This window comes from Heterocephalus glaber, unplaced genomic scaffold (genome assembly GCF_053883595.1).
Source record: "Heterocephalus glaber isolate CG9 unplaced genomic scaffold, H.glaber_assembly_v1.0 deba00001509, whole genome shotgun sequence".
Classification (NCBI taxonomy): domain Eukaryota; kingdom Metazoa; phylum Chordata; class Mammalia; order Rodentia; family Bathyergidae; genus Heterocephalus; species Heterocephalus glaber.
The window spans coordinates 37,877,870-37,949,958 of NW_028258325.1; the positions used below are offsets into that span (position 1 = coordinate 37,877,870).

Genomic DNA, 72,089 nt, shown 5'->3' on the forward strand with positions numbered 1-72,089 from the left:
GCAATATTTCTTTATATATTTGTATATTAACTTTTTCAGATATATGATTTTCAAAAGTTTTCTCCCACTTCGTGGATTGCTGTTTCACTCTGTTTGTTATGTACTTTGCTGCTTAGAACTTTTAATTTGGATGAAGTACAGTTTGCCTTTTTTCTCTTGTTGTCTGAACTTCTGGTGTTTTATCCATGAAATTACTGCCAAATGTCATGAAGTTTTTCTCTTAGGTCTTCTCATAAGAATTGTATAGTTTTCTATCTTATCATGTAGTTCTCTCCCTTTAACTTTTGAATTATTTTTTGAATATTGGTATAAACGTTCAAGTTTATTGTTTTGTATATGACTATCCAGTTTTACAACACTATTTACTAAAATGACATTTTTCCCATTGAATGATCTTGACATCTGCAATGAAAATCATTTAACCAGGCAAACTAAGGTTTATTTTTCTGCTACTTTTTCCATTGACCTGTAATTTTTTTTTTGCCAGTATCATAGCATTTTAATTACTGTTGTTTTGCAGTAAATTTGAAATAAAGATGTGTGATATTTGAGACCCCCAGCTCCCAGTTATTTTTTATTTTGAGATAGATTATTGCTAATTTTCTCAGGCTGAGCTCAAATTTGTGATTCCCCTGCCTCAATTTTCCATAGTGTTGAGATTAAAGGCCTGCACCACAACACCTGGTGAAGCATGCTTCTTATTATCTAAATTTCTTTAAAGTATGACTGCTTAAACAGAAACAATGTATATGGGATGAATAAAATATGTCTGATACAACTAAAATGTATGAGAAAAATAGTAAATATACTGAGATGGGTAAAAGAAATATACACCTAAAACGTCCTTATACTATTTGAATCTATCATTGATGGTCTATTATTATACTTCAAACTCTAACTAGCAAAAGAGAGTTATAACCAGTAAAACAGTAAAAGTGATATAATGAACATATAATATGAGACAAAATGGAAGGAAAACTAGAGAAAGCACAAATGAAAAAGCTGTAAGACCAATCACAATAAAAAGATTAAGTTCATCAATAATTATATAGTACAGTTTAAATACAGCAAGCAAAGGACAGAGATATTAAAAATTTATTAAAAAGTATGACTCAAATAAAACTTTTACAAGAAACACAGTTTCTTATAAGTATAAAGTATAGTTTAAGTATAAAATTTAAGTATAAAGAAAGAAATACTTAAAAGAAAGACCAAATACATTTAATACTGTCATTCACTACTCAAAAGATTATAACTATAGCTACATTAACACCTGACAAAGAAGGTTTCAAAGCCAAAGTTAAAAACAGAGATAAAGCCTTTTAATAATGCTAAAAGATTAATCTGTCAGAATATTATAATCCTAGATGTTTATATATACAACAGCAAAGCTTCAGAATACATGTAGCAAAACTGATAAAACTGTCAAGCAAAATAGACAAATTCACAACTATAGTGATTTCACTTCCCATTTCCCATTAACTAGTAAAATAATGAGCAGAAAGTTAGTGAAGATAAAAAAGACCTTGAAAAAATATCATTTAAAATAGTACCAAATATGAAATGCTGTAGGATAAATCTGAAAAAAGGCTTTCAAAGCTTATGCACTGAAAATGAGAAATTTAAGACATAATATAAATTTATAGACATGATATTTTCATAGATTGGAAGACTCAAATTGCTATGATAATTCTCCCAATTAATTTATACATTCAGCATAATCTAATGTCCTAGTAAGTGTTTTTGTTGAAATGTATAAGTTGATCCTAAAATTCATACAATAACGAATGCAGAATTGGTAAACATTTGTCAAAGGCAAAAGAAATGCAAATGTCAACTCAGGTTCAAGAATATACTGGATTCTAACAACCTGCTTGCCAATAAAAAATACCCAAAGTGATGCTTATCCCAAGGAAATAGAAAGATGACAATAAATTAGGTGTGAAAAACATGATCAATACCATTAGTAATGAGGGAAATATAATTCAAGACACAGTGAGGTATCACTACAAACCTACCCAAATGGCTAACCCTACCAAGTATTAATGAAGATGGGAAGGAATTGGAATTTTCAAATGGTTCTGCTGGAAATAAAGTAGTTCAGTCAAATTGGTAAACAGCTACTACTTTAAAAAGTTAGATATATACTTATTTTTTTTTTGTTTCTGTCATTCTGCTTCTTCATATTTACATAAAGTAAATGAAAATATATAACCATACTAAGGCTTGTATGTGAATGTTCATGACAACAAATACACTTTACTAGTTTATTGAAAAAAAAGTGTAGTCATTAGAACAAATGTAAGTTTACAGTATTAATATTGCCTGCTACTTATTTATTCCAAAAGTGATATAATAAATATATAAATAAACTAAAATAGCAGGAAAAAAAGAGATAACATTATAATATCACATTCTAGGAAAAAAATTTCTTTTGATTGTTTCTAACTTACCAAATACTTACTTCAAGAACAAGAACTCTTTTGACTCCTCCTAGTGTTTCAAACTCTATTTGTTTAGATTCCAGGAGGTTAATTGCATTTTAATTGTACTTCAATGAGCAAGGAGTACACAGAAAAGGAGGAAGGCAGGGGAAAAACTGCAACATATCATGCTCATCAGTGGCTTCAAGACAGAGAGTAATGATTTTAAAAACACTCTATAAAAGTTTTCTCAGATAGGTCATCAGGACCGTAGGGCAGTAACACTGTAGAAATTATTCAGTCTGCACTGTGGAATCAGCCATGTACTACAAGAAAGCAGCTTTGTTCTGTTGCTTCTTGGCATTGGAATGGTCTGACATTTCAGAGCACATCATTTAATTATCAAGAAAATTCTCAACTGAAAAATTTGTCTTTTAGGTTGTACTCACTGAGGTTTAATATTAAATTGAATGACTTATTTTTAAGAGTTGCTTCTTTCTGTTGAAACTGATTCTGTCTCTGCTGGAAAAGCATTTGAGTTTCACACTTTTTTTCTTCATTAAAATGTGTACTGAGTAAATGTACTTTTATTTTTTAATATGAGCAGTGGTAAAGATAATTTCTCCTGCAAAAGAAACTTAAATATAACTTTGAAGGGTACAATGTCAGTATATGAAAGATAAGGACATTGAAATTGACATTCTTTGTTTCAAAGTTTTAACCAATAGTTTTATTATCATTTCATGGAGTGAATGTTTGATAAGTTTCAATGTCATTTTGAATGTACAATTCTTTAATAGGAAAAAAATTTATGTTGTCTACATATGTATTGAAAACCATTATTTCATAATATAATTATTATTAACCACTAAATACTTGCCAAGTAGATATTACCTAACCAAAACTTTTTATGGACATATTCTCATGTAATACTTACAAGATTTTTGATTAGAAATCCATCTTAAAATGAGAATAGGAAGAGAACTGCCATATAAGAATGATTTGCCAAAGTTTTCATAGATTTCATGTGGTTAACTGTGATTTAATTGAATTTCAATGGTTCAAAAATTATATATTTGATTGTGGAACCAATAATTTTCAAGGAATCATTTCAATAATATTTTCTCAGAAGTCATTAGTGAAATAAGTAATTCAAGTAAAATTTTCAAAAAAAATATGCTAAGATATTTAGGTACACTATTTCTGGGAAAACTTTATTGCTGGTATGTAAGACAACCAGTTATTATGCTCATAGAAAACAACAAAGGGGCCGGGGATTTAGCTCAGTGGTGCTGCCCCCTGCCTCTCAAGCACAAGCTCCTGAGTTCAAGACCCGTGCCAAAAAAAAAAAAAAAAAAAAGAAGAAGAAAAGCAACAAGGACAGATTCTGCTGGAAGACATGAAATTGGTAGGATGGGGGGAATCATATGAAAACTCATTCATTCATATGTCTGAGGATGATGACGTCTGTTGGCTGAAAACTTAGATAACACTGGAACCAGACCATCCACGAGTGATTTCTTTGTGTGGAGCCTGGAACAGAGAAGAAAGGATAGGAGAGGGAGAGGGAGAGTGAAAGAAAAAGGAGGAGAAAGAGGCTGAGGGGGAGCTATGCTAAATTATATCCTTTATGACAACCTGAAATTCACATAGAATCACATCTGCTAATCTCTTCCTTTATTTCTGTGGCAGAGGCTGCTAGTTGCTCTCCAAGTTCATATTCTCCTCATTTTCCTAGCCTTCAATAATTTAAAAAATAGTAATAAAGTCGGAAATCCATTGTATTCCTATACAAAAGGAATGATGACAAGAATAATCCTTACTTTCCCTAAACTGATCTGTAGGGTAAGTGTGATTAGTATCAAAAATCCTTCATCTGATATTTTGAATATCAGAGAATTAAAAAATAAAAATATATAAAATATTTTAAGATAAAGCATCTATGATCTTACCATACAGCACAGGGAACTAAGAGCACAAAGTCTTTATTTATATAATTTATAGAAAGGGATTAATGAAAATTCTTGTATAGATATTTAAATTAGTTCCATTATTCTGCAGTAAAGTTCCTTATAACCAAAGCAACAGCAATTACATACACAAGTACACAATCTGTTACATGACAGAGAATAAAAACATGGGAAAAAGAGGTACATCAGCAGTTGTTGAAAATGAAGTTAACAGTTACTTTCTATAGAAATATTAGGAAGACTATCCACCTTATGGTCAAAGGTACAAAAGGTTTAGCATGACAAAAATGTTCAGAAATCTGTAAGTGCATCTTCACATGGAAAGTATAACAGTGATGAGGCATATCATGATTATAAAGAAAACTACAGCTGATACATCAATTAATTTAATTTAATTAGCTTTAAAACCCAATCCATCAAGTTTTGTATTAAATTATATGATGTTTCTCCAACTCTTTAATGAATAGTTCACTTGTGAGTTTGTTTTAAAAAACCTGAAATGTGCAGTAGAATTTTCACCTTTCACATAATGGTAAACTGCATCTTTGGCAGGTGATTTCTGTTTTGTTTTTGTTTTTGTTTTTTTTTGGGGGGGTACCGGTGATTGAACTCAAGACCTTGTGCTTGCAAGGCAGGCGGAAGAACCACTGAGCTAAATCCCTGGCCTCAAAATCAAAATCTTTATCAGTAGTTTCCTCAACTGTGCCATTTAGGTACCAGATAGCAAAGTAAACAACTTTGGTTTTGCTAAGATTTGATTTAAAGAAATACTTTTAATTGGGTTATTAACATATCTTACTAGGAATCAAAGAACACTTTCCTTTTATTTCTCCCCAGAATTTAGCAGGTTTTGTTCTTTCTCCATTCTACCTTGTCATGAGACTTTGATTTGCTCTTGGAAAAAAAGATTTTGATTCTGAAAGAAGTGAAAATTAGCAACAATCAATATTTTGGGGACTATTGCTTTATTATAATGAAGATTTATGGAACTATACATGGTCACATGTATACTCCAATGATTCTACAAACAGCAGCGATAAATGATGTCAAAGAAAGAGAACAAATTTTCCTTATATTTTATGTAAGGGTATAAGGAAGAATTCTTTTAAAGTTAACCAACAGATGTATAAACTACAGAAATAAACACTGCTGAACCATTCAGTAAATTATGTTGAATCATCTAATTATGCCATGACTACTCTGAACTTGTCAAAGATGAGCAATGCTATTTGTATGATAGCTGGAGAGAAATTTTTATTATGCATTATTTTCCTTCATTTGCTAGAATAGAAATACTTCCATTTACTGAGGAACATATCTGAAGTTTCATTTTGAATCATTTTCAATAAACACACTCTACTGAGCACTTGAATTCTTCTATTAACCTTTATTCCTTTTCCTTATCTATGCCATTTCTTAAAGATGTACATATAGTTGTGTTCTTTAATATGAAATAAAAGTTAATGCAATGAAAATATAATCTTAGAATAGAATTTTAAAAATCTAACTTTTAGACATAGTTTGGATGCTAGGTATCCTTGATTGGTTATCTAACTTGAATTCTCTGGCCTTCAATATCACAAATTCTTTTTAAAATGATGCTACTGTTCACCCTGTTGCATCATTACTGGTAACTGTTAAGAATGGCTTTGTTAATTGCAAGTTGGATTGTCATATCCAGTAGTAAATTCTGTCCATCTGAAATTATACCTACATCTTTCCACAGATTGTGCTCATCCATCCTATAGACCCCTAAGAGTCATGTGTGGTATACCCCACTCATGTAACGTCTTTTTTCTTTTATCTGCTTTGAGACACTTGGCTCCAAGCGGCAATCACCTAAGTCATTGTTCCTCCAAAAGACATTTATTTCCTAGCAGCAAATATCCTTGTTTAAATTCTTCTACAGAGTTTTTTGGAATGTTTCACCAAGCTTCCCTGCTGCTAGTAATTCTACTTTAGCTAAGTACACAGGAAGTGAGTGGCTATCTTGCTGACATTGAACCTGCATATTTATCCTACCTGGAAGATCTGTACTTTACCATGCCTGTGGAGTTGCAATATGGGTGAACTGAAGCACTTCTAAGAAGTCATTTAGCTGGTCCTGGTGCATTAACAATGCCAAGCTTGGGATGTGTCATTTGTTTCCTTCTGAGCTTCTTAAGGGCTGGTGATTCCTAATAAACTACTGAGCTCACTGTCAATATCCAATTAAAATTTGGGGTTATTTATAATTTACATACAGAAATATTAAATATCAGATTTCAGAGGACTTCGTTTTAAACCTAGAAATAATAAAACTCAATGAGTTTTACTGAGCACTTATGTAAGATTTTGTTAAAAACTTACAACTTGCCTATTGTTATACAGATTTTCCAAAAAGCGAATTTAGGCACACGGATTTCTAGGAATGTACCTCAAAGAGTTAGCCAGAAATATACTGTACCCTGGATTTGAACTGACAGAGCATGTCTGTGACTTAAATTTAGCTACTTCATGATTTTGACTTTTAATTATTTTAGTATGCTCTCCAACTGAGATGTACTTAAACAATGGGTTGAAGACATCAAAAAGAGGAAATTCACACCAGCTTCTCTTGATATACTGAGTAAGAGAGAGCTAACACTCATCCAAAAGCTCTTGTTTCTAGAACTGTGTGATTGTGTTTTATGTCTGTATTTGTGTATATAATGTAAGATATGAAAACCTGCAATGCTACTTATAGTTAGGGAAATTGTCTCATATTTTTAAGAAAAAACCTGATAAAGGAAACCAATAAAAATTAAAAAGCATAATAGGACTTTAATAAACAAAAGAATCATTTAAGGGACTTTACATGTTTAAATGAAATTGGGAAAGAGTTCTCCCTCAGTTCAGTAAGACCAAGAAGACTTAATGGGTCAAGACGATGTATATGAGTAACAACCTGAACTTCTATAAAATATCAGGAAGTTAGTGCATTCTGGGTTGCTGGTGATCATAGGTGCCTTGGAGTGATACTAACAACATGCAGTAATGCAGTTCTTCCAAAGGGCAAAAACACATGCATTCCTCATTCAAGGACTGAGTAACATTCTTGCAAATAGGTCCTTGTGTTGGTCACTAAGTGAGGAATTCTATATAGTCCATGCATTACAATATTCAGAAGAAAGAAATGGTCAAAGGAAAAACTCCAGCTTGATGACTTTTCTTTTATTTGCATGCAGCACTATAATGTATAACAACATAAAACTACAATACTATATTGTACAGTACAATCAGCAAAAATTACAGTGCTGAACTGTAGAAGAAGCCACCATATGGCTGCACCACCGGTTATGTTCTTTCATACTAAATTTGAGTGCGAGTCATAAGTCCAAGCAGCTAGTTGTTAAGTCCAAACAGCTAGCTTCAGTGCAAGTTGGAACAGTCCATTACATAGGTAGATCTTTAAACAAGGAATATCTGTAGTTGTGACTGAGCAATTATAGTCAAAGATCTTCCATGATGCAGCAGAGCAAATACCAGAACCATTAAAGAAGAAATATAAAAGCTATTTAGAATAATACCTATATTGGATAGAATCTACCAAAAAGAATGTTATGTGTGTGTGTATGTGTGTGTGTGTGTATGTGTGTGTTGTTCTAAGAGAGAAGATTGGCCACTCTCTCTGACCACAGTTAATTATGTATTCTTGTTTATTAAATCTCCTCAATTTGTAGTAATAAAAATAAATTTTAAGCTGTATCACCTACATAGCAACTATAATTTCTCTCTTCACATTTTTATGTAGTTCAGAGTTCATGAAAAATAAAGTTTTTTTCTACCTCTACTTTTGTTCCTCTTCCATACTTCATTTCATTAGAGTCAGGCCTAAATCTTCATACCATATCTTCGGTGCATAACAAAATGCAATAGAAATGAAGAATGACTCGAGAGAGAATTTAAGAGATTATCATTTGCCAACATTTAATAGGTCCAAACATTGATATCTAAAGAAGTAATGTGTTTTGTCAAGAGTTTATAGAAACATATAAAGATGGCCTACATGAAAAGTGTCTGGGTGCTTTACATGAAAATATAGAAATGTCTGTTTATAAGAAATGTTAAAATTCATCAGTATTTTTAAGATGAATCACATGCTCTGCAATCAGTTTAGCTCATAGGTAAAGAGCATTTTTCTTGTCTTGATTGCAGCAATTTCCTGCAAGTTTTGACTGGTACTATTTTTGACTTTTGATGCTAGGAGCTCTGCTGTGCCTGGTCTCTGCTATAGTTTCACCTTTAGTCTCTTCTGCGTGTAAAAAAAGGATGAGTCACAAGTGTCACAAGTCACGTGAGCTCCTAAGCTATCAAACTTACCCAAAGTACAGTGTAAGGTTCAGCCAATAGGCAGGAAGTCAGAATGTTGAGTGGGAATAGAGATTTAAAATCAACTGCTGGGTTCATGGTCTTTCTGGGGAATGTGATGATACAGAAACAAGTGGTCAACATAAAGTAAAAACCAGCAATTAAAATCTTCCACTATGTAGCTCACGATGTCATTCTTATGGTTTTTGTTCTAATGGACTTTGGAGCTCATTGCTTCTAATATGTTCAAGTCAAGATACAGAAAAAAATGTCTTCAAGTATGTATTAGAGATGTGTTTCTTGTGTATTGTATGCTTTTAGAAGATTTTGATGTTTAATAAGAACGCCATTATTGCCCCATGCAATGTGTTAGAAATGTTCTTCGATTATTTTATGTTGATGGAAGAGTCTTATTTTAGTGATAATACACCATGGCAGCAGGAGATAAACAACAAAAAAGAAAAATGTTGTCTGGGCCTCTTAGTCAAGAAATTGATTTTCCATAGGATCCTGTTTAAATTCCTATTCTGGAAAAAGACCAGCACTGTTTTATAAAGCATACTTTAAGAAATCAGTTTTGCCGAGAAAGGAGAAGACACAAAGAAACATTATTTGATGCAAAGTTGAGTTTTACTATTGTGTTTCAGGTCAGTGGTTTTACACAGCACACAAACAAACTCACCCCCCCTTATTTAGGGCAATAACAGAGAGACATGGTTTTAGTACATACAAGGTAAGATGACTTGGAAATTTTCTGGAATGCTAGTTTGTTCAAAGCCAGTGGGAGTCATTTCTCAAATGTTTCATTTCTACATGAGATTTGATGAGACAATTAAATTCTATAGAAAAGGTTTCCATAAATGCTTTTTGATCTCTTCCAGCTGTCATTTTTAAAGGACAGATAGTCTTATGATCTGCTTATTTCCTCCATGTCTCTGTGTAATCTCTCGATTGTACTTACTAGAAAATCCTTTATAAGAGCAGAAAGCATTATGTTGGAAAAGAGAAAGAAAATTGATTTTTTGAGATTATAGTTATTAAATACATTATTCTGAAGCCAAAGATAACTAGTTGGTAAACATCAGAGAAAAATGAATGCATATAACCAAGAGAAGGTTTATTCAGATCCAAATTGAAAAGATATTTCTCTAAGGATATCAAAGAAATTTTGTTTATGCAAGATGAGAGAAGATTATTAAATCTTCAAAAATATCTGCTTCAAAGAAATCTAATTTTCTCTGCTAATAAAGAAATAACAATTTCATTTGTTTTAAAATATTAGAAGTTATACAGGTAAAACTGCTTATAACAACTTAAGCACCATTCAAGTTTTAAATTATGATAATTATAATTATGCAATAAAATATTACTAGCCTCTGCAATTGTATAATATTTAATACTTTCTAATTATTTTCACTTTCATTATAGCAAAATTTCACTTCCAGTAATAATTATAAAAGGACATAAATACTCATTTTCAGTTAATAAAAGAATATTTTGTAACTATATTTTTTTCTGTCACAGAACAATGATTATTGCCACTGTAAGTCATGACTAAACCTTTAGTTCTCATCAGAAAGCAGCAGTTCTGCTTCAGAAAGAACTCATGTGCATTTCATTCTGACTATTGGCCAAATATCTCTGCATTCCTATTCCTATATAGAGAGGGAAAGAAAGGGAACACATTTTTTAAAAGAAAGAGCATAATAGAGTACCTAGCCTGAGTGTTTTCACTAGAGGTTTCCAAACTTCAGCAAGCATGCTAGAGTGAAGCTCTTTAACAACCCCTCCATATCCTTCCAGAGGCAGGATTGCAATATAATTCCCAATACTTTGGCCTTAGGCACTGACATTTCTTAAAAATTTACTAATAGAAATGACATGTATACAATAAAGGCTGAAGCATTAACTAAAAATTCTTGTTTGTTTACTTTTTTAGATCTTGTTATGACTTGTGTTTAGATATCCCCTCAAACCCTCATGGGGTCATAGATGGGGCTTTTCCAGAGGTGGCTGGATCTAGAGTGTGTGATGCTTGGATTAAGGATGTGTGATTACTAAATTAGTCCACTAATTGGTCTGGCATAGTTCTGGGTGTGAGTGTTACCTAAGAATGAGTAGCCTAGAAAGAATGTTAAAGAACAGAAAGGGTCAGGGATTTAACTCAGTGGCACCGTGCCTGCCTCACAAGTGCAAGGTCCTGAGTTTGATCCCTGGAACCAAAAAAAAAAAAAAAAAAAAAAAAAAAAGAACAGCAAGAAGGTGTTATTGTCCTCTGTAGCTTGCTGCTTGCTGCCTTCTGTCTGTCACGAACTATTTCTCCTCTGTGATGCCCCTCTGCCATGCCACCCTCCCTTGGAGCCAGTCAACTATGAACTGAAACCTTTACAAGCTGTGAGCTAAATATATCTTTCCTCTTTTAACTTTGGGCAATGGATATTTTATCTCAACAATTAGAAAAGTAACAAAGACAGATCTTTTCTCGTTAGTATGGTGACTGGCAATTTCAGAGTATTCTGTTCTATCAGCATATACTGATAGAATAATATGACAAGCAAACACTTTATTGCCCATATGTATGTAAAGCCTGCATTTTTTTACTATACATTAACTCTGCTGGGGAGTGTAGAGTTCTATGAGTTTAAATAGACTTGTATAAACAATAATTACATAGAAAACACATATATCATCTCCCCAAAGTCCCTATTTCTGTCATTTTGTAATTAAATAGAATGTCCTATGAAATGGAACCCAAAAGAACATACATTTTGAAACTGACTTTATTTACTCAATATATTGCCTTTCACGTTTACCATGTGTTATCCATTTCATATTCCTTCTCATTATGAAGTGGTCTTTCATTGTATTAATATACCAGATTTTTTTTAGTTATTCACCTATAGAAGGACATTTTAATAGTTGCTAACTTAGTAATGATTATTATTCATAATCATAAAGACATAAATTTTTTTACTGGCTGTTATGAATTGTTTCTTGATGTCCCCCCAAAGCTTCATGCACTCTTAAGTGGGGCTTTTCAGGGGTACCTGGATCTAAGGTGTGCAATACTGAGAATAAGGGTGTGTGATAACTAAATTGATTTGGCATAGTTTTGGGTGTGGATAATGGAAGGCTCACCCTAGGTGTGGATGGCATCACTGAAAAGGCTTGTAGTCTGGATAAGATAGAAAGAAAAGGGACGTTTGCTCCTGCCTTTTGCCTTCCCTGCCATGGACTGTTTCTCCTCTGCTATGCTGCCCTGCCTTGGAGCCAACCAACTGTGAACTGAAACTTCCTCAAACTGTGAGCTAAAATAAAACCATCCTCCTTTAAATTGTGAATGTTGAATATTTTGTCTCAGCAATGAGAAGGTAACTGAGACATAGACTTTTGTTTGAACATAATTTTTCATTTCACTCTTGTATGTAGAAGTAGATTGCTAAGTCCTGTGGTAAAAGCATGTGTAATTTTATAAGAAATCCTCAGTTTTTTCAGACCAACTGTAAAATTTGCATTCCCACAAAAAAATATATGAGAGATACAGTTGATCTGTGTCCTGAAAGGTACTTGATATTGTCAACTCTTATGAATTTGTCTATTCTAATAGATATGTAGCAATAGCTGATTATAATTTAAATTTGTATTGCTCTAATAGCCAATGATATTGAAGATCTTTTCATATATACATTTTCCATCTTTATTTTTCATGTGTTTATTTTTACTTCTATTTTGGTCAATTGTCTGTTGGAATGCTTAATTATTTTTAAATCTAGATAGACAAACTATGAATCAAAATAAACTTTTCCTCATCAGACTGTGGGTGTCAGATACTGTATCACAGCAACAAGAAAGTAAGCAGACAAATTTTGGTACCAGAAAATTGGGATGGTTGCTGTGAAGCTACTTGGTCATGCAATTCAGAAGTCTTTGGAACTGGCTTGTGGAAAGAATTTGGAGATGTTTGGAGATGCTGGCTGGAGAACCAGTTCTAGAAAGCTGTGAGTCAAGCTTGATGAGAGAGTCTGGTCAGAGCTCAGAAGACAAGAATGTTGACAGAAATGCACCTGGAAAAGATCATATTCAAAAGGTTTCAGGTGGGAAGGACTCCATTAGCAGGAGGATTCTGGCCATGTATGTGTATCTTGCTCTGGCAGAAAATTTGTCTTCAGTTTGCTCCTGACCAATGACTCTATGGAGACCGAGAGTAAGAGTATGGATTAATTAATCTTGCTGAAGAAATTTCAAGATTGCCAAACATTCAGGCTGTGGCTTGGGTACTGCTTGGGGAATTTTACCTAGCTCTACATTGAAAATCAAATGCAAACAGAACAAAAGAATAATTTAAAAAGTTCTTGAGTTTGGCCAGAAAGGAGGCTCCCATTAAGTTGGAACCTGCAACGATAGAGCAGAGGAGAACTTGGTTACTGAAAGATTAGCATTAAAAAGAGGGAGAATACTATGGAACAGGACAATAGGAAAAATGCCTTGAGGAATTATGAGGACCTGGGCAAGGCTTCACTCTTTACAGGCTCGAACTTGCAAAGGTAAAAAAAAAATTGAGAAGAAATCCCCAGGACAAAATCCTTGACAATGGTGGCAGTGTAGGGGATAGGAATTTATTCCCTAGGATTCAGTTCACCATGTTCAGCCATCCAGACACTCAGAAGCCTTTGCAAACACCAGCAAGATGCAAAAGGGTTCGGTTACTGTTCCAGCTAGTGGCAGACATTGGTGTCATCCATATGACACATGACACCAAGTTTTAGGTTTTAGGTGCATGCAGAATGTAAGAGTTATGAGGTCAGGAAGGCTTCCACTCACATTTCAGATGGCTTGGGAGGTCACAATGTGCACCTGAGAGGGCAGTGTGTGAAAACATGAGTGTGAAGCTGAAAATGCAGTTGAGACTCCAGAAAGTCAGGGAAGGTGGAAACATGGAACATCTGAGGAAAGCTGCAAGCAGTGAGTAACTCTGGCCCAAGAGAGAGTCTTTGAGAGCTACCATTCGAGCAGCTTGTTTTGCACATCTTGCCACAGATCTCCTCCGGTGCTGGAAGAGACTTAATATTTACTCTGCTGGATTTTGGTCTCACTTCGGCTTCATTCCTGTCTATCCTTTTATTTCTCCCCCTTTGAAATGAGAACATTTACCTTGGAGCTTTGTATGACAGTCATGTTTAACTATCTTTTTGATTTTTACAGGGGCTTTCAGAAGAGTTTGCTGTAAACCTCAGAGGAGACTCTGGACTTGGGCTCTTCAGCAATGCTGGAACTGTTAGGAATTTGCCATCTCTTAGAGGCGAATTAAATGCAGTTTTCATAAAGGGATTTACACGAGTATTTTGGGGAGCAGAATAATTGAATTTAATGGTTTGTATCTAGATGTCTCCCAAAGATGCATGCACTCATATGTAAGGCTTTGAAAGGTGATTGGATCATGAGTGTGTGACAATTATCAGTGGGTTAGTCCACTGATTAGTTTATAGCAAAATGTGATGTTGGGAGGTAAGGTCTGTTTTGAGAATGGGGGTCACTGTGGGTGTGGCCTGAAAGGATCTACTCCTTCTTTCCTTAATCACTCTTTGCTTCTTGCCTGCTGGGCCATAAGTTGTTTCTCCTTTGCCATGCCTCACTTGGTACGCTGCCCTGCCTTGAATCCAGTGATCTATGGATAGAAATATCCACAATCTGTGAGCCAAAATAAACCACTCTTATGTTATATTGTAGGCATCAGGTATTGTGTCTCAGTGACAAGACAGTAAGTTACTAAGACATAGAGACTGCAAGTTTTAAAGGAAACATCATGAACTTACAATTATTCAGGGATGTTAATTGTGAAATTTCTATTACATATTCAGGTGCACATTTGAATAGGTGGTTTTATAAAAAAAAGTCTAGATTAAGAAGAGATGTCAAGGTGAAGTATTAATTTTAGAATTGTCAACAGGTATTGGTGTCTAACACCATATAATTGAATGATATCTTCAACAGATTGTCTATAGAAAGAAAGAGATTAAAAGTTTTCTAAAGTAGGAAAAGTTTGCAGAGGAGAAAAAGGAACAAAGAAGATCAGAATGAGTCACCAGTAAGGCCGGAAGAAAATCATATTCTAGAAGCCATATGGAGAAAGTATATTAAAAAGAAGAAAGTTGTGAAAATATATAAAATCTTCTCTTTCAGTAATTTTCAAGTGAACAGTGTTATTAACTATGATCACTGTGTTGTATAATGAATCTCTGGAATTTTTTCTCTTGTCTAACTACAATTGTGTGTCCTTTGACCAACACCTTCCCAGTTTCCATTCAAGCAAGTACTCAGTAATCACCATTCTACTCTCTGCTTCTAATGATAAGTATTGAGGTAATATATATGTTAATGGGCATAGGTTAGCCCACCTACAAAACATATATGTATCAAATATATTGTAACTATAAGTATAAACAGTTTTTAATTGCCAATTATAATAAATAAAAAGGAGGAAGTACTTAATAATTTTATACATTGCTGATAGATTTTATAACATAAAGTTAATCATTTAGATTTTATAATGTCTTTTCATCCCAGCCATTGAACAGACTGATTTGGATAGAGCAGTGGAGGAGTATACTTAATTGTGGCAGGCTTATGAGAGATAAAAGGGAAGAATTATAAATGTAAATTTGGGCAATTCATTTGAGAAATTTTTCTGTGGAAGAAAGCATAGAAATAAGTCAGTAGTTAATTGCTAAAAATGGAGAAAGTAGCAAAAAATATTCATTTATGGCATATTTGTTGTAAGAGAAATTAGATACCAGTATATTTGAAAAATTATGGAATTAATATAATAAAATATGAAAAATAATCATGTAGGATAAATCAGTGAAAACTGCTGGTATGATATTAGTAGGTGAGAAAGAGTATAAGATTTATTGTATAAATGAAGTGATTGACAGTATTTAAGACCGTGTTTATGTCATCTTAATTTGGGGAAAAGAAGAGGAATTGGGAAAGCATCTTGAAATAGAAATTTTCAATGCGATGTTATTAGAAGACAAATAATTATGTGGAGGGCTTTGTTTTTATATTTCATTGGTTAAGTGGACAAATATACAACAGATACATTTCTTTCTGTTCAAGTCTGTTTACTTTGAATATGATTTTCACATACTATGTGTTCAAGAATTGAAAGGCTGAGTAATAAATGGTGAATGGAAAGAGGAATGAAACAGTGAATGAATGAACCCTTAAATTTGCATTGTGGCCATCCTCAAAAATAGCTCCTTATCTACTCACTCATCATGAAAAGCCCAAGAAATTGTAACTAACCAACAAATCTCTTTGTTCCATAATACTGTGCCAGACCAAGCATAGAAATAGTAAAATAAATATACTGAGTACTAATTACATTTCATTTATGTTATTTTTGATCAAAATTGCATTATATTAACTATATTAATCAATTTTTGCTAATTTATATGCCTTTAAAATATGTTAGTTTCAAAATTATATAATACTGTATAACAGTTTCTGAATATAAGTGCATTATTAATCCCTTAGGACAGTATCTGGGTTAATATTTACTGCTACTGAAATGTAAGATGTAAAGCATTGTTACAACCACACAAGAACCACCAATAAGTCTAGTCATTTTGTAAAATAGAAAATAGTAGGTTAATTATGTCTCTATATGTCTTTCCAATGGATCACACCTTAAGAAGCCTAATAGCACAAATGAATATAAAGATTTAATGGAAAGCTGACAGAGCAACAATTGTCTTTTCTTTATTAAATTTTATTGCATTTTTGTCTGTATATCACAGATGTGTATGTGATTGGAGTTATATTCAAATGTTATAATTTATTATTAAATTTACACTTAATTGCACAACACATATGCTTCATTATTGATATGTAAAAATTGTTCTTGTGCTCATAGTTTTGACAAGTTATTAGTCTATAGTTTTGATTTAATTCAATATAATTTATTGTTACCTGCTTGTGACAGTTTATGTCGGTCATTTACAGAAGCCACTATAGAATTCTATTGTTTTAAAAATGTATTTTGTAATCAGTATTTTTGCACCTGGCACACAGAGTTTATTGCCCTGTGAGTATAAGAGATAATGCTTGGTATTCTTCCCTATAAATCAACATGTAGAGTACCCTAAACACATTAATAATTGTTTTCATTTGCTTCTCAGGAGATTTCTTATCTACCATTGAATGTCAATGTGTTTTCAATAAAAGTCAATTTAAATGTTGTCTAGAGTAAATATAATTAATAAATTTTCAGCACTTATTGAAAAAAGCCATATACACTAAAGCTAAATAACAATGCTTATATTTCTTGAACTTTCTCCATTTATGTCAATCCCCCCCTCCATTGATCTGAATAATAAGCTTCAACATATTTAGAACTTGACAATGAGAATAAAATAATAAATAGGGTTGCCAAAATCAAATCTACCACATATCTGTCTAGTCCCTATCTTATTGGTAAAATATAGACTATACTTAAAGCAATCTTGTGCTAATGAACTTCAACCCCAACCCCCATTTCCACTGGCCTCTCTCAGGAGAGAATCTCTCTATTCTTATTACACAGCATTTCTTCAATTCATGCCAGTCTCTTTTGAATTATCTCCTTATCATTTTATATCTCTACGTGGTAGAAGCTTTTGTTGATTTCACTAAGTAGGTGGAAAAAATACTTTCTGTCCACATCATTGAGGATTTTTGGAAATATGCATGAAAATGATATTTATAGATCCTCCAATAAAATTATTTTTATCTTTATAATTTATGTAACTTCAAAAACTTCATTGGTAAAGCAAAATGCTATGTATTTTGAATAAATTTCTGCAAATATCTCTATAAAGTAGCACATTTTGATATTGTAGCAAAGTTGGGGTTACTTTTATTAATTAAAAACTAGACTTTTTTTTGTACAGGAGATCGAACTTGAGTCCTTGCACTTGCACACCAGGCAGTGAAACCACTGAGCTAAATCCCCAGCCTAGACTGGTTTTGCCTTTATAATTTTCTAATGATTTTTCTCAAATATTTGTTTATAATATTTTATTTAATAGTAGATGTGGTTAAGAGAAATTATATCCAGATTCTTCAATGACCGTGAATTAATGATTTGTAGGTAAAAGTGAATTCTGAGATATTTTGACAAGAATCTATTCAAGTTTGTATGAATTTGTTTTTGAATTTCTAAATATTTCATACATTGCAAACTTCTTTATGAAGAAATATGAACAAAATTATTTCTTCTTGTTTGACTAACTCAGAAGGTGTATTTTCACATACAAGAAGATAGGCAGTCATCAGAGTGATTTTTAATTCTTTGGGTCTTCATGAATCATTTATCTGAATGTAATGATTCATAAAATACTAAAGATGCTTGAATTAGTAACCTACACTATAAAAGGGTCACTTAATAGTCTTTATGGCTCATTTTATCTGTGCAATGTGTACCATAAAATACATAGGTAAAATTTATTAGATTGTCGCAAAATGTTAACGACAAGGAAATAATTTCTGCTGATTTTTCCTTTCTGTTTTATGTTTGTATTTTCTCTGTCCTTCAGTAGTTCCTGAAAGTAAGTCTACAGCTGGTTAATATTATCACTTGAGCACTTATTTTATTATATAACTCTCTATTACAAATGAAACATAAATCCATTGGGAAAATATTTTATTTGCCAGCTAATAGACCATTATATTTAGTACATGTTATGAGTAAAGCCAAATATTAGACACCAGCATTTCTGTTTTCATTCTATTTTTAACATCACACAGGCCAATTCTACTTGTTCTTTCTTCACATTCATCTAGAGGCAGGGGTAGGGTAGGGGACTTGGCAAGGCACACTTGTACTTTGGTCAAAAAGTCATACCACAGTGATGTATGTGCACCCATGTTCATAGCAGCACAGTTTGTAATAGTTAAAATTTGGAAACAGCCCAATTGACCATCAGCTGAAGACTGGATAAAGAAAATGTGTTTTTTGTTTAATAAAATAGAGTATTACTCAACCATAAAGAATGAAAAATTAGAGACATTTATAGCTAAATGGATGCACATTGAGGCAATACTCTTAAGTGAAATAAATAGGACAGACATGTGTAAATACCAAATAGTTTCTCTGGTGTGGGAAACTGAAAGACTAAATAAGGATCAAAAGGCATAATAGATATTGTGAACTAGGAAGCAAAGGTCCAAAGGGGAAGAAGATTTGGGAAGGATTGGGGAAAGGAAAAAAGGGAATGGAATTAATATGAGAAAAAGAAAAAAATGGAAATAAAGTCTTTCTAAATAGGGAGGAATACAGGGTTTGAAGGGAGGGCAGGGGAATGGGGAAAAAAATAAGAACCAAGATACATCATTTAAAGGTACAAATTTCCAATGATGAATGTCATTATATTGATATCTAAAATGTATCAATAAAATTATTTTTAAAAAGACAACTGCTTAAAGAAAGTCTAAATTTACCTTTTTTTTCTATTAAAATAGAGGGAAGTTTTCTTATTTTCTAAATGACCATTTTCCCCAGTATTGTTTGTTAATGAAGATGTTTTAATTTTAAATTATTAAGTATGACAATGTGATCCAGGACTTATGTATATGACCAAAAGTAAATATTTTTTATGAAATTAATTCTTCTACTTGTAGATAGATATCTATATAAATAATTTTAAATAATAATAAGAAAGTGTATTAAATATGTCCACAGCAGTATTTTTTAGAGAAAAGATTAAGAGTGCATGGCATGGAATATAGTAATCATAGTTCTCTATATAAAGAATTTTTAGATAAGTATTAAAACTTAGGGGACCAAGGATTTAGCTCAGTGGTTTCTCCGCCTGCTGTGAAAGCACAAGGACCCGAGTTTGATCCCTGGTACAAAAAATAAATAAATAAATAAATAAATAAATAAATAAATAAATAAATAAAACTTAGCAGTTGGGCATTTGTAAATAACTCTGACTAGACAATCTGCACTAAAGAATTAAATGAAATAGTTATTAGTGCAGGAGTGATTAGAAAGGCACAGTGGTGTAAGCCTATAAGCCAGCCCTTTGGGAAGCTGAGCCATGAGGATCACAATTTTAAGCTTAACCTAGGTGACTTAAAAACTTACTGAGACCCTGTATCAAGGTAAAAAATTAAATGAAAAAGTCTGGGGATGGAGTTTAGTGTAAAGGTCCTGGGTTTAATCCCCAGTACAGAAAAAATATAGTTGTGAAAGTGGAGCACTTGAAAATTTTGGACATATCTGGTGCAAATTAAAGATTTTATGATGAAATCTTGTATAACCATACTTTTAAATTTTAGTGAAATATTGGAAACAAAGAAGACTAAGAAGTCATAAAAAATTAGGAGGAAATAGTGCAAAGATTTCAGAGTGCAGAATGTTAAAAGAGTGAGAAAATCTTATGTAGAATGTTCATGACAGGATCAATTTATGTGCCAAACTCAAGTCTAAAGGATCCCTCATAAATATACCCACCAAAAATTTATTACAACTTTTCTAAGTAGTATTTTCATCAGATACGGCATATGATCAGAAATATGGTAAATGTTTAAAAATTTTTAAAAATTATTACAATAAAAAGCACATTTGCATTACTGCCTCCCCAAATAATCCCTGTAACTTCAGGCATACTTATGCCATTATTTTTAATACTTTCCAAAGCAGTTTTGGAGTTTTCTTCCTGAGTATCTTTAGTTCTGTGTTGTGGGAGCCTCAATGTCCTGAATCAATAAAATGTTTACCTTCATTGATTATTTTGACTTTGAGAATGAGCTAGGAGACACATGGTGCTAGATCAAGTGAACAATATGGAAAAGGACACAACATAATGTATCATCAGCCTGACTTTTCACTGGATAGGACTTGGAAGCTGCATTGACTGCATTTTTTATCATACCTTGTTGAAATATGCACATTAAAGATTTCCAAAACTGATTCAGAGTGTGACATAAAGGATGAGATAAGTGTGTTTGAAATGAGGGAGAGTAATGTGAGAGGAATAATGGTAATTTTTCCTTTATTATAATCATTTCTTTTAAAATTATATATTCACCATGTATTTTTTTTTTGGTACTGGGGATCAAACTCGGGTCCCTGCGCTTTTCACCAAGTATTTTAATCACACATTGTACAATGTAGATTCCCATGAAATAGGTAATCAATCAACATTTTGAGCATTATAGAAGACTTCTTTGATTGTTCTTTACCTTGTATCTGAAAAAAATATTGTCTGCAATAATAGTTTCTCTGGTGTGAGACACTGAAAGTGTAAATGAGGACCAAAATGTATAATAGATAATGTGACATAGGAAGAAAAGGTCAAAAGGAGAAGGGGAAGGGAAAGGAGAAGTTGGAGGGTAAGGGAAGGGAAAGAAGGGAAAGGAAAAATATGAGAAAAGGAAACAAAGTCTTAGTAAATGGGGAGAGGTACAGGAGTTGAAAGGAGGACAGGGGAATGGGGAAAAAATAAGAACCAAGATTCATCATGTACAGGTACAAATTCCCAAAGATGAATGTCATCATATTGTATACCTAAAATGTACCAATAAACTTAATGAATAAAAAATATATTTTGTCTTCTCTCATTGCTTTTTCATGTAAATGGACAATTATTCTATTGCTTCATATCATGAGAACCACTCATAATATATGAGACATATAGAAGCAGAAGTACCTTTTCAATATAGAAGTCTCTTGCTTTATTTTACATTCATACTATTGTCTCTATTATTGAAAGCATCTGTTTTTCATGGTTGTTTTTCATGGTTCTCTTGGAGTTTTAATGCTGTCTTATTTTTCATTTATGTAATTATAGTACTGATTTGGCACAAAATTCTTGTGCCAAATAATCTTCATTGTCATGCTGACTGGATTAGGAGAACTCTGGAGAGATTCTTGGAAAGATGAGGCAGTAATTTCATCAGTTGTTTAAGTCATTGATGAGTTCACTGCTGAATAGGCTATTAGGAAGTGAGGCCTACTTGTAGGATGTGGGTCTTTATGATGTGACCATGGGAATGATAGCTGACTCATGGCCCTCTCCTCTTGGGATCTTTTCCTGCTGCCTGTATCCAAGATGCCATGAATTGAGCAATTTTCCTTCTGCCACATCATTCTGCCATGATGTTTTGGCCTTGGAGCCACACACTAAGGATAAAATCCATCAAAACTGTGGCCCAAAGTAAGCCTCATCTTTTTTGAGGATGTCATGTATTCTGCCCTTGAAATGAGAAAGCTGACCAATACAGATAATTGGCCCCAGAAAAAATTGGTATCATTGCTGTGACTCTACCTGACCATGTAGTTCAGGAGATTTTGGAAATGGTGTCAAAAGAAATTTGGAAACATTTGGAGATGAAAGCAAGAGAGCCCTAGAATATCATATGCAGAGATTAATAAGGAATTGGTGTAGGATCTCAGAATATAATGCTGATAGGAATGTGGGAGTAATGGCCAGGCTCATAAAGTTGCATATGGCAATGGTTGCATAGTATGGGAGTTGGACTAGGGACTATGCATATTATATTCCTGCAATGAATTTATCAAAGTTTTGTCCATGCCCTAAAACTTTGTGTGAGACCAAGTTTCTAGGTAGTGGCCTAATTAATCAGGCAGAGAATACTTCAAAGTGGGCTAATGTTCAAGCTTTAATATGAATGCAGTTGGATATCTTCAGCCAGATTTATAATGAGAATTGGAAGAAAGAAGCAATACAAGTATTTGAGAAACTTTCAGTTTTTGTAGGAAAGAAGTACGTACAAATATTGGAGATAAAAGAGATATGGCTACTGAAGAGGTTAGCCCTATCATAAATAAACAAGTTAGTTGGAACTGGGACAAGAAGAAAGATATCTTGAGGAGATCACAGTAATCAGCAAGATGCCACCTATTAAACATTTAATTTGAGAAGATAGCCTTTAAATTCCCTTTTTTGAAAAGGGCCATCAAGGGAATTGGTTCCTCAGGATTTATTTCAGCCTACTCAGCTATTCAGACATTCAGAAGTCACTGCAGCCACGGTTCAAGGGAGGGGCACTTTGTCTTGAACTTGCAGCATATCTTGACATCATCCAGATGATGTTATTTTTCAGGCCTGAAGAACACAAGAATTGTACAGTCACAGACATGTCCACCCAGATTTCAAAGGAAGCCCAAGGAGGCCAGGAAAAAATATTTCAGAGTCCCATTCAGGAGACCCTGACAGGGCAATGCCAAAAGCTTTGAGAGTGAAGCCAAATCCACAGTGGAGACTCCATGAAGTTAGAGATGGAAGTTTGAGGAAGAAAGCCACAAAGAATGAACAGAAGCAGCATCGGAGTGGCCATGTGGGCTTCATCTGACAAAGTGTTAGGGACAGAGCTTATCCAGCTCTTTGGAGCTCATATCTTGTTCCCCTAATGCCAGATATGGAGCTACAGAACTTAATGTTTTCCCTGCTAAAATTTTGTCTTGATTTGATCTGATTGCTTTCTTCTCTGATTCTTCTTTATTGGAATGGGAATGTCTACATTGTGTCATTATATCTTGAGATTATATAACTTGTCTCTAGATTTTTTACATCAGCTCACAGAAAAGAGCTCTCTTACATTGCAGAAGAAACTGGATTTTTAAGCAATGATGGAAAGGTTGAGACTTTGGGGATTAATTAGTGAAGGTTTGTTTGTACACAGGATGTTTACATTATGTTAGGCAGAATTATAACTTTCTTATTTTGTTTATTTGGAGATAAGGTATCATTTAAGGTGATGTCATGAAGTATCAAGTTGACAAGAAATAGATTTTACCTGTGAAACTCAATTGTCAACTTGGGTTGCCAAATGGAAAGGTAATGGATTCTAAGGGCACTGACCTCATCAGTGGGTTAAGCCATCAAGGAGCTAGTTACGATAAAATGGTATGGCAGAGGAAAGCTGCTCAATTCATGGCATCCATGATCTAGGGAGTAGAGGAAGAGCCCAAGAAGAGGTCACAGAAAAGATCCCAAGGTCACTTTAACCAACTAGTTCCACATCCTAGTAGTTCATTAAAGTATGAGCTCTTTGATGGCTAGTTCATTGTTGCTTCTCAACCTTTACTAATAAATGTAGAATAAATGTTCTGCTTTTGTTTTAACTAGACATTTCTTTGCTTCACACTGGGATTTATATTGAACATTTTGAGTTTTCTTCTATGAACTCCCTGCATGTATATCTGTATTGATTCACTTATGCATTATGTATATTAATAATTTATTTCAAATTTTGCAAAATATTTTTTTAAATATTGGTGCTTAAATTTTGTTTACTCATTTTAGTAGTGCTTAATAATATTTATTCTCTGGACAATATTGCTTTTGTTTATATAATTTTGTTTATTCTGTTCCTCTCATCTTTAAGACTACATATTTCAACTATATGTTAATTATTTTATTGGCTTTATATTTTTATATTTATATCTTTATTTTTCAAGCATGATTTTGTCTCCCCAAAATGAAGCAAAAATATGTTTGATATTAATTTAATATATATATATAATATATATTCTAAAAAATGCTTCATTATATTTAAGCATGTAGTTGATCTTACTTCTGGACTTGATATTCATTATTAATCTGATAAGATATTTTCATGTTAGAGTGATTATGCTTTGATTGTTGTTGATATGGAATGTGTTTTCATACAACAGTTACAACCAGTCTGACATACGAACAATTTGGGTTACAACCAGAATTTTAGATCTCATTTACAAAGTTTTGAGTTAGGACCTGAATGCTGGCTGCTTGTGCTTTCAGATGGTCTCGGATACAAATTTAACCTTAAAGAGTTCTGGAAGGACATTACAACATCCTTTCCTGTGTAGGGTTAATTGAAAAATCCTGGGCCAATGTCTCTCTAAGGATACTGAGATCTGCCTGGAAGAAAATGTGGCCTAAAATTATACAGAGAATTTGAAGGCTGTGTAGAGGAGCCTGACCAACTTGAGAACAAATTGAGGTAATAAGTGAAAGGTCCGCTATATTTGGGAAAGCATACCTTCATTTTCAATAAACATAGAATGTGAAATTTGTTTCATGTATGTATTCTGGTATAGTAATTTTGGGTTTTTTTTTCAGGATATTTTTGGTACCAGGGTTCAAACTCAGTACCTTGTGCTTGCGAGGCAGGCAGGGTGGTACTGAGCTAAACCCCCAGCCCCTGCTATAGTAATTTTGGAGAAAAATAAAAGCACTTGTTACTGAATTTCCAGTACATTTATAGATTTATAATTTCAACTTATAATTTTATTATGTCAGTTTTCAAAATGTGGCATCATTTCACCAGTTTTCAGTTTTTTTTGTAGTCTTCACTCAATTTGTGACTAGGGATTCTCATCTTTTTAAAAAATAAATATACCTGTATTAAATGCCCACAGTGAAGTAGTTATTATGTGTCACAAATACGTACTGATAATTTTAAAAGAAAAGATACTCCAAAGATATAGTGAGATCAGGTTACAAGGTCAGATGTAGGACACCATAATAGTTTTGGTTAATTCAATATATACTCAAAATGCAAAGTATTAATATTTCTGTATGGACAAATGTCTATGTTTTTGTTGTTGTTGTTTTTGGGTTTCTTTTTGGTACCGGGGATCAAACTCAGGACCTTGTGCTTGCAAGGCAGGCACAATGCTACTGAACTAAATCCTCGACCCTGTGTCTTTGTGTTTTTATGAGTGGATATATATTTGTGTACACAAATGTATGTATACAAAACAAAAAAAATCCTCCTTCCTGTCTGCCCCTGATGGGTACTTTTTCACACTCAATACTTTTTTTTTTAAATACTTAGAAAAAAAATCCTTGAATCTTTTTTTATTTTCACATCTCAGGTATTTAACACACAATTGTGGGTGGTTTGATGAAGACTTTGTAGTTTAGATGAAGTAAGTCTGAAGAATTACCTAAATATCTTGCTTGCAAAGTGATGATTAGAAAATTTTTGAAATTTTATTTACTTGTTGTCTTTCTCTGACTGCATCTTTATGCATCTATTTATTTCTTAAAATATGAGTATATACATACATCTCATATTAGTGCTTTTTCAAAAAGGGAATGTCAATGAGAGACGATAAAAAACAATGGTGGCATTTGGACATTTAATGTTGCATGCATTTAAATGAGAAACTACAAAGTTTTTAAGTTTAAAGTGATCAATACTACTGTTAGGTATTAATTTGCCCAGTGGTTAGTATGTCAGTAGTTGCTACCAACTAGCAATGAAAATATAGTAACAAAGTTTTCAGAATGAAAAATTCATTTTCTGTAAAGTGTTTGTCCTTAGCTTCTTCAGGTATTAGCATTATCTGGTAACTATATTTATTTCTGTCCTCTATTAAATCCAAGATACACACACACACAGAGTTTGTCATTGAGGTCCTCAAATAAGATGATATGTGTCTTGAATTGAGAAATAAAATTTTCCCATTTATTTTTAGTGCTATCTTCAATGATGATTGTCAGGAATGTGGGTATACTTACTCATGCTGTGATAATTAATGCATGTCTAATGTTAATTACTAATTGTACTTGTCACGTATTTGGCATTATTTCCTGTAGCACATCACACTGTGAAGTATATTTACACTGAATAAATTCCTTCCATTCATACTAACACTGAAGCAAAGCATAAGAGCATACCATTTCATATAAGTCACAAAGGCTGGATTCTGAAGAAACTTCCTGTCACTTGTGCAGCTCACTTAAACATTGAGAGGTTGTGTACTGTTGAGTGAGATGTACCAAACATTAACTGCAAAAAAACAGAATGCAGAAATCTTTCATTTAATAAAATTGTTTCCCTTTCATTGTCTTTTACCCACATCATCTTTCCAGTGATAAGTATAAAATATTTAAATACAAATACCCAAGAAATCAAAATGCCCAAATATATGTATGAATTACCCAGTGAAACCAAGCAGTCTGTGATGGGGAATGTCAATAAAATTAAGCTACATAATATATAGAGTCAGAAAATTCAACAAAGGTATTGTAATCTTTGAATAATTATTGATTTCTAGTCACAAGAGGGAAATATCTATTTGCCGTAAAATATTTTTCTTTTCTTTCTCCATTAGCTCAGCAGGATGGATAAATCCAACACACAATTAATCATGTATTAGCCTCACTTTAGCTAATTTTTTTAGTTGCCTTTATAAAATGAAGAATATGCTAGGAAACTTGTTAGGCTTAATTACAGCATTTTAAGTGTTAATATTTTGTAATCATTTCTGGGATTATAATTTTACTTCATATCTAGATTTTCACTCATTTAAAAAGTCTATACTTCATGAAATACAGTTTTTTGCACAAAGATTTTTTCTCCTCTAGAAAATGCATTAGACAGAAAAAATTTCAATTTACAAATTTTGGATGCTTTCATAGGACAATTTATTTTCTTATTTGCTTATTCTAATTTCACATTTTTCTAGGAGATCATCAGTAGCAAAGCCACAATTATTATAAACAATTTAATGTTGTTGATTAAGAAATGAAACTTGTCCTTAAAAAGAATGTATTTTCATTGGGTGATAAATCTTTTATTTAGGACCTTTAGGATGACAATTTTAAAAATTTTGAAGTAAATATAACAAAATCTCTCAAATAATGTTATTGATAAGTGGTGTCACAAGAGGGGGAAAATTTAGAGTGTACAAAATTTCAATATGCATGATAAATGTTTTAATTTAATATTTTATAAAGTCAAATTTAATGTAAAAACATCCATGAAGAGAGAAGTAACAAACCTCTAAAGAAACTATCTGTTCCTGTAATTGCATGTCTCAACTGCACTCTAACCCCTGCAGAGATAATATCCAGATTTTTAAAAATTTTGTTCAAAGGAAGAATTCAGTAGAATTGAGCAGTTTAACTTTTAAACATTAAATGTCAAAGTGATGCTACTAAAAATCACGACCATTTGTGGTAACCAAAAATAAATTCACAGAAACAGTGTGAGAGACAGATTGCTGGTATTTTCCTATCTTTCAATTTTGAGATTGGAGGAAATTAAAATTTCAAATCAAAATTAGTATTTTTATCTTATTCTGTATACTTAGGGGGTAAAGCATGATGTTTTAATATCTGAATAGTAAACTGGTTACTATCATAAAGCAAATTAACACATTCATCATATCAAATAGTTATCTTTTTCTTGTGTATATCATGAGTAACTTAAATCTTCTCTATTAGCAAAAATCCTCAATTTAGTTATTAATTATACTATTCCTGCGATACATTAGATCTCTCAACTTAATTTTTTACAAAACCCAGAAGTTTCTCTTCTGAATATATAACCAATAGAAATTAATCCTGTAAATACTAAATGTACTAAAATCCTTTGATTCTTATCTTTCATTATTTTTTAGTCATTCAAATTAAACAAACAATCCATATATGTGATAGATTCGGTTATATTTTTAAAAATGTAACATAATACCATTAAATAACTTTATTTGATACAATTTAGTATACACTATTTTTTACAAAGATTTTTATTTTATGCTTTGCTAAGAGCATCATATTTTTACAATAAGAATCATCTGGAAATTTTAGCCATTAAACAATGAATAAGTCATCAAGAAATCTAGTGCTAAGGGAAGCTAATCCTTTACTTGAGAAATGGGGTTGAAATTAGTAAGATCATTTAGTGAAAGCAAATAAAGTGTATATTGAACATCTTCATTTCTAATAAAACATTGAGTTTATCTGGTATTTTATTCCTCTTACCACTTTTGTAGCACTGCATGGTTTATTTGGTCTTTGATCAAAATTCTACTGTTGTTTAAAATCTTGAGTTTCTTAGGTGAAATTGGATATAAAATTGTTTAAAAGAAGAAAGTAGTAGACTTAGGAAATAAAAGGACTCAGATTGAGAAGATGTTAAATATAGCAGATTTAATTTAGTGAAAAATTGCTAAAGTAGAGTTTCAAATGAAAATCGGAGATAGTTGAAATAACTGAACTGAAAGCAGCCAGTTGCCATAGTAATAAGAAACAATGACTCTGGTACTGATTGAAAGGAACAAATCTCAGAACATACACAGGTCAGAAAGGATGGTTATCTCTGAGAATCTTTCCTTTTTTCAGTTTTTCTTTCATAAAGCAAGATGGGAAGATTGAAGGGCAGGCAGGCAGGCAGGAAAGCATGAAAATTACAAGTGAGAGAATTCTTCTTGAACTTAGCTCCTATTAGCAGAGGGTCTGTCAGAAACCATGTAGTTCATGTGATAGGGCAAGTACCATTCTTAATCAAAAATTTAAAGTTGATATGGGATGGTAAATAGACTTTTAATGAGTCTTATCTTTAATTGACTTGGTTTAAATGCATAGCCAGATTTTCTGGATTTAGCCATTCATTCTTTTATAATGAAACTTTTAAGAGAAATGCCCACAAGTTTCATGCAGGGAAAGTTTCAAATATTGTTGTCCCTCTCTCTCTCTCTCTCTCTCTCTCTCTCTCATATGAACCAAAGATATCACACAAGAACCAAAAGTCTTTGCAGATTGGGACATGTATCTCTGTATGAAAGAAACAAGTGAGGACTCCATATTTAACTTTATTTGATCCTGTTCTTTCATCCCTGGGAAGCTCCTCCTCCACTATGACATTTGTGTACTATATCAGGAACAGCGCATGGGTAAACTAATCACTAAAGAAAAATGATCACTGTTTTTCTTGAGATTGGCAGAACTGTAAAACATCTTAGAGCTCAGTAAGATCACGTATGTACAATCTGGTCACAAATCAGCAACTAATAGTAAAAAAGCGCCCACTGGTCTTCAAACATTCATCACATGCCTATATAAATGACTCCTAAATCAGCTACCTGGCAAGATGGGCTTTGGACAATAGCCATTCTTACTCATTTCTGAATAAAATGGTCTTCCTTATCTAAATACCTTGTCTCTCCGTCTCTCTCGCTCTTTTTTTTGTGTGTGTGTGTGTGCAGGGGATCGAATTCTGGACCTTGCGCTTGTCAGGCAGGCAGTGGAACCACTAAGCTAAATCCCCAGCCCTAAATACCTTGTCTCTTAACTGAGCCATTGTGTAGTGTGCAAGTAGACTGGTCTCATAAAACCCGATGAAGCTCATTGAACAAGCCGGCAGCTTTGGAGACTTTTGTGTGATTTCTTCACCAGTTGAACCAGGCCTGCACTCAAGCAACTTTGTCAAAGGGATCTACAGTTGGCATTGATCTTGGCACCATCTACTCCTGTGTGGGTGTCTTCCAGCACAGGAAGGTGGAGATAATCGCCAATGATCAGGGAAACCGAACCACCCCAAGTTATGTTGCTTTCACAGACACCAAATGACTGATTGGAGATGCTGGATAAAATCAAGTTGCAGTGAACCCCACCAACACAGTTTTTGATGCCAAGCATCCAATTGGACGAAAATTTGATGATGCTGTAGTCCAGTCTGATATGAAGGATTGGCCCTTCATGGTGGTGAATGATGCAGGCAGACCCAAAGTTCAGGTTCAATGCAAAGGAGAGACAAAGAGCTTCTATCCAGAGGAAGTATCTTCTATGGTGCTGACAAAGATAAAGGAAATTGCCAAAGCTTATCTTGGGAAGACTGTCACCAATGCTGTGGTCACTGTGCCAGCTTACTTTAATGACTCTCCGTGTCAAGCAACCAAAGATGCTGGAACTGTTGCTGGTCTTAATGTACTTAGAATTATCAATGAGCCCACAGCTGCTACTATTGCTTATGGCTTAAACAAAAGGTTGGAGCTGAAAGAAATGTGCTGATTTTTTATTTAGGAGGTGGGACTTTTTATGTGTCAATCCTCACTATTGAAGATGGAATCTTTAAGGTGAAATCTATGGCTGAAGACACTCACTTAGGAGGAGAAGACTGACAACCAAATGGTCAACCATTTTATTGCTGAGTTCAAGAGCAAGCATAAGAAAGACACCACTGAAAACAAGAGAACTATCCATCATCTCGGTATATTCATGTATATGAAGGTGAGCCTGTCATGACTAAGGATAACAACATGCTTGGCAAGTTTGAACTCACAGGCATACCTCCTACACCCCGTGGTGTTCCTCAGATTGGGGTTACCATTGATATTGATGCCAATGGCATTCTCAATGTCTCTGCTGTTGACAAGAGTACAGGGAAAGAGAACAAGATTACCATCACTAATGACAAGGGCCATTTGAGCAAGGAGGACATAGAGCATATGGTCCAGGAAGCAGAGAAGTACAAAGCTGAAAATGAGAAGCAGAGAGATAAAGTGTTCTCCAGGAATTTACTGGAGTCCTATGCTTTCAATATGGAAGCAGGTGTTGAAGATGAGAAACTTCAGGGCAAGATCAATGATGAAAATAAGCAGAAGATTCTTGATAAGTGTAATGAAATCATCAACTGGCTGGATAAGAATCAGACTGCAGAGAAGGAAGAATCTGAACATCAGCAGAAGGAGCTGGAGAAAGTCTGCAATCCCATCATTAACAAGCTGTACCAAAGTGCAGGTGACATGCCTGGAGGGATGTCTGGGGGCTTCCCTGGTAGGGGAGCTCCTCCTTCTGATGGTGCTTCCTCAGAGCCTACCATTGAAGAGGTTGATTAAGCCAACCCTAAGTATAGATTTAACATTGTTCCACACAATAAAACATTGAAGGACATAAATTTGTAGCAAATTCTGAGGCAGTTGTTAAAGTTTAACTTTTGCAGTAAAGTATTGGGCATTCTCAATACTTGAACATGGAACATATGCACAGGGAAAAGATAACATTGCACTTTATAAGCACCATATTATAAGTGGAAATGCAATATCTTCAATACAAGTATTTAAAATTCACATAAACACACACACACACACACAAAACCCTGATGGAGCAGTTGCTTAGCATGCATGACATTCTTGGCTAAATTCTTAGTATTTTAAGCAAAGGACCAGTAAACTGAAATATGATGAATATAAAACATTAAAGCTCAACCTATTAAATATTGTCTATAATCAGTTTTTTTAGCCTGGATTTGCTCATGGCCAAAGTTCCAATATACAAACACACACACACACACACACACACACACACACACACACACAGAAAGGAATTCATGATTCTGTAATAAACAAAAACATAAAATATTCTTTCACTTAGACCACCTTGTGCTATAAAATCAGTTACTCCCACAGCTTTTGGAAACATTTTTATAATTTAATTAATGTTTACATTATTTTTAATAGTATAATTTTTGAAGGAAATTAATTTGTATCTAGATTTCCTCAATCAGAAGTGAGACAGTAGGCCTGGAATTAATAAATGAATAAGCTATGTTTGCATTCCAATAAGAATAAAATCAAATACCAGAAGAATAGTAGACTCTGTGAGTATAGGGTAAAATTTACAGAATTATTTATTAAAATATCCCATAAGAAGCATGAATTTATTGAATCTACAATGAAGAAAATATCTTTATTTGGAAAAAAATATGCCCCCAATATCACATCTTCCCTTCAACACAAATTACATTATTTGTGTGATATATAATGTAGATAAATGCAGAGATTTCTTAGTTACACCAGGGACAGAGGATGGTATGCATCACATTCTCTGATTCTTTTGCCATCATCCACCCCATTTGGCATCATTCGTGGAAAGAGAAACTTTGGTAACCTATTTAAGAATGAGTTTGGTTCCTTTCTCTATGCAAATGTCAAGGTATGTTTTTAATATCTCTAGATATTAAAATCAAATAATGCTTTCCTTTGATTTCAAAACAAATTGAAGAACAAAACAAAGCAAAAAGAAACCAGTATGTGGAGAATATGCAGAAGTAGACACAAAATTAGAGTAGAGTGGTGAGGAAGGTAATGCAGCAATCCAGCCAAGATCTAAATCATTTTCTTTTTCTTTTTTTTTTTTGGTACTGGGGATTGAACTCAAGACCTGGCGATTGTGTGGCAGGAGGAGAACCACTGAGGTAAATCCTGGCCCATGATCTAAATCATAACAGTGGCAATTTGGTGAAATTAGGAAGAAACGGGAGATATTTAGATGATAGAATTATCAGGTTAAAAAAATGTAGTAGTTGCTATAGCAAAGGAAAAAGAGACAAGTCATGGAAGATTCATTCCTCTATTTTGTACACAATTATTAAAAAATTGTAGCTCAACTGAAACTAAGGACTGAAGTCAAGGAAAGAAATCACTGAGGGTGAAGAAGCTGTGATAAGTAACATGTTCAAGACTCACTGTCACTTTATCCTCTGAGGATCTTCCATTCCAACAAGAAGCTCATAACATTCATCCCAAGGTGATTTACTCCCCAACACACAGAGTAGTGAGGAGAGTGGGGAAAAATAAGGAAATCAAATGAAAAAAACTCAACACAATTGTTAATTTTCAAGGATGTGATACACTGAATATATTGGCATGTATGAGGTAATTTCAACATAATCCTTAAATGACAGCCTCTTACATTCTTTGAAAATAAACTAGTTATAAAATCTTATTTATGATTGATCCATGGCTGCTATGCTCAAACTACAAGACATAGTTATCTGCTGCTTCCAAAGATGAATTTTCTTACTGTAAAAAAGAAAGATCCACCCTGCCACTCCTGGCCCAGAGGAAGGGGCTTCTGAGCTGCCTTCCCACTGCTCCCAGCTCAGAGAAAGGGGCTTCTGAGCCACCATCCATCCCGCTGCTCCTAGGTCAGAGGAAGGGGCTTCTGGGCCACCATCCATCCTGCTGCTCCCGGCCCAGAGGAAGGGGTTTCGGAGCCACCATCACACCACTTCCAGCTCAGAGGAGGTGAGAAACACGGGTGCCAACAGCACCAGCCCCCCCACACCAGGGCAAATTGAGAAGACATGTAAACAAGGCTCAAAACCAGACTTACAGATCACCTACAGCAACCCCAAAGGGAAATGAGATGGAACACTCTGATAATCAACCACCTAGACTCACTGAACTGGCAACAAAAGAGGATCGAAAAAAATGAAATCAGAAATAATTTGTCAGACAACAGCAGAAATTGTGCTCCTAGTGCAAGACATGATTAATAAATCTAGAGAGGAGCTGAGGAACATGATGGAATCCCAACATAGGAAACAAATGAAACCCATAAAACAAATGCAAATAGATTTCCAGGAGATCAAAAACTCCATTGAAAGTCTACACAGCAGAAAGAACCAACGTGAGGACAGAATTTCAGATGTAGAAGATAAGATTGCGATTAATGACTAGGAAAAGAAAAGTTGCTTCAAAATTGTAAGGGAGCATGAGAAATCAATCCAGCACTTGCTAGACAATCCAAAGAAGAATAACATAAGACTGAGTGGAGTCAAAGATGAAACAGGGGAGAGTGTAGATGACATAATAAAACTATTCACAGAAGTGATGGCAGAAAACTTCCCAAGCAGGGGAAAAGAACTCAACATACAGATAAGTGAGACATGTAGGACTTCAAATAACCATGATCAAAAAAAATCTACACATAGGCATACAATTCTTAAGATTGCAGAAACACAACAGAAAAACAAAGTTCTACAAGCAGTTAGAGAAAAGAAACAAATCACATACAAAGGAGAGCCCATCAGAATCACAGCAGACTTCCCAACACAAACCATCAAGGAAAGGTAGAGCTTGGAGTGACTTATTCAAAGCCCTAAAGGAAAACAGCCTCCAACCCAGATTGATGTACCCTACAAAACTATCTTTCAAAATCGATGGAGAAATAAGGTACTTGCATGACAAAGAGCACCTTAGGAACTTCGTCAATACCAAATCAGCACTCCAAAAAATTTTAGACAATATCCTAGGAACAGACAATAAGGAACACGACCCCAGGCAGCACAGCAGATTGAACCCATTGGGCATGACAAGAAATTAAGAGTAAAGGGGGAGAATGCAACAACAACAAAAAAACTCATGACAATGATAAGTGAATATGTATCAGTTATAACCATCTATGTTAATGGTCTCAATTCACCAATCAAAAGAAATTGGCTGGCAGAATGGGTCAAGAACCACGATCCAACAATATGCTGCATACAAGAAACACACTTAAGTCAAAATTAATCTCATAGACCGAAAGTTAAAGGGTGGAAAACAATACTCCATGCAATGGGAACCCCCCAAAAAGCAGGAGTAGCTATCCTCTTTGCAGATCAAGTAGATTTCAAACCAATACTGATTAAGAGAGACAAAGGAGGACAATACCTACTTGTAAAGGGAATGATCCAACAGGAAGAGATGACAGTCATAAATATCTATGCACCAAACACAAGTATGCTCAAGTATATAAAACAAATACTAATGGAAATGAAAAGTCATATATGCACTAATACAATTGTAGTGGGGGACCTCAACACCCCACTGTTCTGAACAGATAGATCAACTAGACAAAAAATAAGTAATGAAATACTAGAACTCAATCAATCTCATGAACAAATGAACTTAACAGATGTTAACAGAGTGTTCCACCCCACAAAATCAGAATACACGTTCTTCTCAGTTGCACACGAGTTGTTCTCCAAAATAGACCAAGTGCATAGATACAAACTCATGAATAAAACATGTTTAAGTAAGTGCAAAGGAATTGATGTTATCCCCTGTATATTATAAGACCATAGTCAAATGAAATTAGAGATCAATATCAAAAGAAACTGGAAAAGTTCAATAAAAACATGGAAATTGAACAACACACTTCTGAATAACCAATGGGTCACAGACCAAATTAAAGAAGGAATCACACAGTACCTTCAATTAAATGAAAATGACAATACAACATAACAGAATTTATGGAACACAATGAAAGCAGTCTTACGAGGGAAATTCATATCAGTGAATACACATATTGGGAAAATAGAATGGGCCCAATTAAACAACCTGATGCTGAACATCAAGCTTCTAGAAAAAGAAGAGCAGGACAAACCCAAAGCTCATACAAGGGAGGAAATTATAAAGATCATAGGACAAGTCAATGCAATGGAGACTAAGAGAATGATACAAAAAATCAATGAAGCCACAAATTTGTTCTTCAAAGAATAAACAAAATTGACAAACCGTTAGCCAACCTTATCAGAAAAAGGAAAGAAATGTCCCAAATCCTTGCAATTAGGAATGAAAAGGGTGAAATTACAAGAGACCCAGCAGAAATCCAGAGGATCATCAATACCTACTTCAAGAACCTGTATGCCAATAACATGGAAAATACAGTAGAAATGGACAGAGTCCTAGATATGTAATAATTACCAAAGTTGAATGAAGACCTAAAAATTCTAAACAACCAAATATCAACAAATGAAATTGAAAATGTAATTAAAAACTTAGCAACTAAGAAAAGCCGAGGTCCTGATGGCTTCAATGCTGAATTCTACAGCACATTTAGAGAGGAACTACTCCCACTACTGTTTAAACTCTTCAGTGAAATTGAAAGGGAAGCAGTACTCTCAAATTCATTCCTGGAAGCAAGCATCACCTTGATCCCCAATGCAGAGGAAGACCCAACCAAAAAAAATAACTATAGGTCAATCTCGCCAATGAACATAGACGGAAAAATCCTTAATAAGTTACTGGCAAAGAGAATGCAGATCATCAAGAAGATCATACACTCTGACTAAGTAGGATTCATCCCAAAGATACCCAGGTGGTTCAACATATGCAACTCAATCAATGTAATACACTATATCAATAGAATGATGGACAAAAAAACATTTCATTATCTCCATAGATGCAGAAAAAACATTTGACAAAATCCAACATGCATTTATGATAAAAACCCTACAAAAAATTGGAATAGATGGTCTCTACCTCAAACTGATAAAAGTCATCTATGAAAAAACAACAGCCAGTATCATACTAAATGGTCAAAAACTGAAATCCTGCACACTAAAATCAGGAACAAGACAAGGATGTCCACTATCACCACTCTTGTTCAATATAGTTTTGGAAACATTAGCCACAGCAATTAGACAAGAGAAAGAAATAAAGGGAATAAAGATAGGAAATGAAGTCAAATTGTCATTATTTGCAGATGACATGATACTGTATATAGAAGACAACAAGAACACCAAAAGTCTTCTAGACTTAATAACCAAATTCAGTCAAGTAGTTGAATACAAGGTGAACACACAGAAATCAATAGCATTCCTCTGCATGAATAACAGACTCACTGAGACCAAAATAGGGCAAACAATTCCTTTCACAATGCCATCCCAAAACATGAAATACCTAGAAATCAACTTAACAAAAAAAATCAAAGACCTCTTCTCTGAAAACTATGGCACTCTGAAAAGGGAGATTGAAGATGATATCAGAAAATGGACAGACATCCCCTGCTCCTGGATAAGAAGGATCAATATGGTGAAAATGATCATACTTCCAAAACTGCTCTATAGATTCAATGCAATTCCAATTGAGATCCCAGCACCATAATTCACAGACCTTGAGAAAACAATCCAGAACTTCATTTGGAACAAGAAGAGATCCAGAATAGCAAAAGTAATTCTAGGTAACAGAGACATGGCAGGGGGTGCCCCAGTCCCCAACTTGAAACTATACTACAAAGCTACTGTGATAAAAAGAACATGGTTCAAGCAAAGAAACAGACCTGAGGATCACTGGATCAGATTAATAGGTGCAGAAACAACTCCAGACACACACAGCCATCTCATTTTATTTTCTTAAATTATTTTATTGGTACATTTTAGGTACACAACACAGTCACATTTCTCATTGGGAACTTGTATCTTTACATGATGCATCTTGGTTCTTACTTTTTCCCCATTCCTAGCCCTCCCTTCATCCCCTTGACCCTTCCCTATTTACACAGATTTTATTTCCATTTTTTCCATTTCTCATCATTTTTCTTTCCCTTCTTGCCTTTCCCCTGCCCCTCCCACTATCCCTACCCCTTTGGACCTTTTCTTCCTGTATTGCATTATCAATTAATCATTCTAATCATTGATACATTTTAGGTATAAAATATAATGACATTCATCATTGGAAATTTGCACCTTTACATAATCTCTCTTGGTTCTTATTTTTCACCCTTGCCCAGCCATCCTTCAACCCCTCCATTTCTCTCTATTTACAAAGATTTTGTTCCTATTTTTCCATTTTCTCATATTAATTCCATTCCCTTCTTTCCTTCCACCTACCCCTCACACTTCCTTCCTCTTTGCCCCTTTTCTTCCTATTTCACATTATCTATTATACATTTTAGTCCTCATTTACACTTTCAGTTTCTCAAACCAGAGAAACTATTCGGTATTTATACATGTGTGTCCTATTTATTTCACTTAAGAGTATTGCCTCAATGTGCACCCATTTAGCTCTAAATGTCTCTAATTTCTCCTTTTTTTTACAGCTGATTAGTACTCCATTTTATAAAAAAAAAAAAATTTTTCTTTATCCAGTCTCCAGTTGCTGGGCATTTGGGCTGTTTCCAAGTTTTAGCTATCACAAACTGTGCTGCTATGTACATGGGTGTACATATATCACTGTGGCATGATTTTTTTAATTCTTTGGGGAAGATCCCCAGCAGTGGAATAGCAGGGTCATATGGGACTTTCAGTCCTAGTTCTTTGAGGTATCTCCATGCTGATTTCCACAGTGGTTGCACCAGTCTACACTCCTACCATCAGTGGAGCAGAGTTCCTCTTTCCCGACAGCACCACCAACATTTGTTATTGGTTGATCTCATGATAGCAGCCATTCTTTCTGGAGTGTGGTGGAATCTTAGTGTTATTTTCATTTGCATCTCTCAAATGACCAGTGATGTTGAACATTTTTTCATGTATTTATTTGCTAGTTCTACTTCTTTGTCTGAGACATGACTGGTCATTTCAGATGCCCATTTTTGGATTGGGTCTTTAACTTTGGGATTTCTGATCTTTTTAAGTTCTTTATAGATTTGGGGTAGTAGACCTTTGTCTGAGGAAAAGCATGTGAAGATTTTTTTCCCCATATGGTGAGTTGTCTTTTCACATGCTGGTGGTTTCTCTTGTTATGCAGAAGCCTTTTAATAAGAAGAGATTCCACTTGTTGATTGCTTGTGCTAGTTCTCGGGCAACTGAGGCTTTGTTCATAAAATCATTTCCTACACCAATGTCTTCAAGAATTCTACCTAATCTCTGTTCCAAATGGTTCAGCAGTTCTCTTTTAATATTTAGATCTTTAATCCATTTTGATTTTAGTTTAGCACATGGCGAGAGATATAGGTCTAGATTTAATCTTTGGCAAGTTGAAACTCAATTTTTCCAGCATTATTTATTAAAGAGGCTATCTTTCCTCCAGTGAGGCTGTTTGGCTCCTTTATCAAAGATGAGAAGGCTGAATGTGTCTGGCATTGTTTCTGCATCTTCTAATCTGTTCCACTGGTCCTCAAGTCTGTTTCTTTGCCAGTACCATGTTTTGTTTTTTTTTTAATCACAGTAGCTTTGTAATGTAGCTGCAGGTTGGAGATTGTGATACCAACTGCTATGTCTCTGTTACCTAGAATTGCTTTTGCTATTCTGGGTCTCTTCTTGTTCCAAATGAGCTTTTGGATTGTTTTCTCAAGGTCCGTGAAGTATGCTGCTGGGATCTCAATTGGAATTGCATTGAATCTATGTAGCAGTTTTGGAAGTATGACCATTTTCCCTATATTAATCCTTCCAACCCAGGAGCAGGGGATGTCTGTCCATTTTCTGATATCATCTTCAATCTTTCCTTTAAGAGTGCTATCATTTTCAGAGAAGAGGTCTTTAATTTCTTTTGTTAAGTTGATTTCTAGGTTTTTCAGTTTTTTGGATGCTATTTTGAAAGGAATTATTTGTCTTATTTCTCTCTCAGTGAGTCTGTCATTCATGTAGAGGAAAGCTATTGATTTTTGCATGTTGACCTTGTAACGAGCTACATGACTGAATTTGGTTATTAAGTCTAGAAGGCTTTTGGTGGAGTACTTGGGGTCTTCTATATACAGTATCATGTTATCTGCAAATAATGACAATTTGAATTCTTCATTTCCTGTCTTCATTCCTTTTATTTCCTTCTCTTCTCTAATTGCTGTGGCTAATGTTTCCAAAACTATATTGAACAAGAGTGGTGATAATGGACATTCTTGTCTTATTCCTGATTTTAGTGTGCAGGAATTCTGTTTTTGATCATTATTATGATATTGGCTGTTGGTTTTTCATAGATGGCTCTTATCAGTTTGAGGTAGAGGGCATCTATTCCAATTTTTTATAGGATTTTTATTATAAATGTATGTTCAATTTTTTCAAATTCTTTTTCTGCATCTATGGATATAATGGTACAGTTTTTGTCCTTGGCTCTATTGATATAGTGTATTACATTGATTGATTTTCATATATTGAAACATCCCTGCATTCCTGGGATGAATCCTACTTAGTCAAGGTGTATGATCTCGATGGGCTTCTGCATTCTATTTGCCAATATCTTATTAAGGATTTTTGTATCTATGTTAATTGATGAGATTGGGCTATAGCTCTCCTTTTCGGTTGGATCTTCCTCTGCGTTGGGGATCAAGGTGATGCTTGCTTGCAGGAAGGAATTTGGGAGTATTGCTTCCCTTTCAATTTCACTGAAGAATTTAAACAGTAGTGGCAGTAGTTCCTCTCTAAATGTCTTGTAGAATACAGCAGTGAAGCCATAAGAGCCTGGGCTTTTCTTAGTTCATAAGTTTTTAATTACATTTTCAATTTCATTGGCTGGTATTGGATTGTTTAGAATTTTTAGGTCTTCTTCATTCAACTTTGGTAATTCACATGTATCTAGGAATCTGTCCATTTCTTCTGTGTTTTCCATCTTATTGGTATATAGGTTCTTGAAGTAGGTATTGATGTTTCTCTGGATTTCTTCTGGGTCTGTTGTAATTTCACCCTTTTCATTCATAATTGCATGGATTTGGGCCTTTTCTTTCCTTTTTCTGATAAGGTTGGCTAAGAGTTTGTCAATTTTGTTGTTTCTTTCATAGAACCAACTCTTGGCTTCATTGATTTCTTTGTATCATTCTCTTAGTCTCCATTGCATTGATTTGTCCTGTGATCTTTATACTTTCCTCACTTGTATGAGCACTGGGGTTGTCCTGCTCTTCTTTTTCTAGAAGCTTGAGGTTCTGCATCAGATTATTTAATTGGGCTCATTGTGTTTTCCTAATATGTTTATTCACTGCTATGAATTTCCCTAGAAAAACTGCTTTAATTGTGTCCCTTAGATTCTGATATGTTGTATTTTCATTAAATTGAAGGAACTCTCTGATTTCTTCTTTAATTTCCTCTGTTTCCCATTCATTATTCAGAAATGTGTTGTTCAGTTTCCAAGTGTTTATGAAATTTTTCCAGTATCCTTTGCTATGGATTTCCAATTTCATTGCACTGTGTTCTGATAATATACAGGGGATAACTTCAATTCCTTTGCACTTACTTAAACATGTTCTCTGTGTGAATATGTGGTCTATTTTGGAGAATAACCCATGTGCAGCTGAGAAGAATGTGTATTCTGATTTTGTGGGGTGGAACACTCTGTTAACATCTGTTAAATTCATTTGTTCAAGAGTTCGATTGAGTTCTAGTATTTCATTAGTCATTTTTAGTATAGTTGATCTATATATTTGTTACAGTGGGGTGTTAAGGTCCCCCACTACAATTGTATTAGTGCATATATGACTTTTCATGTCTGTTAGTATTTGTTTTATATAATTGGGTGCACTAGTGTTTGGTGCATAGATATTTATGATTGTCATCTCTTCCTCTTGGATTCTTCCCTTTACAAGGATATAGTGTCCTTCTTCATCTCTCTTAATCAGTGTTGGTTTGAAATATACTTGATCTGGAAAGATGATAGCTACTCCTGCTTTTTGGGGGGTTCCCGTCACATGGAGTATTGTTTTCCACCCTTTAACTTTCAGTCTATGAGATTATTTTTGACTTAAGTGTGTTTCTTGTATGCAGCATATTGTTGGATTTTGCTTCTCAACCCACTCTGCTGGTCTATTTCTTTTGATTAGTGAATTGAGACCATTAACATAGATGGTTATAACTGAAACATATTGACTTATCATTCTTATGACTTTTTCTTTTTGTTGGGTTCTCCCCCTTTACATTTAATTTCTTGTCATGCCAGATGGGTTCATTCAGCTTTGCTTCCTGGGTTGTGATCCTCAATGTCTGTTCCTAGGATATTGTGTAAATTTTTTTGGAGTGCTGGTTTGGTATTGACGAAGTTCCTAAGGTGCTCTTTGTCATGCAAGTACCTTATTTCTCCATCAATTTTGAAAGATAGTTTTGTAGGGTACATCAATCTGGGTTGGAGGCTGTTATTTTTAGGACTTGGAATAAGTCACTCCAAGCTCTTCTTGCCTTGATGGTTTGAGTTGAGAAGTCTGCTGTGATTCTGATGGGCTTTCCTTTGTATGTGATTTGTTTCTTTTCTCTGACTGCTTGAAGAACTTTGTCCTTCTGTTGTGTTTCTGAAATCTGCACAATTATATGCCTATGTGTAGATTTTTTTTTGATCAAGGCTATTTGGAGTCCTATATGCCTCACTTCTCTGTATGTCAAGTTTTTTCCCCCTGCTTGGGAAGTTTTCTGCCATCACTTCTGTGAACATTTTTGTTTGTGTCATCTGCACTCACTCCTGTTTCTTGATTGACTCCATTCAGTCTTATGTTATTCTTCTCTGCATCGTCTAGCAGCTGCTGAATTGATTTCTCATGCTCTCTTATAATTTTGAAGCATTTTTTTTCCTGGTCATTAATTGCAATCTTATCTTCTATATCTGAAATTCTGTCCTCACATTGGCTCATTCTGCTGTGTAGACTTTCAATGGAGTTTTTCATCTCCTGGAAATCTATTTGCATTTGTTTTATGGATTCCATTTGTTTCCTATGTTCCTCAGCTCCTCTCTAGATTTATTCATCATGTCTTGCACCAGGAGCACAATTTCTCCTGTTATCTGAGAAATTATTTCTGATTTCATTATTTCCTGATCCCCTTTTGTTGCCAGTTCAGTGAGTCCAGTTGGTTGAGTATCAGAGTGTTCCCTCTCATTTCCCTTTGGCTTTGCTGCAGGTGATTTGAAAGTCTGGTTTTGAGACTTATTTATGTGTTTTCTAATTTCAACTGGTAGGCAGGAGGGGTGCTGTTGGCTCCTGCAAGGCTCACCTCCTCTGTGCTGGGAGAGGTTGGACATGGACCGGGAGCAACAGGATACATGGTGGCCTGGAAGCCCCTTCCTCTGGGCTGTGAGTGGAGGGACAGAAGGCAGCCCCAAAGCCCTTTCCTCTGAGTTGGGAATGGTGAGATGGACAACGGCCCAAAATCCTTTTCCTCTGGGCTGGGAGCGGTGGGAGGAATGGTGCCCAGGAAGGCCCTTCCTTTGGACCATGAGTGAGTGGTGGGATGGTTGGTGGCCAAGAAGCCCCTTCCTCTGGGCCCAGAATGGCTGGACAGACAGCAGCCCAAAAGCCCTTTCCTCTGGGCTGGGTGTGGCAGGATGGACGGTGGCCCTAAAGCCCCTTCCTCTGGGCTGGGAGCCTAGGTACAGAAGGTGGCCCAAAAGCCCTTTCCTCTGCTCTGGGAGCAATGAGAGGGATGGTGGCAGAGAAGCCCCTTCCTCTGAGCCCAGAGTGGTGGGACAGATGGCAGGCCAAAAGCCCTTTCCTCTGGGCTGGGGTTGGCTGGTAAGATGGTGGCCTGGAAGCTCCTTCCTCTGGGCCTGGAGCAGCAGGACAGAAGTAAGACCAAAAGCCCTTTCCTGTGGGCTGAGAATGGCCCATCTCATCTTTGATAAAGGAGGCAAACACCCTCACTGGAAGAAGGATAGCCTCTTTAATAAATGGTGCTGGAAAAGTTGGGTTTCATCTTGCCAAAGAATAAAAGTAGATCTTTATCACCCGCCAATCAGTAAACTAAAATCAAAATGGATTAGAGATATAAATATTAAAATAGAAATGCTGAAATGGCTGGAACAGATGTTAGGTAGAACTCTTGAAGACATTGGTGTAGGAAAAGATTTTTTGAACAAAACCTCAGTTGCCCATGAACCAGCACAAAGAGTCAACAAGTGGGATCTCTTCTTATTAAAAGGCTCCTTCACAGCAAGAGAAACCACCAGCAGTGTGAAGAGACAACCCACAATGTGGGAAAAATTCTTCACATGCTGTTCCTCAGACAAAGGCCAACTATATTGAAGCTATAAAGAACTTAAAAAGATCAGACCTCCCAAATTTAAAGACCCAATCTGAAAATGGACATCTGAAATGAACAGATATTTCTCAGACAAAGAAGTAGAAATAGCAAATAAATGTATGTTAAAAATATTTAACATCACTAGTCATTGGAGAAATGCAAATGAAAATAACGCTGAGATTCCACCTCACTCCAGAAAGAATGGCTGCTATCATGAAATCAACCAACAACAAATGCTTGTGGGGCTGTGGGGAAAGAGGACACTCCACTGCTGGTGGGAGTGAAGATTGATGCAAGGATTGTGGAAATCAGTATGGAGATACCTCAAAGAACTATGACTAGAAGTCCCATCTGACCCAGCTATTACCCTGCTGGGTATCTTCCCCCCAAAATTAAAAGAACCATACCACAGTGACACCTGTGCCCCCATATTCTTAGCAGCACCATTTGTAATAGCTAAAATTTGGAAATAGCCCAAATGCCCATCAACTGGAGACTGGATCAAGAAAATGTGGGGTTTTTTTAATAAAATGGAGTACTACTCATCCATAAAAAAGGAGAAATTAGAGACATTTATAGCTAAATGGATGCACATTGAGGTGATACTCTTAAGTGAAATAAGTAGGACCCACGTATAAATACCAAATAGTTTCTCTAGTATGAGAAACTGAAAGTGTAAATAAGGACTAAAAGATATAATAGATAATGTGAAATAGGAAGAAAAGGGGCAAAGGGGAAAGGGAACTGGGAGGGGTAGGGGAAAGGAAAGAAGGGAATGGAATTAATATGAGAAAATGGAAAAATGGAAACAAAGTCTTTGAAGATATGGAGGAATGGAGTGGTTGAAGGGATGTCAGGAGAAGTGGGAAAAATAGGAACCAAGAGAGATTATGTAAAGATGCAAATTTCCAATGAGGAATGTCATTATATTGTATACTTAAAATGTACCAATGATTACAATGAATAATTGATAATGCAAAATAGGAAGAAAAGTTCCAAAGGGGTAGGGGTAGTGGGAGGGGCAGTGGAAAGGAAAGAAGGGAAAGGAAAAATGATGAGAAATGTAAAAAATGGAAACAAAGTCTTTGTAAGTAGGGAAGGGTGGAGGGGGTAAATGGAGGGGTGGGAATGGGAAAAAAATAAGAACCAAGATACATCATGTAAAGATACAAGTTCCCAATGAGAAATGTAAATGTATTGTATATCTAAAATGTGCCAATAAAAGAATTAAAAAAAATAAAAGCTTATTTATTCATTATGCTTTAATTTACATAATATAGGGAATTCACCAATCATACTCATCAGCACTCTGAATTGCCATGAGAACCTCTCCTTTTCAAATATATCTTGCATGTTTCTTTTAAAACTTGGCTGTGCAGTTTCTCCTGAACCTCCCATTAACCATGACATCCTGCTCTTTCAATTTTCATTAACTAACTCGCTGTGCTCCCTTTTGAATAATTTCTGCTGATAGTCTTGATTAATTACACTGATTTCACTTGTCAAGTGTAATATGACTGATATTTTTTCCTTTTTTCTCCATTAAAATTGTGACTCAAAATAAAACAAATATTCCAAGAGGTTATTATTCCCAAAGAAGCATTTATTAGATAACTGGGTTAAAATATAGTTCTAATAGAAAATATCACTAACACTTAAACCATTTATGTGAGTTATCATCATCTATATTTAACATTTAATTTTTTAGCATCTTCATAGATATAGCTAATATCAGCAGATTAGTACACATATTTTCACTTCATAAAAACGTTAATATAGATTTGTACATTATATCTCCTCAAAACATATGTAAATTCATCTCAGTGTTTTATAGATGAAGAAAATGAACCTGGAAATGTTGTTTGTTGCCCAAGCCCATCAGCAAAAAAAAGTAACAAAATCCAATTCCAATCAGTTTTATTGGCTCCATAATTGGCACAAACTAATTTTTATGCATATTTATGATGTTTGTATAGGAAGTTTTGCAATTTCACTGTGAGAGATAAACATAATGGTAATTCTTCCATATTCCTATAATAATAATAAAGCCCTGACTCTATAAATCCTTATAAAAAGAAGAAACTGCTCTTGGAAAGAAAAATAGCAGGCAGATATTTACCTTATCAGTCCTTTACAAGAAAATAATTAGACACCACTGAGTAATTTAATAGGTCACCTCGAAAAAAGACAGCATTTACAAGAGACCATGGCATGATAAGAACAGTGATATTATGAGCTTACAACTGTTGCCATCTATCATATTGGGAATACAAATAAGGATGGGATTTGGAAGAGATATGTGTGAACAAACCTGGGTATAGAATTACAACAGCTTGCTAACACTTTTCACAGATTTATCTCAGGAAACATTTTCTATCGTCAAAGCAATTAAACAAACATCTCAGCAGCACAGGTAAGGCAAATGAAAATGACTCCAGGTCTAGCAATAGAGGGCAGATGTCATTTCTCCCATCAAATGGAAATCTCATGAGTATGATGAAAGTAAGCAGAACAGCTGTCTCTGAATTCTGCCAAAGAAACAGATGCTCTTGGAACATCCCCTTCCACTGCTGCCACTGGATTCCCAGCAGGGCACTATTGTCATGCCATTCCACTTATATTTTATTATTTTACTCACAGCCAAATTTTACTCAGACAACTACTGGAATTTTCTTGGAAATTAAATGCCATGTGTTCACATCAGACTTTCACCAGCCGCTTCATTCCCTGTGAAATATTCGAGTTTAAGGAAAATGAAGACTTTTCCTCCTTACCCATCCAACTGCTATTTCCATTAGATTTGGCACTAATATAAAGGACAAAGGTCTCAGTTTTACACAGTTTAAGGAAAATTATTTAAACCTGTGTTCACTACACATAGAAAGTGTTTATGTATAGCAATACCATTTTAAAAGTATGTCATACATGGGAAGTTATATTTATCAAGAGCAAATATTAAATAGCTCCACTTTTTCCATGTCTCCTTGTCATTGTCACAAATTTAAATGAATTGTTCCCAGGTTCTTATGGGAATATTCCAAATTTATTGTTTAATAAGAGGCTCAGAAAGATTTAAAGTGAGGACAATTTTTGTGGAATTTTCTAAATTATATTTGTAAAATTAATTCTTAGTTTATTAGTGTTGATGTTTCATGAAACTTAGGACATAACAATAAAAATAAATAATCCTGAGGCTAGGGATTTAGCTCAGTGGTTCCAGTGCCTGCCTCACAAGTGCAAGGTCCCAAGTTCGATCCCTGGTACCAAAAAAAAAAAAGTAATCCTAAAAACTTGGTTTAGGAAATTGCTGGGTTATAACCAGAGCACATAATATAATACAATAATAATAAATCACACAAATGAAATTGTTGATTTATTTGATCCTTAGGTTTAAGATATCATATAAATCCCACTGAAATATTAATCTTATCAATAATTTAACCTTACAACCTTATGAATGAGGAATATAGCAGAATGATCAAAGTCATGGGTACTGAGGCAGATTGTCAGGCTCAAAGAATGTGTTTACCATATTTGCCATGTTATTTAAGTTGTGTCTATCTGCCATCATGCATAAAGTATGAATAATAATTGTATCTATCTGTCCTCATCCATAAACTATGAATGCTACAAAATCATTTTAAGGATTAAATAAATGGATCATGCAAAATACTTAGAACACTTTCTGGTATATAAATATCCATTAACGTTTTCAAAGTTAATTTCAAGCTATGTGAGTATATAATATTCCAAGAAAATATTATGAGGAATTTGAGCCAAATGTTATTTTTTCAGTCTCTTGTATGAATTTCTAAGAAACTTATTATTTGATTTTCAGCTACTGAGATTAACTAGGACTAGGTACAATGGAAGCCATGCATGGAATTACAAGGAGGTGAAATGGATTCAATTCTTATCTCTGCCACTCATTAACCCTGATACTCCAGGAACCATTTTTTATTTATGAACTACAAAGGTCAGTGTGATAGGCAAATAAATAAATCTTTTATAAGGTAAAAAATATGAGTTTACCTATTGTTTATGAAATTCATAATTGTTTTCTTCTAAGTCATAAAGATCTAAACTTCATCTAAAAACTTAGACATATAGCTTAGATATAACCTTATATTGGTGTTTTGTTGAAATTTATGTAATTTACTTTTATTTACCCCCATAATATTATATACATGTAATTATACAAACATAAAACTAAGAAACAATCAAATCATTAACTCCTTCAATATAGATAATGATTATTTGAACTCATTGCAAAAAAAGTAGAAAAAAATCTAAATTAGAATTAATCATTCTGGACATACAAAGCAACAAAAGCAAATACAAAGTACATAGAATATACCTGGAACTTTAAATATTAAATCTTATTTGTGGATAAATTCACAGAGGGAGGAAATATGACTCATGTAAAATATCTTTCACTGAATTAGGATTTAAATCATGTTTTAAAGAAAACACCAATTCCTACAAGTAGTTTGTGACTATACTTTGTTAGTCCTTATTTCATTAACTTTTTATAAAAAGTCATAAAAAATTATTATCAAAGAGAATTATTAATACTATCTTATAACAACTTGCTTTGAAAAAAACTATACAACTACAATAACTTTGTCTTTCTGGTCTTATTTTTGTGTGCATATAATAAATACACCACACAATCCCTAAATTTACTAGGTTAAAAAAAATTTTAAATACAAGTCATTTTATATGTCCACCCTCAATACAATACAATTTTATCTCAAACCACTTGTTTTTCCCTAATACTATCACTGAGTTTTTCTTTTAGAAAGTTCTTCTAGGCTGTGCTCTAATTAAATTTAACATCATTTATAGTAATTCAGTCATTTCAATGCTACACATAAGTAGTTTTTTTTTTTCAGAGAAATAGCCATCTAAGAAAAATATAACTATCTCTCTTTACCTCAAGCTTAAAACACATGTTATTTAATATCAACGGTATTTTCAGTGAGGACTTATGCTATATTTTAATCATGAACTATATGCCATGGAACAGATGCACATAAATAAATGTTTGATAATATTATCTGAAACATTACAAATATATTTACTTGAATTAATAATTACCAGCATATAAGAAAATTTCACTTTGCTTTTGATTTATAATGTTATCTACTCCTGTGTAACAAATCACTTAAAACTTATTGCCTGAAACATCAAACATTAATTATCTCATAGTTTAATTTATTAGGAGTCTAGGAGCAACTTAGTCTTCTCACAAAGCTGCAGTAGTTGGGCCTGAGGTCTAATCTTCAGCAAAAATTCTGGCAAAGCACAGGTTCTCATCAACCTGTTAGTTGGCTTCTTTCAGAATGGGAATGGGAGAGAAGAGCAAAACACAATCATAGTTTTTGGAAACTAATAATATAAGCAGCATTTCTTCACTTGCTATAGATTAGAAGTGAATGAAATGAATGATTAAAACCAGTCATGCTCAAAGGGAGAGAACATTACAAGGACTTACAAACCAAGAGGTGGGAATATCTTGAGACAAATTTATAGATTATCAACCACAAAAATTGAGAAAAAAGAAAGAATTGATATTGTGTATTTAAAATTTTAAGTTTGGTTCTGTGAACATTTTTAGACTCTGTGATTGTAAAACATTATTGAAATATTTGATTAATGTTAAGAATTGGAGAAATTAGGACTCTGTTCAGTTTTTTACACTGCCATAATTTTAAGTATTCAGAATGATGTTATATTAGTGATTTCATTCCAGTTAGAAGCATAATCACTTGGGTCTCACTGATTTTCTATAACTGTATATTTCAGGTTTTTTCATAAATACATAAAAATTTTGAAATCTAATAGAAACAAGAATCAGAAGTACTAGTTGCAAATGATATAGGTTAACTCTTTGTAGGTGCTTTACAGATTTCCAGCTGGATTCTTCAGCATTTTAAATTTGTTGACTTTACTTTTTTTAAGGTAAAAATCATAAGCTATATAAAATTGCTAAGTTTTCACTCATTCTTACTTTAAATAGTATGAAGTATTCAATGTAGCTTTCATTGGTAACAAAATACCTAATATTTTTGTTTATACATGAGAAATAAAATTGAATTTATCATGATGCAAAAGTAGCGCAAATCTTGCTGCATTTGGGAAAAATATAATTTTCATGAATTGCTAAAGGAAAAAAACAAACCGTCTGTCAAGGTGGTTAAAATTATTTTTCTATGAATTATGTTATATTTGGTCACAGGACTTTTGAAATACAGTTATGTGCCAACTAGCAACATGTCAGTCAATGATGAGCCATATATACAATTATGATCTCATAACATTATAATGGAGCTGAAAATTTCCTATTACCTAATGATGTAGCCTTTCTTAACATTGTAATACAATTCATATGCCTGTGTTTATAGTGATATTTGTGTAAACAAATCCACTGCATTGCCAATATAGCATATGTATAATGCATGATATGATAATAAAGATCTATGTTATTGGCTCTTATATTCACCACACTTTCTTTTGGTATTTTAAAACGTATTCCTTCCATTTCCAAAACTCCAAGCAGATGTTTCTGGAGCAGTTCTAGAACAAAGCATTGCTATCATAGAGACAACAGCTGTGTGTGTTACTGCAATTGTAAAACTTCGAGTAGGATTCTCACGGAGACAGACAACAGTGGCGCTGACAAGCTTCACCTTGTACAGACCCAGGCTACTGTGAATGCTTGTGTATTTGTTTTCAATGATAAATATTTTTAAAAATTAGAAACAGAAATAAAACTTATAGGATAACACTATGAAGGGAAATGGTGCTTTTGCACTAATGTAACGTATTTGTTTTATTCAAAGTGCTATGACAAAGACTCAAAAAGTTTTCAAAATTAAAATTTATAAAAAAACATTTTAATGAATTTAAGATACAGCATTTATAAGGCTACAAAAATAGACAACCATGTTGTCTTTCACATTCACTCAAATTTACTCACTAAGGTAAAGCATCTTTCAGTTCTGCAAGCTCCATTCTGAGTAAGTGCCCTACAAGTCGGTATCATTTTTATCTTTTATATCACATTTTTACTCTTCCTTTTCTACATCCTTTAGATATACAGGTACCTACCACTGTGTTACAGTTACCAACAGTATTCAATACAATAACACACGCTGTACTGGGTTGTAGCCTAGTACCAATAGATTAGAACATAAGTCTAGGTGTGTGTTAGGCTATTATCTGGTTCATATAAGCACTTTCTATGGGGAAATCACTTACTATTGCATTTTTTTCAGAATGTATCTCTGTTATTAGCAACACATAATTGTCCATGAACATAAGATATCTGTTTTTAGGCTAAATCGGCTGCTTTCCTTAGTTTAGATTATGTTATACAAAGCCAGTGATTTTTTTCTTAAATAATCAAGCTGTATTATCCAGGATTTATATTTGGATGAAGCTCTCTAAACTATGGTAACCCTAACATGTTAAACGATCTCTTTTCATTAAATTAATTTTATTGGTACCTTTTAGGTATACAATAAAATGACATTCATCATTGGGAATTTGCACCTTCACATAATCTCTCTTGGTTCTTATTATTCCCCATTCCACTGCCCTGCCTTCAGCCCCTCCATTCCTCCCTATTTACAGACTGTTTCCAGTTTTTCATTTTCTCATGCTAACTCCATTCTCTTCTTTCCTTTACCCTACCCCTCCTTCTTCTCCTTCCCCTTTGCCCTGTTTCTTCCTATTTCACATTATGTATTATACATTTTAGTCCTTATTTAAACTTTTAGTTTTTCACACTAGAAAAACTATTTGGTATTTACACATGTGTGTCCTATTTATTTCACTTAAGAGTATCACCTCAATGTGCATCCATTTAGCTATAAATGTCTCTATATTCTCATTTTTTATGGCTGAATAGTACTCCATTTTATTTTTAAAAAAACACATTTTGTTTACCCAGCCTCCAGTTGATGGGCAATAGGGCTGCTTCCAAGTTTCAGCTATTACAGATTGTGGTGCTATGAACAAGGGTGCACATATATGTATGTATTCAGTATGATTCTTTTAATTCTTTGGGGAAGATACCCAGCAGGGTAATAGCTGGGTCAAATGGGACTTCCAGTCTGAATTCTTTGAGGTACATCCATACTGATTAATACTTTCTGTTGCACCAGTCTATACTCTCACCAGCAGTGGAGCAGTGTTCCTCTATCTCCACAGCTCGGCCAACATTTGTTACTGGTTGATTTCATGATAGCAGCCATTCTTTCTGGGTTGAGGAGGAATCTCAACATTGTTTTCATCTGCATTTCTTGAATGAACAGTGATGTTGAATATTTTTTCATATGTTTATTTGCTATTTCTATTTCCTTGTTTGAGAAATGTCTGTTCATTTCAGATGCCCATTTTTGGATTGGGTCTTTAACTTTGGGAGGTCTGATTCTTTTAAGTTCTTTATAGATTTGAGATAGTAGACCTTTGTCTGAGGAACAGCAGATGAAAATTTTTCCCACATTGTGGGTTGTATCATCAGCCTGTTGGTGTTTTCTCTTGCTGTGCAGAAGCTTTTAATAAGAAGAGATCCCAGTTGTTGATTGTTTATGCTAGTTCATGGGGAACTAAGGTTTTGTTCATAAAATTTTTCCTACACCAATGTCTTCAAGAGTTCTACCTAATCTGTGTTCCAACTGGTTCAGCATTTCTGTTTTAATATTTAGATCTTTAATCCACTTTGATTTTAGTTTAGTGCATGGTGAGAGGTGTAGGTCTAGTATTAATCTTTGGGAAGTTGAAACTCAATTTTTCCAGCACCATTTATTAAAGAGGCTATCTTTCCTCCAGTGAGGGTGTTTGGCTCCTTTGTCAAAGATGAGATGGCTGTGTGTGTCTGGAGTTGTTTCTGCATTTTCTAATCTGTTCCACTGGTCCTCAGTTTCTTTGCCAGTACCATGCTGTTTTTATCACAGTAGCTTTGTAGTAGAGTTTCAAGTTGGGGGTTGCAATACCACCTGCCATGTCCCCATTCCCTAGAATTTCTTTTGGTATTCTAGGTCTCTTCTTGTTCCAAATGAATTTTTGGATTGTTTTCTCAAGGTCTGTGAAGTATGCTGCTAGATTTTCAATTGGGATTACATTGAATCTATATATCAGTTTGGAAAGTATGGCCATTTTCACTATATTGATCCTTCCTACCCAGGAGCAGGGGATGTCTGTCCATTCTCTGATATCATCTTCAATCTCCCTTTTCAGAGTGCTACAGTTTTCAGAGAAGAGGTCTTTGATTTCTTTTGTTAGGTTGATTCCTAGGTATTTCAGGTTTTTGGATGCTATTGTGAAAGGAATTGTTTGCCCTATTTCTGTCTCAGGGAGTATATTATTCATGTAGAGGAAAGCTATTGATTTCTGTATGTTCACCTTGTATTCAGCTACTTTACTGAATTTGGTTATTAAGTCTAGAAGACTTTTGGTGGAGTTCTTGGGGTTATCTATATAGAGTATCATGTCATCTGCAAATAATGACAATTTGACTTCTTTGTTTTGTATCTTTATTCCTTTTCTTTCTCTTGTCTAACTGTCATGGCTAAAGTTTCCAAAACTATATCAAACAGGAACGGTGATAATGGATGTCCCTGTCTTGTTCCTGATTTTATTGTGAAGGATTTCAAGTTTTGACCATTTAGTATAATATTGGTTGTGGTTTTTCAATAAATGGCTTTTATCAGGTTGAGACAGAGACTATTTATTCCAATTTTTTGTAGGATTTTTATCATGAATGGGTTTTGGATTTTGTTGAATGTTTTTTCTGTGTCTATGGAAATAATCATATGGTTTTTGTCCTTGACTCTATTGATATAGTGTATTACATTGATTGATTTGTGTATATTGAACCATCCGGGTATCCCTGGGATGAATCCTACTTAGTCAGGGTGTATGATCTTCTTGATGATCTTCTGCCTGCTATTTGCCAGCTTATTAAGGATTTTTGCAACTATGTTCATTAGTGAGATTGCCCTATATTACTTTTTTTCAGTTGGGTCTTTCTCTGGTTTGGGGATCAAGGTGATGCTTGCTTCCAGGAATTTATTCAGGAGTATTACTTCCTTTTCAATTTCATTGAAGAATTTAAACAGTAGTGGCAGTAGTTCCTCTCTAAATGTATTGTAGAATTCAGCAGTGAAGCCATCAGGACCTGGGCTTTTCTTGGTTGGTAAGTTTTTAATTATGTTTTCAATTTCATTGATTGATATAGGATTGTTTAGAATTTTTAGATCTTCTTCATTCAACTTTGATAATTCATATGTATCTAGAAATCTGTCCATTTCTTCTATATTTTCCATGTTATTGGCATACAGGTTCTTGAAGTAGGTATTGATGATCCTCTGGATTTCTGCTGGGTCTGTTGAAATTTCATCCTTTTCATTCATAATTGTGTGGATTTGTGCCCTTTCTTTTCTTTTTCTGATGAGGTTGTCTAAGGGTTTGTAAATTTTGTCTATTCTTTCAAAGAACCCGCTCTTGGCTTCATTGATTTTTTTTGTATCACTCTCTTAGTCTCCATTGCATTGATTTCTTCTCTAATATTTATAATTTCCTCCCTTGTATGAACTTTGGTTTTGTCCTGCTCTTCTTTTTCTAGAACCTTGAGGTTCAGCATCAGGTAGTGTATCACTCTAGTGAGTTCACTCCCTTTCCTAATGTAAGTATGGACTGCTATGAATTACCCTAGTAAGACTGCTTTCATTGTGTCCCATAGATTCTGATATGTTGAATTGTTATTATCGTTTAATTGTAGGAACTCTCTGATTTCTTCTTTAAGTCCTCTGTGACCCATTGGTTATTCAGAAGTGTGTTGTTCAATTTACATGTGTTTATGAAATTCTTGAAGTTTCTTTTCCTATGGATCTCCATTTTCATTGCACTATGGTCTGATAATACATAGGGGATAACTTCAATTCCTTTGCCCTTACTTAAATGTGTTCTATAGCAACTATGTGGTCTACTTTGGAGGACAACACTTGTGCATCTGAAAAGAATGTGTATTCTGATTTTGTGGGGTGGAACATTCTGTAAACATCTGTTAAGTTCATTTCGTCAAGAGTTTGATTGAGTTCTAGTATTTTGTTTCTCATTGTTTGTCTAGTTGATGTATCTATTTGTGACAGTGGGTTATTGAGGTCCCCCACTACTGTTGTATTAGTGCTTTTATGATTTTTCATGTCCATTAGTATTTGTTTTGTATAGTTGGGTCCACTAGTGTTTGGTGCATATATGTTTATGATTATCATCTCTTCCTCTTGGATTGTTCCCTTTACAAGGATGTATTGTCCTTCTTTGTTTCTCTTAAGCAGTGTTGGTTTGAAATCCACTTGGTCTGCAAAGAGGATAGGTACTCCTGCTTTTTTTCAAGTTTTTGTCACATGGAGTATTGTTTTCCATCCTTTAACTTTCAGTCTATGAGTTTCATTTTGACTTAAGTGTGTTTCTTGTATGAAGCATATTGTTGGATCTTGCTTCTTGTCCCATTTTGCCAGTCTATTTCTTTTGATTGGTGAGTTAATACCATTAACATTGATGGTTATAACTGATACATATTCACTTATCATTGTCATGACTTTTTCTTTTTGTTGGATCCTCCCCCTTTGCGTTTAATTTATTGCCATGCCCAATGGATTCATTCTGCTGGGCTCCTGGGGTTGTGATCCTAGTTGTCTTTTCCTAGGATTTCATCTAAAATTTTTTTGAGTACTGGTTTAGCATTCATGAAGTTTCTAAGGTGCTCTTTACCATGAAATTGTCTTATTTCACCATAAATTTTCAAAGACAGTTTTGCAGGGTACATCAACCTGGGTTGGAGGCTGTTTTCCTTTAGGGCTTGGAATAAGTCACTCCAAGCTCTTCTTGCCTTCAGTGTTAGCATTGAGATGTCTGTTGTGATTCTGATGGGCTTTCCTTTGTATGTGATTTGTTTCTTTTCTCTAACAGCTTGTAGAATTTTATTCTTCTGTTGGGTTTCTGGAGTCTCAACAATTATATGCCTATGTGTAGTTTTTTTTCTTTTATTACAGCTAGTTGGAATCCTTTATGCCTCACTTATCTGTGTGTCGAGTTCTTTTCCCCTGCTTGGGAAGTTTTCAGCCATTACTTCTGTGAACAGTTTTTTTTTAATGACATCTACACTCTCTCCTGTTTCTTCACTGACTCCAATCAGTCTTATATTATTCTTCTTTGCATCATCTAACATTTGCTGAATTGATTTCTCTTGGACCCTTACCATTTTAAAGAAATTTTTCTTTTCCTGGTTACTAATTGTAATCTTATCTTCTATATCTGAAATTCTGTCCTCATCTTGGCTCATTCTGCTGTGTAAACTTTCAGTAGAGTTTTTAATCTCCTGACAACCTGTTTGCATCTATTTTATGGATTCCATTTATTTTCTATGTTGGGATTCCATCATGTTCCTCAGGTCCTCTATTTTTTTTTTAATCTGTATCTGCTCTATATTTATTAATCATGTCTTGCACTTTGGGAACAATCTCTGATGTTATCTGAGAAACTATTTCTGATTTCATTTTTTCCCAGATCCTCTTTTGTTGCCAATTCAGCGAGTCCAGGTGGTTGAGTCTCAGATTGTTCCATCTCTTTTCCATTTGGTGTTGCCTTAGGTAATTTGGAGATCTGGTTTTGAGACATGTTTGTGTTTTCTCACTTCAACAAATGCACCCTGCTGTGCCTTTGTTGAGGTAACTTTTTCCTGACCCAGTGGTCTTCAATTCTCAGCAAGCCACCAAGCAGCCTTTTCTCTGCTACTCACCAGTACACTAATTCCTGTGTACAGAATGGTGGCCTTCTGGATCCCTGAGCTGACCTGTTGTATGGGCAGGCTTCTGCTTGGGGCCTGTGCACACTTGAGATGATATCTAGACTACCTCTGGCAAGGGCCCCTGTGTAACTGTTGTCTGGGAGAGCATTCGACTGCGGGCTGTGCATGCCAGGTCCTGTTGTGTGAGCAAGCTTCTGACTAGCGTCTCATGGGACTTACCGATTATATTTGGGTGAACTTCTGGCTGTTGCCTGTGTGCCTATGCATCTCTTTTCCAGGTGGGCCCTTGGCTTGGGCCAGTGCACCTGAGCCTCTGGGGTTGGGGTGGAGCCTGGCTGGAATCTGCTTGCAGCTGCCCAACTCTGTTCCACACCACTGCTTCCCCAATGAAGGTGGTCTCTTGTGCCTTTATTGCAGAGATTTTCTTCACTTTTCCAGTGGGCTTCAATTGTCATCAAGGAACCTCAGAGAGGTTCTCTTCCTGTTTTACACTTCTGCTCTATCTTCTGGAGCTCAGAAAAATGTTCTTTATGACCCCTGCAATTCTCCTATGTGGACCCAGGTAATGGCTCAGCACAGCCACCAGGGTGTGATGGGGTGGGGTGTGTGTGTTGTTGGTGCCTGTACAGCTCACCTCTTTGGTGCTGGGTGGGGCTCTGCTCCTTGGCACTCCTAAACCATTTATTTTTGTATTCTAATCCTTAGATGATGATTATTTTATCATTCAAAATAATGAAAATTTGTATGCCCTGATGATTTTCCTATGAGCATTCAGACGAAGAATGGAGATATTTCCTAAAATAAAGTATTTACCTATAAGATATTGGGGATAAAATTTGTTAAATATCCACTTGAAATAGGCTGTGTTGAACATTAGAAATGTATTAGTTAATAAAATGGAGATATTGAATATGATTCTGAAATTATGGAGAAAGATGCAGGCAATCTTCAACACACAAATGATAGCTACAGCATGAGACCTAAAACATTATTTTAAATGTTATTTTTGGTAGAAAACACATGAGGAAATAAGTAAGAAAAAATGTCTAGTATTATCACAGTACTGAGAGTACAATGCAGCTGCCAAGTTAAAGATGTGTTTCAAAAATGAACAAGTGTTATTGGTTGGTTTCTTGATAAGAGTCATTCTTTCTGGAGTGAGATGGAATCTCAGTGTTGTTTTAATTTGGATCTCTTGAAGGTTCAGTGATAAGGAACATTTTTTCATTTATTTATTTGCCATTTTTGCATCTGAGAAGTGTCTATTTCTAATGCTCATTTTTGGGTTGGATCTTTAAATTTCAGGGATTGTTTGAGTTCTTGACATAAACTAGATATTATTCCTTTGTCCGATATTATTCCTTTGAACAGCTGGCAAAAGTTTTTTTCCCCACTCTGGATTATCTGTTCACTCTGTTGGTGATTTCTTTTGCTGTGAAGTAGGTTTCTAATAAGATGAAATCTCAGTTGTTGATTCTTTATGATATTTCCTGTGACATTGGGGTTTTGTTCATAAAGTCTTTACCTACACCTATGTTTTCCAGGGTTCTACCTATTCTATGTTCCAGCAAATGCTGACAGGGCTCTGGGGAAAAAGGAATCCTTCTCCATTGTTGCTGGGAGTGTAGATTGGTGCAACGACTGTGGAAGTCAGTGTGGAGATTCTTCAAAAAACAAAAACTAGAGGCTGCATTTGACCCAGCTACTCCCCATCTTGGTATCTTCCTTAAAGAATTACAATCATCACACTACAGTGGTATATGCACAGTCATTTTTGCAGCAGCACAGTTTGTAATAGCTAAATCTTGGAAACAACCCAAATGCCCATCAACCAATGAAAGGATAAAGAAAATGTGGTTTTTTTATACAATACACTACTACTCTGACATAAAGAAGGATAAGGTTGAGACATTTATAGCTAAATGGATGCACCTTGAGACTATACTCTGAGGTAAAATAAATTTGTCACACAGGTTTAAAAATTGCACTGTTTCCATGGTGTGAGAAACTGCAAGGATAAATAAGGACTGAAATGTATAACAAATATTTTGAAATAGGAAGAGAATGTTCAAATGGGAAGGGAAACTTGGAGGGGGGAAGAAAAAAGAAAAAAAGAATGGAAGTCTAAAATGAAAATAAAGCTTTTGTAAATAAAGGAGGGGAAGAGGAGTTAAAGGGAAGGGCAGAGAATGGGAAAAAGAACAATTAAAATATATAAATTACAGGTACAAATTCCCTATGATGAAAGTTATCATTATGTATAACTAAAATGTACCAATAAAATTAATTTAAAAAAGGATTTAAAAAATAATGAACAAGTGAATGACTAACTACAGACAGGTATATAAGACAAAGACTGAAATTTAACCTTAACTATAGTGATACAGATGCCATTTTTGACACTGATGAGTTATATTTCATTGTACTGATGAGACTGAAGTTGATATTGTAGTGGGGTCCTCACACAATGAGAGAAAACAAAAGTGATACAAAGGTAGAGAGGCAAATGAGTTTAGGGGTTTTAGTGTGAAGGGCTAAGAAAAGAGAAGAGTGATTAGTTTTACGAGATACTTGGTTAAGAGGGTTTACACAAAATATATACTATATTTAACAACATAAGACATCTGTTACTTTGCCAAATTTTTTAAGTATGTGGTTTTAATGAGTATTAGAATGCCATTGATTTTTTGAAATAATGAGTGCAAGAAAAATAGTAAGCTTGGAAATTTATTAAAGGATTTTTTATGAATAAATCAATGAAATATAAAAGGGAATAGACAGTAGCAAAAATATAAAAATCAGGGCTGTGTTTTTTAATACTCAACATGATTTATAAATTTTGCAAAACAAAATAATATAAAATATGATTTATAATATTTAAAGTAAATAATTTAAACAGCTTCTGAATCTCAGAGGTTTATAAAAAGTCAAAAAATATAGTAATAAATTTCATTCTTGCAAGTTTGCAAATAGGTTGAATAGAATACATTTGTGTAAGTAAATAAATACTGGGGCCGGGGATTTAGCTCAGTAGTTCCAGCTCCTGCCTCACAGGCGCAAAGTCCAGAGTTCGATCACCAGTACCAAAAAATAAAATCTGGAAGTAAATAAATACAAAATTTGACAGGAAAGTAAACAGGAAGTTTTAATAGATTACTAACTAAAAACTAGGTAATACCTACTACTACATATTGATATTCCTTTTTTTTTTTGGTACCGGGATCGAACTAGGGTCCTTGTGCTTGCATAGAAGGTGGCGAAACCACTGAGCTAAATCCCCGGCCCTATATTGATATTCCTTAATCATTTGTGTTTCTTTTTTCTTGATGAATTTTACTTAATGTTTAAGGGCTGTATAATCCCTTTCTAATAAATATAGAAAGTCATATGCTGTTTTCACTAATGAATAAATTCAAATATCTTAAAACAAAGCATTAATTCAACTAAATCTTGTGATGTTATTTAACCTGTATTATAAATTTTGTAAGAACTCATGGAGAAAAAGATCATATAGAATTTATAAAGACAAGAAAAGTTCCATCAACAAGGACAGCACATAAATGTACTGAGTTAGCAGTGAAGGACATGACACACTTTAAGAAAGCAAGAAAAAGAAACCCAGGGACTTCTATCTATTCAACACTGCTCAAACTAACAAGCCACAGGAAATTGACAGTTTCAAGATCAGATCATGCTGCATGCCTTTGCTATGTCAGTATTTTCTGGGAACTAGATTTTGAATGATAAGATAAAAAGGAACTATCGCACAAAAATCAATGTGAAACAGGAAATGAGAGTGAATGTGTTCAATATGGATCCAGAATTTAAGATGTGTACTATCTAAAAAGCATACATACCCTACTGAATTAAATGCAGGAATGAGCAAATAATTTTGTAAACTGCAAGCAGGACAAGGAAAAGAGGATAGTGAAGATCAATGGGATGATAATGCCTTCCCCAATCATCTTATGGTAAGAATAAATCATTGTCATGGGTTGAAAACATGAAATAGACTAGATGCCTGAAGATTCAGAGATAGCCAAAGCTAATTGAGTGTTTATATTCTCCACATGTCATTAAATACCTCTCCAAAATCTATGGATTGGAAGAGGAGTTATTTTATCTTGTATCCTTAAGAAATATTTTAAAATAATTGATACTAATGGCAGCATTTCTAAGTGAGAGTTCCAAAATTAATTATTGCAGATTTTAAAATCAGAATATTTTCTGATCATAAAAATTATTAAATACGGCAAGGGACTTAGCTCAGTGGCACTGAGCCTGCCTTGCAAATCCAAGGTTCTGAGTTCAGTCTCCAGTACCAAAAAAATTAAATTTAAATTAAAAATAAAAACAAATAAAAATAAAAGTTATTAAATACAAATAGCACTAATTAAAATGTGCATCATTATTTTCAATTTTGTTTTTATTTTAGTAGTATTATAACGTTCAGATATAAAATATTAAGCTTAAAATTATAAACAATGCATGAGAACACATTTAAAATAATAGCCCCTTATGTTGGTTTTATTTTGTAGTACATGCTCATAAATATGTGTCCAAATAACTAGTGTAAGGGAGAAATACTTTGTATAAATTTTGGAAGATATTTGTTCAAAAAGAGAATAATCAGATCTGATATTAGAGTAGAGAGAGCAAGCCATATTTAACATTTAAATATGCTTTACTAATTTAGTAGGTTTGCCATCCACTTAAGTTACTAATTAAGTTTAACAATCACATTATTATTGTTTCAGAAAGTGCTATTAGACAGTGTTGCTACAGAGTGAATAGAATATGAGAGAGCCTTGATTCTCTTACTAAATAAATACTACATGACTATAGAAGTCCTTTTCTTACATAACTTTATTTTCTCCAGTATGGTTTGAAAACATACAATAGAAAATTGGAATTCAATTTAAATTTACTTTTAAAAAATACTTGTATAGAGTGAAAAGGAATATATGATGAATGAGGTTACATAACACAAAGATGAACATTTTTGCAGATAGTATTAAGAAAATCATCATATTATGTGAATAAAATAAAATTGGACTTCCACAAATATAGATGGCACATTAATTAGAAATTTAAATAAATTTAGAAAATATCTCTAGAAATCTACAAAAAAAATCAGAAAGTATATGAAAAAGGAGACAGAATTCTTAAGAAATCTTCAAGGCTTAAAATAACAAGAGAAAAAAATAAGCTCCATTATATCAAAGTAAAATATCTTTTCCATGAAACATACTTAACTCTAATTTTATCAGACATGGCCTGTTAAGTATAAGTATCAAATTGACCATTGATAAGTGGCAGGTGTGTATATTATATGACTCCAAAGAAGTGAAAAATATCAATTATAAAATATTAAAGGATGTATTAGAGGAAAGCCAACATGAAAATCTCAGAGTACAAGAAGAGATACTTAAGCTATATTAAAGGAGAAAATACATGAAAAAGTAATGACAGTGAATTTTATTCTAAGTAAATACATAAATATTTAGAATTCAGATAAAGTCAAATATTGGAAAAATAAGAACCCAGTGCAAAATGACTAAGTAAAAAGAAACTAAAACTCTCAATCTGAGAAAGTATGAATCTAGTGTGCCTTTCTTGGTGAGCTGTCTAGAGGGTAAGGTCTAGACATTCAACAGCTGACTGAAAAAAACTTTTGCAAGAGGTCTTACATCAGTAAGATTTTAAGTTTTATTCTGTAAATTATATTTGAATAAACCCAGTGTAAGAAAAAAAGTATATTTTTAAAAAGTCTTGTGTAAATTGAGTTGTAATTCTCAACTTTATAGGAATGCATTACTTAGAATACCTTTTATTCCTGTTAATTCTACTTTCTATAGTCTTTGGAGATATACATATTTATAATCAAAAGAAAAAGTTCCCCTGTGAAATTGATTATTAAAATAACAGGATTATGGGAGCTTTTGTGTGATTTTTGAGAAATTATTTTATTTTTGTAAAATAATATTATCTATCTACAGTAAGCCCTCAAGCACACAGCTAAAGAAGACATATTTAATAAAAATTGATTGTCACTACACAACATTTTATTTATAACATTATATATATAATTTCCCAACTCTAGAACATTGGAAAAGGAGAAGATCATGTTTATTAGGTATTCAGGGTCATTGGAATCCTGGTTCTCACACACAATAGCTCTGTGACTCTGAAAACAAATTGCTGTTATTCTAGGACAAGTATGTATAAAAAAGAAATAATAAGTTTACCTATCCTTTAGACTTTCAAGAATTCAGCTAGCTAACATTTGTTAGACTTTGTGTAGTGGCTGGGATCTAGCTATATCACAGCACCTGTTTCCTGCTAGAGTTTTTCCCATCCACAATCAGAGCAAATATGTACAGAATGGGAAGGTTCCATTGATTAATCTCCATCATTCATTCATAAAACATACCTTCTTTGTTATTTTTTTTCAGCATTCTATTCATTTCCATCTTCACTGACTTCCTATTATCTTAAAAAAAAGAGTTTGAGTGAAGGTACATTTAGGAGATTGTGGGGTAAGAGGCAAATATTGAGAGAGAGAAAAAATAGAAGAATGAGAAGGAAAAGTGAGTAGAAAGTGAGTGCCTAAGTGAAACAATATATATAGTATGGTGATTGAATATATTCTTGAAGCCTTTTCTGTTCAAACTTTTAAGTTCTGAAATAGTGAATATTGATTGTATAAGACCTTGAATATTCATGGTATTTACAGCATAGTAAATATATATATTTTAAATATTGAACTGATTTTCACTTGTTTATAGGTGGTATATGATTTAACAATTGCAGCATCAGAACATAATATTTAGAAATACTATAACTTTTTTGCTTTGCTGCTTATTTAGTAATTGTGATAGCTATAAAGTAACATTTGGTACAAAATGGTGCTTGTCTTACATAAGTTAAACTACAATATGGGAGGATAGCATTTACAATTTATGTTTTTAATTGGACTTTATTATTTTGTAAAACTTATATTCAAGAATGTTGAGGGATATGTTCTATAATTAAAGCAATTTCACTTTTTCCTGGTGAAATTCCATACCAATACAGAGATAAGATAGAAATGTTCAGAAAATATTATGGTGTAAAAAACCATAATTAATTGAAAGTATAGCAGCATTGAAAGAAAGAATATTAGGAATAACTGAAAAAGCAGATTGCAGAAGATAATTAATAATGAGCTTCATGAGAGATTCACCACTTCTGAAAGAAATCACCATTAACTCAATGGAGTAAATAGAAATACAGGGAATCTTTCACAGTATGGAAACAAATATGTGAAACAATTTGAAAATTAATTAGACTGGGAAGTGATGCTAAATAAGTCAAACAGATGGTAATGAAGATAGTATTCATAATCCAGAGTGAATAGTGACACAGAAATGATTCAGAGCCAGGTAATGGAAATAACAATTATACTTAATAGCAAGCAGCAGTGTGGGCGTGAGCTGCTACATGCTTGAACAGAGAAGAGAAATATTATTCAAAATATATGTTTTTAAAATTATATTATAAATGGCAAAAGGGAAGAAAGAAAAGATGGAATTTATTCTAGAAATATTTCTGCTAAAAACCTAATTTTCAAATCAAAAGTAAATTCAAACATGGCTTACTGGAAAATCTATAAACAATAATAAAGATGGAATTTTCTTCCTAATATCTGCATTTTAAAAATTCTATTGCAACTTTAATAATGTTTATAACACAACTGCCACATATATTAATGGAAATAATATATTAGAAAAGACTAACTGGAAAACTATTTAAAATGAAATAATTACAAAATAATACTGAATTTCTAAAATTTATCATGAAAAAATGTCACATATTTCCATTGTCATTATTTCACTGCATGTTGGCTTGACACTATTTTTGTTATATGGAGTAAGACAAAATATATTGCCAAATTTAATTTTATCTCTCTATTTCTTACTCTAAAAATGTAGCTAATGAGAAACATAAAATTACATAGTTTTTGTATAGTGGATCCTTGACTTACAATCTTAATTAATTCATGAAGGCTGGAAGTAACACAATTTGGTCAGTTGAAGGCTCAGGCTCCTCTACACAGCCTTCAAAGTCTCTCTCCTGAACACAGGCAGATCTCAGTGTTCTTAGACAGACATTGGCTCAGGATTTCTCAACCACACACAGGAAAGAATGTTGTAATATTCCTTCCAGAACTCTTTAAGGGTTAAATTTGCATCTGAGACCACCTGGAATCACAAGCAGCTGGCATTTGGGTCTTAACCCAAGACTTTGTTTGTTAGTTAAAACTAAAATTCCAGTCATAACTCAAGTTGTTTCTATGTCAGACTGGTCATAACTTGATGGTCCACTGTATTTGATGCAGCTGATAGAGATTGGGGTTTGTAAACCATAATATAGTTCTTTGGAAATGGTTTCATGTACTCTTTAAAAAGTAAAAATAAAGTTTTTTTATCATAGCACTGAATTCAAATTTTAACCATAACAATCAAGAAACTTATAAGGGCTTACACATAATATTTAATGGTGAAATAAATCAATAACTTTGAATAGTCTATTTGCTTATTACTTATGCATATTCTAGTAACTTTGAGCATCTTAGATTTCAGTTTTAGTTCTACCACTTCTTAGCTTGCCATAAACTTTAATCTTATACTCCAATCCTGTTTTTCATTACTTCAAGTTTTTAAAAGGTCATTATGCTATTATATGAATGTTAGTTGTAGTTTTAGATAATGATTCATATGTCATTTAGTTTATGATTGGAATTATTGTTATTATTAGCTATTGTTCTTGATATGAATGGAAACTGTATGACTATTCTATGTTTATGGAACATGTAGAATGGCTGTCAGAACTTATTTATGCTGCTTTTTTTCTTTTTACTTTCCTTCAGTTTTGTAAAGGGCACAGCAGGGAAGGCACCATCTAGAGTGTGATGGTGAAGCAATTTTGCATTCATCTTCCCTTCAGAAGGAAATATTGAAATGTCAGTTTCTGTGCTGCCTGACACTGTGAAATCATTTGCTGTCCACTGGGACTGTGAGATCTGGTGATGTGTTGCCTTTTCTGAATATAACTTCCCTGAGAGTGTTGTTTCAATGAGGCCATCTGTTTGGTTAGCATGGATGAGATATATTTTAAAGTCTGTTTTCATTTTTGTCTATTCCTCAACATGAACCTTTTGAAATTCACAAACCAGTGTTTTAGTGTTCTTTCTCTGAACGTTAAAATTAAGGAAGCAATAGACTTAGAGCAGGAGACCTACTTTCTATTCTAGGCTTAGCTATTAGTGAGATCTGTGCCTTTGGGAAGGTGATTTAACTTCTTGCCCTTAATTTCTTTATTTATACACCAAAGAGTTTGAACCAAATATTGTTAAACATCCATTGCAAATAGAATTCTCTAAATATTTTGTCATACTTAAAATAAAAGTAGTGTGATTATGTAAGTTAGTTTATCATAACTGTGACCAAACAAAGGAGAAAATCAACTTCAGGAGGAAAGGGTTATTTTGAGTCATGGTTTCGGAAGTTTCAATCACGATTGACTGGCTCTATTGCTTTTAGGCCAGTAGCAAAGCAGAAACATCATGGCAGAAGGTTGTAGTGGGGAAACCTGTTCAATTCATGGCATCCAGGAAGTAAAGAGTCCAACAGGAAGGGCCCAGAGACTAGAAGTCCCTAAGGGCAAACTTCCATGACCCTTCCACTCCCTTCAAAGATGGTCCTATCACCTGTTTACATCATGTCCCAGATTATGATCTCCTCAGTGAGTGGATCCACTTGATGAAGATAGAATTCTCATCAACCAATCATTTCCGCAAAACCCTGTCCTCTGAATACATAAGACTTTTGGAAGACATTTAGATCTAAAACAACAACAGAATAACAGTATTGTTCGACATTCTTTCTGCTTTCTTTTTGATGTTGTGTTTTATTTTACTATCATTTACTGATTAAGTTAATATTTGTGAATTTCATATGGTTCTAGGTGTTAGGAAAACGAAGTACAAAGGAATTACATGCTTATGTATGTCTCAGTCATGGTAGAGAAGTGAAAATTGATCAAATACTTACACCCAAATCTGTACACAAATTCTCATGATTGTGATGATGACATGTGTAGTGAAACATACAATTAGCCTATATCAGAGTAAAATAGAAGTGTGTGACTTTCTTGGGGAAATTATATATATATATATATATATATGGTCCAATACTATTTATTATATTTTTAGAATATCATGTGTCATTAACATAATATTGAATAAATTGAATAAAACATTAAATGTACTATTAGCATATTTATTCAAATATGTGTCTTTTTGTTATTATATATTGTACTATTGTTATATTATCTTATTGTATATATTGTATTATAGTTTTATTATATATTTATATATTATATTATTGTATATATCATATTATACAGTTTTGTTATTATATGTATTTTTTATAACAGTCCAGATATTGTTTTATGTATATCATTTTGGAGGGATAAATAGAGCCACCATGGAACTCACAGTGTAGTTAAAAGACATCAGTAAATAATCAAGGGAGTTCTGCTTTCATATATGTTGTAGAAAGTAAGAGAGTGGTGGCTGGGATGTAGCTCAGTGGTAGAACATGTGTACTTAGCATATATGCAAGGTCCTAGGTTCAAAACTAAGCCATGATAAAGGAAAAGAACAAGAGAACTCCCATCTTTACAATGGGGAAAAATAAAGGCTCAACTTTATCTGAGCCAGACCAGAAGCAATTATCTTAAATCAAACAGAAAATTGAATTGGAAGAAATGACAGCTGCTCCTAGAAGAAGCAGGACAGGGAAGTGTTTCATTATCATGAGTATACAACCCACCTAGGAGAGGAACAGGAAATCCTCTTTGGGAAAGCATAAATTGGGCAATTCTCTGCAGTTATTGGAGAAAGGGGAAAATGCAAACCCTTTGCATCTAGAGAAGGCCCAGAAAAACTTCTTAGACCTCATATCTTGGGTGACAAAAATCAGAATTCGGAGTCTGGTATGGTAGTGTATGGCTGCAATATTATACTCGGAGAGGCTGAGACAAGAGGACTGCAAGTTTGAGCCGATCCTGGGCAACTTGGTGGCTTAGCAAGACACCATCTCTAAATAAAAATAAATAAATAAAAATTTAAAAATAAGATATGGAGAGATAGCTCAGTGTAAATGCCTTGGGCCTCATCCTCATTACCACACACACAAAAAACAAATAAATAGAAAATCAGAGGTCTACTATTAATTAGGGATGTGTAGGGAACATTCTTGAAACCTACTACAGGTAAAAACCAGTTTACTGCCACCAAGGAATGCTAGACACTTTAAGGTACCATCTATGGTAAGGCCTAGGGACACACAGCATCTAGCTAAGGTACGCTAAAACTATGCCTGGACCAGAAGAATTGTCATTATAAACCAGTGCAGAGTAACACAGCAGAGAAGTCTACTGCCAGTGCTCACTCCTGGGGAGACCTTGTTGTTGGGGTGTGGCTCTTCACAGGGAACTGAAAGCCGAGGGTGCACAGAAACACCAACATAACCCACTCACCTCAGGCCTAACACTAAGCACAAGTAACAAACTTTTGCTGGAAAAAAATGGGGTCAATAGTACCAGTAGTATACACAATTAAAGGAAATTTTGTGTCTCCCAAACCCCTGTTCATTTGCTGGGATTCTTCCCCTCAATGTGGAGGTGAGACTTTTGAAGATGATTCTCTTGTTGAAGGTGGAGCCTTCATGAATCAAACAAAGAAGCCTCAGAGTCTTCCTTTGCCCATTCCACCACTTGAGAGCACAATGAGAAGAGTAAGAAAGGAGCCCCTCATTAGATATTAAATCTTCCAAAGCTTTGATTTTGGATTTTCCTGCATCCAGAAAGGTGAGAAGCTAATTTTTTTTAAAAAACCACCCACTCAATGCTGATTTGTTATAGCAGTGTGAACAAACTGGGGCAGTATATGAACAAAAAGGATGATCCACTTCTAACATGAGGCTATAAAACTTTACATTTTCCTTCTATCATCTTGAAGCAAATGTGTACAATGACATTAAAGGACATTTAACGATGATGGCACAGACATCTTCCAGCACAGTGCAAGGATCCTGATGTCTGGTCATTTTTTAGAAGAGAAAATCTACTAGATTGAGAACATCAGTTATATGAGCCACAAATTAATTCCTGTTATGATTGAACCAGTACATTCTTATTGTTAAATATCAGTGACATTTCTTTAATTAAAACAGAAATGAAATGAAGTGATTTTTATAATAAATAATCATATAGTATTTATGGTCAAATTCGTGATAAGATGATAGCGTCTAAAATTGCTACCAACAGTTATAAACATGTTGATTGGGAGTGGCAATACATCCTTAAAACCCTTGCCTTTGATAACCAAGTTGACTGGCCATGAGCTTATTTAATTTGCAGGGCAGCAAAAATGTAATAATTAAAGCAATATTGTGTGGTGTTCTTTATATTATGCTTCCAGCAAGATATATCATGAAAGAAATGAATTCAAAAAGAGTTAGGCAGTGTAAAAAATAAAATTAAATGGAACAGAATCCTAATATTTGGAGGTACTTTAATGTTTAGAAAAACCTGGCTGCTTCAAGAGACCCAACAGTTAGACTTGAGTAATACATTTCTCTGGGGAACAAAATAACATAGCCTTGTTCAAAGCACAGATTAAGTTTTTTTTTTTTTTTTACCTCAGTAAGCCTGTTAGTTCAGATAACCTCAAGGCATTCAAAGGTGTTCAGCATGAAGGAGAGAGAGAGTAAAAAGACAAGGGAGAAAACGTGTTGCTGGGGGACAGCAGAGGGGAAGGCGTGGGGACGAACACAGGAAGAAAGTAAAGCCAGTTTAGGGTTAGAATTGGGAAATGATTTTGCATGTGTTTAGACGTTTACTGGTATATAGAACAGATAAACAAATAATACCAAAGCTCAATACATTTTTGAGCCATTGTCCTGTTAATACAGAAAAGAAGATTTAAAAAATTATCTTGCTCATTTGAACATTTAATCAACCCTCAGCCTCTAAACTTGAACTAGTAATAACTGCACAATAATAACTGGAAAGTCTTCAAGGAAGGTGTATAACCTGAAAGGCACTTAAATTATGTCTATAGAAAATAACTATAAAATAAACAGTCCAGAGGATGAGATTTAAGAATCTTTGAAGTACAGTTTGAAGAGGGTTACACAGAGCAGCAGAATTAAGATCCAGTTCCATTTTTGATCTAGTAGAAATTTATTATTTGGATAAATCTCTATTTCTCAAATTTAATTTCATGTGGGTCTGAATTCTATCTCATCTATACAAATATCCCTAAGTTCTACCTTGCATTGGGCCCTATCATTTTATTTTAATATTCTGGAATTATGGTGCTTTAGATATGCTACCTGTATCCAGCTTGTAATTAATTTTTTCTTTGATTTCTGCTCTGCAAATAATTTGTTCTACATCAATTAGATAATCCTACTGAGTTAAGCTTTATGCTATATATTTTGTACACATTTGCATCAAATCATTTATCTTTATTTTATACATTGCATGTTTTTAGAAACTAATTTCATAATTTTTAGAATGCCATTTCTTCTTTCATTGCATGATTTTCTAGTATTTGGATTAACATAATGATTTTTTATATGATTTTAAAAATTTTTCCATGGTTTAAAATGTTTCTGTAAATGGAGATAATCTTCTATTTTCTCCTATTTGATTCCTTTCTTACAAATTTTGCTACTGCATTTTTATTATATATGCTATTTACGTACCAGCCTTAAATGTCTCTCTCTGTTTTTTGTTTTGTTTTGTTTTGTTTTTTGATTTTTTGGTACTGGGGATCAAACTCGGGACCTTGCGCTTGTGAGGCATTAAATGTCTCTTTTTAAGTATGTATTATATTCAACACTGAACCCTTATTTTAGGGCCAGATTTTAAAAGAATGAACCTTGTCTCAACTGATTCTTTAGAAAAGACATTTAGAGGACTGGGGATTTAGTTCAGTGGTTTCGCCGCCTGCTGCGCAAGCGCAAGGACTCTAGTTCGATCCCCGGTAACAAAAAAAAAAAAAAAAAAGAAAAGAAAAGACATTTAGATTAGTAGTCTATGAGTTTCTGCATATTTATTTGTTTTATTTCTTAAAGTTTAGTTATAGATGTAGCTTAGATTTATTGCATATGCAATGTGAAAAAGTATTGTTTCCTGTTTTTCTTCTAAGAATGTTTTTTAGCTTGCCTCTAATATTCAGGGTTTAAAAAAAATCTATTCTGAGTTAATTTTTACTATGGTGTGATTTAGGGGAACAACTTCATTATTTTGCAAGCAAACATCGAGTTTGTCAATGTCCTTTGTTGAAAAGATTGTCTTTTCCCCCATTAAAAAGTATTAGCAATATTGTGAAAATAATTTGGTCCTGCACTCATGAGGATCCCTGGGATTTCTGTTCTATTCCATTGGCCTATATTTCTGGTTTTATGCCAAGCCGCACTGCTTTGATTGCTATGATTTGTTTTAATTTCTAAAATGAGGAAGTATTAAAATTCTGTTGTTTTTTTTTTCTTTTTAAAGATTTTGTTGCTATTTGGGATCCAAGGTATGTTAATTTTAAGATGTTTTCTTTTGAAAAAAATCTTTGGAATTTTGATAGGCCTAGCATTGAATCTGTAAATTACATAGGTGACACTGACAGGTTGTGGACTTTCTTTTTTAAATCACAAATTGCATCTACGTAAAGTATGTACATGAACAGGTTTATTCTTACTTTTGTTCATTTATCTTTTAAAGACTACAGATAAATTAAAAACTAGAACTAAAAACTGAAAATGCAATAAATTTGGCTTAAATTTGCCCATGGTCTTATCTTTACCCAGGCACTTCATATTTTCAAATGACCCTGAGTCACTGTCTATTGTGCTTTCATTTAAACTTGAGGAATTCTTTGTGTTTCTTGCAGTGCAAGTGTTGTGCTAATGAACTCAACCAGATTTGTTTATCTATCAATTTCTATCTTTTTTCTGCCCTCACTTTTGAAAGACAATTTTATATCCAGGATTAGATTTATTTATTCACCTATATATGCTCAAAACATTCTTTCCAGATTTGAAATATATAGCACCACTGCCTTCTGGCCACCAATGTTTCTTGTGAGAATCCTTTGATAGTTCCAGTGAGGATCTTTTGTATATAATGGTTCATTTTTCACTTGCTCTTTTCCAGATTTTTGTATTTTTTAAAAAATTAATGATTTTATGTCTTGGTTTTGGTATTTTAATTTTTATCTTCCTTTACATTTGTTTAACATCTTGC

At 33.9% G+C, this 72,089-nt stretch overlaps 1 pseudogene; it reads left to right on the top strand.

Annotated features, from left to right (window-relative positions):
• The first annotated feature begins 12,689 nt into the window (after positions 1 to 12,689).
• Positions 12,690 to 31,343, top strand: LOC101701369 (heat shock cognate 71 kDa protein-like; annotated as a pseudogene).
• Positions 31,344 to 72,089: the final 40,746 nt, after the last annotated feature.